The sequence below is a fragment of the Cornus florida genome, unplaced genomic scaffold (genome assembly GCF_030987335.1).
Source record: "Cornus florida cultivar Cherokee Brave unplaced genomic scaffold, ASM3098733v1 CherokeeBrave_3.0.0_Hap2_Chr11, whole genome shotgun sequence".
Taxonomy (NCBI): domain Eukaryota; kingdom Viridiplantae; phylum Streptophyta; class Magnoliopsida; order Cornales; family Cornaceae; genus Cornus; species Cornus florida.
The window spans coordinates 36,812,745-36,884,833 of NW_026775581.1; the positions used below are offsets into that span (position 1 = coordinate 36,812,745).

Genomic DNA, 72,089 nt, shown 5'->3' on the forward strand with positions numbered 1-72,089 from the left:
TGTTGTAAATGAATTGATGTGGCCCATTAAACAACACATTATGGGTAATCCAGTATATGCCAGTTACTCTTAGTTAGTTGACGCTGTTTTACGGCATTATCAAATACGGCATGGTTACAGGAAAGGTAGAGACAATAAGCGAGGTGACAGGGATCAAATGATCTAGACCTTTCAGAAGGGTAGTAGTAGTGGCACTAAGTAGAATGAAAGAGGGAGATTCTAGGGATAACAGCCTTGGAAGAAAAACAAGGGAGATAATGATGGTCAAAGAGATAGAGCTCCAGTTTATAGACAGCCGATAGGAACATTTCAGCCTGGACAAGGTCAGTATCAAGCGAACCAGCAGAGGAGACAATTTGGCCCTTTTAAAGGAAATTGTTATGTGTGTGGTGAACTGGGACACCCAGCCAAAAAGTGTCTAAAGAATACTCAGACACAACAGGGTCAGCAAGGACAGAGGCCACCAGCACCTTTATCAGCACCGCAAATTCCTCGGGTTCACCTCCGAACTTTCCAACTTTACTAGCACCACCGCCACGTCCGACACAACCCCCACAACAATTGCAATATGGCAGAGTTTATAATGTCATGCCATATGATGTACAACCTCCCCAGGCCATAAAGGGTATGTTTCCTATATATGGTAAGCCTGGTCGTATTCTTTTTGATACTGGTGCATCACATTCTTTTATGTCTAGATTATTTGTTGTTTCGTCCGGTATAGTAACTCGACCTTGTGACCAACCTCTCAACATTTCTACACCGTTGCGAGTTGGTACTATTTTACGCAAAAGTTGTGAACATGTCACTATAGATATTGGTAGACTTCGATTTCTAGCCACTCTATTAGTTTTGGATATGTTTTCATATGATGTGATACTTGAGATGGACTGGTTATCTCAGTATCATGCCCAAGTAAACTGTCATGATAAATTCATTATATTTATTATAATAGGACAAAAGATGTATCTCATTGCTATGCCTCGACTAGATGGCGGATTTAGTACTCATTTGTTCTACCTTGAGAAGGAGCCTCAAGGGGAGATTACAGTATCACTTGATAGTATTCCAGTCGTGCAAGAATTTCAGGATGTTTTTCAAGACATTCTTGGCCTGCCACCAAGTTGAGAGATAAACTTTGTCATTGATTTTAGCTCTTGGCACCACGCCTATTGCTAAAGCACTATATAGTATGGCACCAGTGGAAATGCGGCAACTAAAGGATAAGATTCAGCAACTTCTTAGTTAGGGGTTCATTTGTAGGAGTACTTCACCGTGGGGAGTACTCCATTTGTGAAGAAGAATGATGGATCTCTTCGTCTTTGTATTGATTACAGATAATTAAACAAGGTCACGATCCAGAATAAGTATTCGTTGCCAAGGATTGATGACCTGCTTGATCAGTTGAAGGGAGCCACTTACTTCTCAAAGATAGATTTGAGATCTGGATATCATCAACTTCGAGTCTGGGAGCAAGATGTCCTAAAGACAGCATTCCTCACTGGGTATGAATCGTATGAATTTTGAGTTATGCCTTTTGGGTTAACTAATGCTCCAGCAGTCTTTATGGACTTGATGAATAGAGTATTCAGATTATACCTAGATTAGTTCATCATTGTTTTCATCGATGACATCCTTATGTACTCTAAGTCAAAAAAGGACCATGCCAAACATTTACGCACAGTGTTGCAAACACTTCGAGAGCATCAGTTATATGTAAAATTTGAGAAGTGTGAATTTTGGCAGAGAGATGTCAAATTTCTAGGACATGTAGTGTCAGAAAAAGGATTAGTAGTAGATCCATCCAAAGTTTCAAATTTGGAGTGAGGACAACTTACCTCACCGATAGAGGTCCGTAGTTTTCTAGGATTAGCAGGATATTACCGTAGATTCATCCAAGGATTTATGGTTTGTATGGTTTAATGCTTCCAATTGACTATTCTATTCTATCCATATGTCTATGTATGCTAGAGTAGGATATTCATGTGCTTATCCCTAGATTTAGTGTTTTTGATGCATGTCTATGTGTATTGATGCTATAGATCTAGAGATTATCAAGATGATATGCTTAATGAATGCTATTTTGGTTTATTTGATGGTTTATGCCTATTCTTGATGGTTTGTGCCTCTCCCCTAGTCTAGATAGCTTTATTTTCATGCTAGTAGAGGTAGTGTAATGTTAGATGGGAAGACAATCTACTCTTGATGTTTGATGTTCCATGCTTGTGAGTCCAAATGGCATATTCCTCTAATATTGTGTTGTATGTGGATTGTGAGCTTAATGAAGGATTAATGACTTGTTTTGATCTATTGTGCTATCCCCATGTTGTCTAGACAATATATGCTCTATTGTTTAGATATATTGTGCTTTTCACATGATTTTTAGACAATACTTGCTTGATTTGTCATCCTTGCCAATTGAATCAACCTAATGCACACACACCCTTATCATATTGCAACACATCCATTACCCTCAATTGATCATTTGTTAGTAGTATAGAAAAGTATTGCTTGGTGGTAATCTCTACACCCTAAGACCTCTCTATCTCTTGTTTACTTCATATTATTTTATTTAGTTGAATTCAATTTAGCTTAATCAACCAACCAATCAATTGTGTGATCACTCGACCTACTAACCCTAATTACCATAGTTTCACAATTCGATACACCATCTAATCCCTTGGGACGATCCCTACTCGCCCTATCTATATTTTATATAGAGAAAGGTAGTAGTGGCTTTCTATAAATGTAAAACTTGGCCACCTCCTAAATTCACAACTCTTCAAGTTTGACTTGGTATCGCGACCCTTGTAAAGGACCGGTCAAAAACCATACACATTAATTTCTCATCATCAGCATCCACGGTCATCTGTTGTTAGGCATGGTAGATATGTTTTGTTGAATCGGTAGTACCATCGAAGGCTGTAAATATAATCATGCTGAACTGCTTCGGCTTTGGAGTTATAATGATTTCATCAACGACGATTATGTTAACTTATTGGCCACCTGCGTAGCCAAATCAGTGGGAGTTTTAAACTCCTTGATTTGCACACTAATTTTCTTTTGCATTTGGGTTCTCCAATCTGGTTGCCCCCTATTGGAATGTCCTGTAGGTGACTGCCTCGGTCTCGGTTTTAGATTGCCTTTCTGATAGACAAATGGTTGGACTCTGCGTGATCTTATCATGGTGGATTTAGGTGCCTTTGGCTTTCCGCTCGCTCAGCCCTCACCCGGAGTTCGACGTTCCCTTAGCTAAGGGCCTCAATATGTTGTTGGAGCTCTTCTCACATTTTTCTCATGATTTCTTCTTGTCGCTAGGATACTTTTGCTTCAGTCATATTCCAAGAATGGAGTTACATTTATTAAGTATTAAAAAAGTTTTTCTCCGACGGCGCCAAAATGTAAGTGCAAAAAACGTGAGAGTAAAAAATTCATGCCAACACCCTAAAATAAACAAAGGGAATTATATTATTACTTGAGCAAAAGGCCTCCGAGCTTAATAATTCTAATGTTTAATGCCCTTTTTTTTGGGTTTGAGCTTCGTCTATTTATGTAGTGATCATGTAATGTTCATAGTAAATTTCCCTCCTTGATCTACTCTTTTTCAATTTCATTCCATATTTGTTGCAGATAATCTGGCCTTCTCCTCTTCATCGTTTCCATTTTCGAATTTTAATTGTGGTTTGAACTACTGCGCCACATGTTGCTTGGTGGCATTGACATGCGTTTGGCTTCCATTGGTTGATGATTTATATAGGTGTCCAATTCTAGTTGGTTCAGATTTCTTTCCTCCACATATATAACGATGTGTAGAGGGCCAATGTATAGCCATGGGAATGGCAAATTCGTCAAGCGAATTTTGGTACCTATGATTTTTAAAATTTTAAAAGACTATTAAGGTCATTTTATATAGGGAAACAGAAAATTTGTCATAAAGTAAAAAATTTATGACTATTCCAGATATCAGGTTAATGAAAAAGGGGTCGTCGCATGAGGGGTACACGGTGTTATTAGCACTATTTCAACCGCTAAGTGTAATTAGACCAAACATTATAGCACGAGTGTAATTTACCCTATAATTTATTTAATATCTTTTTATTCATCTTTGAAGAAATTAATCTCCATTGGTCAGTGGCAACCTTAATAAAGTGTACCAGAAACACACATAATAATCACGTGGATCCATCCAGCTTGGGAACATCAATTTTGAGAGCACCGCCATATTCTATTAAAGATCCCATGGCATATTCGTTGGCATACACTGCTCCCCAAACGAACCACTTGTGGGTATATATATATATATATATATATATATATATATATATATACTCTATCGCATATATTTAGCCTCTCACCAGCAGCATCGGCCCATGACTCTACTCCAATCCAATCACAGTTGACGACAATCAACACTCTACAACTAAAACAAGTGAACCTAGAACACTTTAATTTCTAAGAGGTGGCTGGTTGCACACTGTTTCTCTCTCCATATATATGTGTGTGTATATATATATGTATGTGTGTCTCTGTGTGTTTTGCACTTTCAAAATCCCAACTCACCTCCACTGATTAGCCATGGCTGGTTCAGACAACAGAACAGTGGTGGTTAATTGTGTGGTTTTTGTTGGGTGTTTGTATTTGCTGGTGCTTTGTTTCTACAACCTCGGAGCTTCAGAGATTTGAACACCCTGCAAAAGGCGATGGCTCGCTTAGCTTTCTGGTTCTTGGGGATTGGGGACGAAGAGGTGCCTTCAACCAATCTCAAGTTGCTCTTCAGGTATCCAATTCAAGCCTATATGTACACAGTTCTAGTCTAATATATATATGTATATAGAGAGAGAGAACAATGCTGTGTTTTGAATTCAATAATGGTGTCTTCAACATCAGTAGATGAGAACCATTACATGTTTGTTGATATAGAAGTGTCTAGTGAAGAAGATCCATTATTGGTTTTTGAGATTAAAAAGGATACATTTGTTACTGAAACAATTTATAAGGAATTAAGTTCAAGATTGATACATTTTGATAATTCACTTTTTTTTTTTTTTTTTTGTCTCTCTTTGTTTTTTTTTGGCCGGAAAGAATAAATTTAATGAAGGTAGGGCTGCAACTCGAGCGAATTTGAGGTATAACTTAAGTACAACTTACCATATGAAATGTTAATCCCAAGCCCAACCCTAATCTTATTCTCAACCCTAACTACTTAACACGAGCCCAACCCATCATCCTATTTTTAAATTTGGTCTTGCAACTCGAATTTAGATTTCGTGTTAAAACTTTGGGTTAATTCTGATTACTCATGTAGCTAATCTTCACACCAAAAATTTAATATAATCTTGAATTAATTTTACATTAAATCACAAAAAAAGTTTAAAGACTTATTTGTAGATTTTTAATAAATTACAAACAAATTTTTAGAATATTAATTCTCATAAATGCTAACATACGGTAAATTAAGATTTAACAAAGGAAGCTGAAAAGAAAAATGGTAATTATAATTTAAATATTATATATAATGTATTTTAAAGTTAAAATATTTATGAAAATAATATTATAATTCGGGTTTGGATTTAGCTCAGGTTGCTAGCACTTCAATTCAAGTCCAACCCTAATTTAATTCGGATATTTTTCAATCCAAATTCAACTCTAATTGTAAAAATAATTACCCAAGCCCGCGAAAAATCAGATTGAGGTCGGATTAGGTTCGGGTTTTTCATCCCAAGTTGCACCCCTAAATGAAGGTAATGAATAGTCAGCTACTTCCTTTGATTTATTTTTTTATTTTTTTTTTTCTTAGGAGGGGGAAGGGGGTGACTGTTTTAGCTAGTGTGATAAAATTATAAAGAATTCGAAAACGTAGAGGAATTTTCAACCATCTACTTTCAATCTAGTATTTTAATTGTTAAGGAGAAAAAGTATATATTTATTATATAAAATTTAGGCATCATATTTTATTAATGAAAATTAAAGAAGTTGAACTAAATTATGAATATATTTTTCACCAAAATTAACAAACAGTATTCTGTTAATTCCTGCAGATGGGTAGGATCGGAAAGAAATTAGATATAGATTTTGTAGTTTCAACCGGTGACAATTTCTACGATAACGGCTTGACAGGCGAGTATGATACCGGATTCGAGGATTCATTCACCAAAGTCTATACAGCCAACAGCCTGCAAAAGCAGTGGTACAGCAGTGAGTTCCAACACCAGAACCATGAAGCAACAACATTTCTTCCAAGAGCCATAAAACACACACACACACACACACACACACACACACACACACATATATTTAGTCTTTTAATCCTATATAGATATGTCTCAAATGCAGTCTTGGGCAACCACGATTACAGGGGAAATGCAGAAGCACAACTGAGCCCAGTCCTTAGGAGAATCGATAGCCGATGGCTTTGCTTGAGATCTTTTCTTGTCAATGAAGGTGAATTGATATTACTACATTGTTTCATGAATTGGGTACCACATGTAAGACAATATATAGTAGATTGATTGTTCGATACAATTATAATTTTGAATTTTTTTTCAGAAATAGCTGAGTTGTTCTTTTTGGATACCACTCCTTTTGTGGAAATGTACTTTAGTGATGCTGAGAACCACACCTACGATTGGCGAGGCATTACCTCTAGGAGGACTTACACTGCACATCTATTGAAGGTAAATATATTGCTGATTCTCTTTCTTTTACCCAGAGTTGAATGATCAAATTGCGAACTTTATTGAAGTTGCACATCAATGAAGTTACTTCCCTTTCAGTTGCTGATAGAACATGCTTATTGTTCGTCACTTAAGTTTAGGGATGTCAACCAGGGCGGGTCTTGGACGGGGCAAACCTTTCTCAAACCCGTCCCACCAAGAAAAATATTTTTCCAAATCCTATCCGGGGCACCCCACATTGGAGTCAAGGCGGGTTCAGGGTGCCAGATGTACATATTTTTAAAGAAAAACAATTCAAACTTGAATAAATATTTAACAATCATAATAACAAAAACATTATTAAAATTTAAAATTATAAAGGGAAAATAAAAATTCTAGCTAATAAAAGAATATTTATTTATATATTAATTATTAATCGGGACTTTGCGGGTTTTAGGCTGTCTTTCCAAACCAGCCCCTTTCCTTATTAGGATATTTCCAAACCCATCCCATCGGGTTAAATTGACATCTCTATTTAAGTTCAATTCGACAAAGTTTCTTATTTATGCCAATCCTGTAACTAGGATATAGAATCGGCGCTGAGCCAATCAACAGCAAGATGGAAGATTGTTGTCGGTCATCATGCAATCCGAAGTGTTGGGCATCATGGTGACACTCAGGAACTTGTGAACCGGCTTCTTCCAACTCTTCAGGTAAACAAGAATTTTTCAAACACTCCGCATTAATAAGCAAAGTAATTCAAACTTTTGAACACTAGCTGAAAATTGCAGGCTTACAATGTCGACTTTTACATGAATGGGCACGACCATTGCCTAGAACAAATCAGCGACACCAAAAGGTACTTCAATAATCCTATTAGTGTTGTTAAAACCCGAAGAATTCGAACAGCTTGCACTAATTCATGTTGCTGTTGCAGCCCCATCCAGTTCATAACCAGTGGAGCAGGCTCGAAAGCGTGGAGAGGAGATGTTAAAGGATTGAACGAAGAAGGTCTGAAATTCCTCTACGATGGGCAAGGGTTTGTGTCTGTTCAGTTGACACAAACTGATTCTGTAATCGAGTTCTATGATGTTTTTGGCGAAGTATTGCACAGATGGAATGTGTCCAAGGAGCTTCACGTGGCTTCTTAGTGATTTAGTGCCGCCAATAGAGGATGATATGGTACCCCATTTGTGTTTTGGATCGATTAATTTGTCGGGAAAGAGAAAAAATGGAGAAGAGAGACATTGATTAATGCAACATTAGTGATTTGAAGAAGAAGAAGAAGAAGAAGAAGAAGAAGAAGACATTGATTGACGCAGAATTGGTATGTAAAGAAGAAGAATACATCTCATCAGTGAAGCACCAAAGTGCCAATTGCTTTTTGTTTGTCATTTCGAATGGAAGTGTGAACATATAGACATCTTTGTATTCTCTATATGTGAGCTTGTACAACCACATAGTGCCTATCTCATAGTCAAATGACAATTTTGCCCTTAAAATATGTTTCATCCAAGTCCACCAGGGTCAGGTCATCCCGAGGGATATGCATGTTTGAATCATTTCGGCCCTAAACAAATTTTAGTGACCTAAACTTGAGCTTTAAGTGCACATGATACATTTACCACCATTGTCATCAAAGGTCTACACGAGTCATTGAGTACTTGAATCTACTTTCTCAATCGAAGGTCCTAAATTGAAGTGGTCCACAAAGTGTAAAATGGTCCTGAACCATTTAATAACTTCTCTTAAGACGGTGAGAAGAGAGTGGAGTCTACCATGCATTTAGGCTAGGAAAATAATATTATAACTCGTCCCACCTAGGATCTTCTGTTGTACTGCTCGGGTCCCGTGCTTGCCAAAATGCTTGCGAGCTGAGACCAAGCTTGGCTTGACCGAGCTCACTTGAGGTCGAGCTGAGGCCGAATACTGTTTTGGTAGTGGCTAGCCCGGTTCCTCATGTCAAATCAGAATGAGATAATCTCGCAAACCTTCCAAGTGAGATCTTTTAGCAGGCGTTTGCCCCCGATCCTTCTAGAAATGATGTTATAGATGTTCTTCTCAGGATGGGCATTGTGTAGTTGGGTACTTGTGGGTGACTATCGGATCATATAACACAAGGCATAAACTGATGTTTGGAGTTAGTTGCAATCTAGTTTATTTGGATGGAAAACTGATGTTTGGAGTTAGTTGCAATCTAGTTTATTTGGATGGAAAACTGATGTTTGGAGTTAGTTGCAATCTAGTTTATTTGGATGGAAAGAAATAATCGAATTCAACAAAACTCATACAAGGACTTGCCTTCTATCCAAAGAAATATAGAACAATGCGTGAGATTTAGGCTTTTCTCTTCTTCAAAGGTTGATAAAATCTCTAATATCTCCCCTTTTCAGTGAACAATTAGTGTTTATATACATATATATATAATTACATTACTTACTAAAATAATAACAATACTATAGGAATTGATCAAAGAATAATGATAAATAATTTGAAAGTTGACATCATTCAACTATTACACGTGAGTGCATATATGACGTCATTAGATATAATGATGTCTTCATGACATCATTCTTAACTTACATAAATTTAGCTGAAAGTATATCATTTACTCTTATTCGTTTATGTTGATGAATAGAATAAAGTAAAACAGTACATAATTATAATTCAACGTGTATAATACAATTTTTTTTTTTCGCCAAACTATAACAATGCAGTCAATAGCATATACAACAAAGTAATATGTTGGCACTAATAAACAGAAACCATGACATGAAATACCGTATTTTGGAGCACCAAATCGGTTTGGTGCTCCCAAATGTAACATAATAATAGATAAACCTTGTGCCTCTCTCTCACATTGGCCAGTTCCCCCTAAAGATTATTGAGTGGACTCCGGAGGTTAGATAGGGATCCAGCCAAAGGGGAAGTGGGGATCAAATTGTGAAAGTGGGGTAAAGTCAATTCAGCCCCAACTTCCGAATCAATTAAGATTACTTAAATATTTTATCGGGGAAAAAAAAAAAAAATTACGTAATCTTAATTGATTATATATATATATATTTTCTTCGGTGTTTGGAAAAGATCTAAATTGAAATTAAAATCAAATTTATCGGGTGAGACGTGTAAAATAACTTGTTAAAAATGGGTGAATAAATTATTTTTGTTATATATATATTTTACGACAACCAATCACCAAAAAATAAAAAAAAAATTTCTGAAAAATATTTTACATCTAAACAAATAGAGTCCAAGTGTTAATCGAATTAACTATGTTTCATAATGCAATTTAAATATCACTTAAACAAAGTCTTAGGCTCCAACTATACAGATGAAACTGATTTAAACACAAACAATGCAGTAAAAACAGTAGCTAAGAACATACATGAGCAGATGCTGAGCATTACCCATGAAATGTAGCTTGCAGAAAATTGAAGAATTAAATAAAGATGAGAAAAAGACGCTTAAAATAAGTGCAGATTCAACCCTCACTCAATCAAAGAAATCATAAAACTTTAACCTCGTTTTACATCAAGGTGCCCATTTATATATGTGAGAAAACCCTACCAAAAAAAAAAAAACTTAAGCTCAGAAGCTTTCTAAGAACTTGTATGGCTTAACGTTGGGACTTAAGCTAACAATTCTAATCGTAGATTAACTAGTAGGATAGCAATCAGCCGCCCCCTCAACCTTACTCTGCTTGGGACTTCAACAATGCAAGATGGATTGGCACCTGCAATTCAATCTCTAACCACAAAAATCCCTTCACATAAGATGAACAACCGGGAAAGGTATGATAGAAAAAAGTAAGCGAATACTCTATATGATATATATGTATGAAGGTGGAAAGCTATACATATCAATATATAACAATGTCTAGCTAAGGACTTGAGCTCGTCTACCCTTGGCATAAGGTAATAATGGTGACAACGATGGCAACGGTGCAGAGAGGGATGCTTATATTTAGGAATATTTCAGGGAGAAAATAAATAGTAGAAGTATCATTGAACAAATCAAGTTTAGCTTATTGGTAATCTCACCCTAAATCTGGCTCTATAACTTTCTCAGACGAACCAACCCCTATTTATACACAAGTAAGATGCACCCACTATATTCAAATCCAGACTTGAGCACTCAACATCCAATTTGGGACGAACCAACCCCTATTTATACTACAATTAAGATGCACCCACCATATTCAAATCCGGACTTGAGCACTCAACCTCCATTTTGGGAGGTAGAGGAGACACCTCCACTCCAATTAAACCCTACTCAACCGTCCATTAAGGTTGCTGGTGGACCAAACCAAAGCAATTATCCACAAACCCGAGTTGAATTCTCATCTTAATAACAAATTTGATAAATTAAAAAGAAGAAAAGAAAAGAAAAGAAAAAAAAAAAAAAAAACTTAATCACTGCCCACATACCTGGGTCTACTACTTCCTGCAAACACAAGAAGCCCACTTCACTATCTTTCGACTCCTAAGGAATAATATTCTTAACAATACCAAAAAAATAAATAAATAAAATTACTAACCAAACAAAAAACCCCAATATTTAAACTAGACAAAATAAGTCATTTTAAGATCCATTGGCGTGTGCTATTGTTATTGACCTGTCTTCTCCTTCTGGTTGCTCTTGTATCAATAATAAGACTATTATTTATGTCATTACACTTGTTTTTATTCCGATTTAACTACAATTTGAGGTCCAATGCTTTTATCAGTTTTGATGCATTAAAACAACATTACGACCATCTTGGTAGGAATCTTATTCAATGTTTTAAGAGGTTACAGTGCCTAGTATTTCACCCAGTACTCACAGTCAGTCACAAAGGCCATGACAACACTAAGTAGCACCCTCTTGATAGTTTCTCCAGTAATATAAGCAATGAAAGAAGCATAAAATCGTCCTAATCTTGATAGTTTCTCCAGTAATATAAGTAATGAAAGCAGCATAAAATCGTCCTAAGCCAAATTATCCCTCGAACATTAGCACTTGAAGTTACTTATCCAAAAAAACATTAGCAATTGAAGATCAAATATGTGTAACAATGAGATTAAATAATTTAATTCCACTCAGCTAACCTACTATCTAATAGACAATCATATGTTAAATAAGCAAATCCAAATTTCAAACTATTTAAAATTCTTACATCAAATGAGAAATCCCATAACTATACACAGATCAATTAGTTCGCAATAACCTGGTAATTTCCTCTAAAATTACACTAGATTATAGCAATTAAGCCGGTCAGTCCATGATAAATTTTGCTTTGGCAGCGATGCAAGTGAAGAAAGCTCAATTCATGACAAAATGGTACCTTGAATCGACATAGCTCTCAACATCCCAGAGGAAAGAACCAAAAGTCACGGCCTCCAAAACAAGTCTTCTCAAACCACCAAAGCTAATCTTGATGAGTTCATCCTTTGAAGAATCAATGGTCCCTTCAGGTGTGATAACAATCTCAGGTCTACCAAACAATGCTTCTGTATGCTTCTCAATGATGCTAACAGCCTCTCTGGATCTTATGGTTGCATACCTCTGAAGTGTCTCCCCATCGAATGACATGACATAGGTTCTCAGCCGGGAGGCCTTTAACCCTTTTCCAAAACCTCCAGGGCTTACGCCGCCGGACCAGGATGATACTTCAGGATGGGGTAGAGCAGCACTGAATGAGTCCTTGCCACCATTACCACTGGGTCTCACCTCCTCCCCCAAAGCTTGCTGAACATTATTCTCTCCATCATCCAACCCCTGTGGAAGGATTTTCATTGTTTTTTCAAGCTGAAACCTCTGGTCAACTCGCTTGAGGAAGTACCCATACATCACTGATGCAGCATAAACCTGACCAACCCTAAGCTTGCTTATCTGAGCTACAGAGGTTGAATCACTCAAGCGATTGCCCAGAATGAGAGCCAAGTGATTCTGGATCATCTCATAGGCTTCAGGAGAGTGAAGCTGCTCAAGCTTGTCATCTTGGCTGGGCCAGGTGTCAACTCGGCCACGAGAGTCTGATGATGGGGGGATTATGGTGGGTATCAAAGAAACAGTAGCATCCATGAATTTCTGCACAACCAGCGCATACAATATCTCTTCTACAGCTTTTCTCCTTTCATTTTCTTTCACCTCTGCAATTCTCCTAATAATTTCAAAACCATCAAAAAAATCACTTTTCCAGTCAACAGTATAATTTCAATTCTAGTTGCAGAATTGCCGAAGGAATACAAGAAAAAATTTGAGACCTGTTTATTTACTATTAGTTCCGAATGGATGTAAAAGCTTCACATTTGTCAACGTTTAATCTACCTCAATTAAATCAGTAACCAAAATCAGGGTTAAGTAATTTATAATCAGCAAGTCCTTACATACAACACTAACCTGTACAGTACTAAGTCAGTGCCAGAAGAAGAGGGCTCTTCCTTGTGCTTCTCTGCATCACGGTCGGTTTGAAGCTGTTCAAGCTGCTGCTCCACTGCAGCTGGGACAAGATGCGGGTGGCTTATCAATATTTGAGCGAGAAACTGACCAACGGGAGACTCCATCTTTAGAGGAGCGATTGGAGCAGTTGGGCCCACTGAATCGGAAGAAGATGAGGCCCTAATTGCAGTGCATTTCCTACTCCCAACAGCTATTCTTCTATGCCCCAACTTTGAGTGTGAAATTAAAGGGTATTTCTGCCACCCACAATCGAAATGGAAAATCAAATATATACTATATTTTCAAGCACATTAACATCACATGGAAGTTGAAAGGTCACTAACCTTTAAAAACACTCATTAAGTTTCTAACACTTTAAAGTTTAAACCAGCTAATCTAATGTGTTCTTTGTTTGTATATATTTGGATTAATGTAAAAAAGACGTAGGTCCATCATTCACAGTTCAGAACAGGTACCTTCAAAGTTCTACTGACACATAAATGTAAATTAAATAGCATGCCACACCTTAAACAGACTAGACTAGTTAAGGTCAAGTCAAGTTCTACTTGAAATTAAACCAAATTCAACCCACCCAGTCCTAAATAAGATCATTTGTGGCTCAACTTGCAGTATTTAGTATAACATACCCTAATAATTTAATCACTCAACATTATAGCAAACCCTAACCAAAATTAAAGTCAAATTTGCAAATTAAATTCTAGACTAAGTTTTTTTTTCTGATAAACCAAAAATTCTGAACTGATTTACCAGTAAACATCACACATCACATATTCATATCCCCGTATTATCTGCCTGTTCACTGAGAAACTAAGGTGGAGTCAACAAACACGAAAGAAAAATTAAACCCATTATTTAAATTCACCCAAAAATGTAGACCCAACTTTTCTTTACATCAGAAAATAAAATTGCCCTTTTTCTTTTCTTGGCAACCAAACAAAGCCATAAATCTATGATTCGAACAATCAAACATTTTTTATGTAGCATACCTTGATCCAAGCGTTTGTAAACCGAGATTTGGGGCCGAAACGCACGAAATCGGATCCGTTGGACATCGAAACAGCCGATCGGACGACTGGATTCGAAGGTCCATGACAGATGCCGAAAGAGGACCGAAGAACTGTAGCTGTTTCCATCTTCAACACCACAAAAATCAGAAACCCTAAATCAACAAACCTACTCTATTTTTTAGATAAGAGCAGGTAGGTATAAAGATAAGCCCTCGTGAGACAGTTGTATATATACTATATACAATATTGTTTGTTATATGTACAATCAATATAGAGAGAGAGAAACGAAACAGTGGTCTCGCTCGATCTTGTTAAATTATTTGTGAGCGTTTGGAGATACAAAATAAATAGCCAAACATTAGAAAATATTTTTAAAATATTTGTGATAAACGTGGTTGACCTGGTATTAAAAAAAAAAAAAAAAGAAGGAAAAAAAACCCTGTTGTTGCCTTTAAATACAGAATTACCACTGAGGATTGAGAACACTGTAAATATAATATAATAAGTTAATTAAAGAGTAATATAAAATTTCATAAAATAAAAACAACAATATTCTATCTCTAAATTCCAAATTAGTTATTTCATTTGCTATACTTATCTTATTTATTTTAAATTTGCTATATTATTATGTTCACATCGTGCCATAAGATTGCAAATGAATTGAATCGAGTTTGAGTCTATTTCGACTTGGATCATTTGTTTTTTAGCTTAGTTTGGAATCGTGACGGGCTCGAAACTGGTTTACTAAATAAGTCTAAAAATTAAAGTTCAACTCAACATAATTACTTAACGAATGAGTCCGAACTATTGATAAACTTTTAAGCTCTTTTGCAACTCTTATCATATGATAATGGGTGACTTATTAAACTTGTTCAATGAAGATGGTCTCACTTATTAAAATTGTTCTCAACTAACTGATATAATGCATTTTAATTGGTCGGGCATACCGATACATCAAATACTTACTTCTATCGTACTCGTATTCGTATTCATATTTTCGTATCTATATTCGTGCGTTTGATAAAAATGAAGAAAATTAAACGAAAGAAAAATAATAAAAGATAAATGAGACATTCTTAAGAAATATGGTTGACTCATCCATCCTCTTTTCCTCCACACTAACAAATGAAAAAAATTTATTTATTTCTTCTTATTTTTTCTCCACCCATCGGCCTCTCTTCCAACCGACCGACTTAGAATAGAATAGGCATGCCCTCTTTATTTGATTGAAATTTGAAATAGCCAATGGGTTAATTTGGTAATTTGGATGATTGGGGGAGAAGATCTTTTTGTATTGAGTTTTCTCGGGATACCTCTAGAGGTGGGATCCACCAACTGAAAGCTTCCATTACATTTGTGGTGCTAAAGTGGTGGTGGCAACCGGTTTTGCTTTACTTTGTTTGGGCCTACGCGTTCCATTATGGCTGGTTTACACATTCCGTGGCATTTCGTTTTTTCGTTTTTTCTATTTTTTTTTTTTTTCCTTTTTATTGTGGCTGGTAAGCACATAGGCTGTATAATTTTGGTGCTTATTGCTCACCCTAAATAAATTTAATTTCTTGCCAATTTATTTGAACACAAATAATAGATATATTTTTATTTTTTTTGTAAATTACAATGACGTTCTGTAAAATTATACCAACACCTTATTAGAATTCATTGACCGACCTAACATGCGATAATGGTTTTGATTCAATGCCCTCCTACCCACAACTTACCTTAATTCAATTTTAATCAAAATAACAAAAAGAACACGAATCGAGAATGTCTATCTGTGCTGGAATGTGTGACATCATAAAAAATATTAAAATTAATTTTGTATAAAATGAGTTGATATTGGCCAACTTCACTTTTTCTCTCTTAAAATGAAATTAGAAAACTCCTGCACTAAATAATTTTGGCTTTTATATCTTTAAGAGTAATATTATTATGCACAGAATTCTCTCTTTATTAGACGTGAATTGAAACAGTTTTATTTTCGACATGAGCTCTCTTTTTAGTACCATAATTATCTTTATCTTAGAAAATTAAGACTTGTGCATATATATTTTTTTAACCATTTTGAATTTACTTATGTTTTATCTCACTCATGTTCCATCACTCTCTCAGGCTCAGTGGGCTTTTTTAGGAATCATTGAAATTTGACAACAAACTAAATTTGTGATTTTTATTTTGATGTTTCAGTGGCTTTTTAAAAAATAATAGAATTGTGTTGATTCCATAGCAATCCTGAAACATCAAAATAAAAATCACAAATTTAGTTTGTTGTCAAATTTCAATGATTCCTAAAAAAGCCCACTGAGCCTGAGAGAGTGATGGAACATGAGTGAGATAAAAAAAAAAAACTCAACGAACCCGGGTAGACTTTTGAATTTTTGCCAAAAATATTCCCACCAACCAAATCAACGATAGTTTTATGCCATTTGAATTTAGTTAAAAGATTTTTTTTATTTTTTATTTTTTAATAATATTATATGAATTTATATTTTCTATTACATGCATCACCATTTTCCTACTTTTAATAAAGAAAAATATTAAAATTAAATATTAAAAAGTAAATTTATAGGTTTGAGTGCAACTACATACTATTACTTTAACATATGTCTAGCATAGTTAAATCTTGTAACATCATTTTCTTTCTTTCTTTCTTTCTTTCTTTCTTTTTTTTTTTCCTTTTTTTTTTTTTTTTTTTTATCAAAAGTTCATCTCATATATTTATACACATATATATGTACATATTATATAATATAAAAAATATTATAATGTTATATATAATGCGAAGTATATAAAATGAGTAATCAAAAAAGATATGAACTTATATGTAGTTGCAAATATAACTATACATTTTACTTTTTAAAAATTTCTTTTATATTTTTTTAATTAAAAATATGATGATGCATGTAAAAAAAATATAAGTTCAAATATTATTATTTGACAAAGGAAAATATATATATATTTTAACATATTAGGGTACCCAGCATCCACAACATAATATTTACCTGTTAAAAAAATTCATTTAACAAAATAATATATTTAAATAAATAAATTTTATTTTCAGAATATCAATATGAACCATTTGGTGGTTTCAGAAAGTTTATTTATGGCCAATGAATGGCTTCATTACACATATAAGAATCATGAACTGCCAAACAAATGTGAATCGCATGGCAAATGAATAAGAAATCATGACATTTTGTGTGTAATCTCCTTTACGTCCCCGCAATGCAAGTTGTTTGTCTATTGAAATGATTTCATCAATTGCACTAATACAATCCTAAACATAAATTAATATATGTTAGTGAAAATAAGCATAATCATGAAATAACTTTTAAAATAAAAATCAATTACCCAAAAATGGGGTCGATAATTCTGATGATTGTGTATGTGACTAGAGATATTATCAAAAGAAGAAATAACAATAATGGAGAAGGAGAATTTTAAAAATGCTTTCAAGATTTTGTTAAAACGTGTTTAAATCGCTCTTGCAACATTATATTTCTTTGATTATGATCAAGTATCATAAAAAAATATATATGATAATTTGTTCCTCAACAGCAAGTTTACAATTATCTTTCAATAAATCTCTCTGTTTAAACAAAATAAAATCATTTAAACACATACTTTTCCATTCGAAATAATTCATGACAACGTGTCAAACGTTGATTTAATATGTCCATTACACATTTGTGTCTATGAGGAATTGTTTTGGTTTAGATAACTACGGAGAATCAGTCCAAAGAGCTTGAGTACTAAAAGGAAATAATATAGAGGTAAAAAGAGTTTGCACCACGGAAGATCAATTTTTTTTTTTTTCATTTTTTCTTTTCATCAACAAGTCAATGGCCTAGTGGATTTGGTAAAAAGAGTTTGTACCACGAAAGATCAAATTCATGTAACTTTAAATTTGGTTAAGTAGTCAGACGTGGAGTAAAGGGCTCGTTGAGGATCTAACCTCACTTTAAGTTACAAATTCATATCTTACAGCTTTTTTCCTTTAAAAGAGGCCCATTTGATGGATCAACATGAATTTGAGATGAGCCAATAATCGTTCAGACAAAGGGAATAAATTTGACGATAATCAAATGAATTTTAATGAAATCTTCAAAATAAAATATCAAATGATCAAGTAGAGAGAGAAAGAGAAACAAACCAACCCCAAAATAAAATATCAGAGACCAAGTAAAGAAAGAAAGACGAAATAAACCAGACCCACCTTGTCTATTAAAATAACTTATACCGTATTTTGAAAATAATGTCTAAAGTTTTTATATATATGGATTACAACTTAAAAAGGTGGTGAAAATTTAGTTATTCACTTTTTTTAATTGACGTGGGGCTTTCATAGCCACTTATTTCGCACCGGAGGGAACTGGTCACTGTGAGATAGGAGAGGATTTTGCACCCCCATTTGATCTGTATTAATAATTGATAATTTCGTGAAGAGACTGTGATTAGCACATAGATGAGAAATTATTCCTTCCAATCATTGTAACGATGACGTGGTGCAATGAATAGCTACCAATACTCCACTAAAATACATATATCAGTTTTTTGGTTTTTTTGTAAGTCCACTTTAATTTGGTAGAGTATTTGTAACCGTTCGTTACACTACGTTATCGTTGCAATAACTGCAAAGAATGATTTCTCCACATCCATTCTAGTGATGGCATCATTGTTTAGTGATTGAGATAGAAACTGTTTTGTAAATTGGACTAGTTTGAATTAGATTTAGCTATTGGGTACCACAGAGTTGATCAGAGCAAGAAAATCTTCTCTTTGGTTGGCAATTCCTTCTTCTACTCATTCTATCATTTGGAGAAATATTAAGTTGGGGGTAGGGATAGAATGGTCAGAAACAGGACTAAAAATTGGAAGTAGTCCGTCCATTAAGTTATTTGGGGATCCATGGTTTCAAGGATTTTTTTTTTTTTTTTCTCAAAGGTACCCCCACAGAATTCTGTGGTAGCTTCCTTTTGACAAAAAAACATAAATCTTTAAATGAACTCCGACCATGTTCCGCAGCATGGATTTGAAAAAAATACAACTCAAAAAAGTTAAAATTTTTTTTTTTTAATTTCATTAATTCCAATTTCAAAATTTCAATTCTATACACCGTCCTCATCGTCAATCAGAATTGTAACTAATATTTTCTTTAATTTCATTAATTCCAATTTCAAGATTTCAACTCTATACAGTTGAACACAGACCTCATTGTCAATGAATGCCAGAATTGCAATTACTTAAAGGTTGCGTTCACTTCCGGTTTTATGCCAGAATTTGAGTGTTGCTTTGCTGTTTTTTCTTTGTCCTTTATTGCTGTATCTTTTGGAATGGCATACCCACCAATTCATTAAAATAATAATAAATAAATAAAAGAGAAAAAAAACCCTTGAGGCTAGCTGATTTTATTATTGCATAACTTCGACCTAGAATTCTTAAAATTATAACTATGCAATCAAAGGATATTTTGTAAATAAAGATATATTATTCAAAGGTATCCAAAGAATATTGAATGTGTTGAGGAAAGCAATTCTCACCACCTGAAATTCAATTCACAACCAAATTTCTAATATATGTCAATTGGAGTACGACAGGTAGAATTCTGCCCACCTTTTTACATCAAACCTTGTAAGAAAATGGGACTAAAAAATGCAGGCGCTCTCTTTCTTTATGCTGAAGAAAATAGTGACAAATGTACAAGTCAAGAATTAGCCACAAACACACACATCTACCAAATAAAACTTGAGCTAATCTATTAATCACATCCATGCCAGTGTCAGATCCCACCAAAGAGTGTAGCCCAATGGTATCTACTTTAGCTCCCATAAGGGAAAAGCGGGTACGAGAGTTACTTTCCGAGGAAACAAAAAAAAAAAATCCCAGATTAAACCAAAACCAGACACTGCACTTAATTCTTCTCTCTTGATTGCATCAATATAGCATAAACCCACCCACGCCTTTCCGGCTGTAAAAGAATCCAAAGGCCTAACTGATGCCTTCAATTTCGCATTACATAAAAAACAATAGCTTCTGCGGTTTCATTCCTGCCTAATATAAGGCGAGGAACTCAATTCGGTACTGTAGAATGAATCATCCCCATTGATTCCATACATATTTTCATCCTTCTCTTCATCCCACTTGAGGACCTCCCTAACATACTTAAATGCCTCATCGACCGATGTTCGCTCCCGAGCTCTGGTCGGCCACACATACAGCTTCCTGCCACTGATGGAAGCATAGAGCTCTTTGAACTTTATAGCCACATAATAATACGCTTGGTGTGCCAGGGATTGATTACTGTTATGAGGCCTCACAGGACTGAAGTCCCTGAACCACTCGCATACTGTTAAGGGAACCTGGTTGATTTTGTCCTCAAAGGCGTCATATTTGTTGAGGAGAAGCATAAAAGGGGTGTCCCGAAAACAAGGATGTCCCACCACATTCTCAAACAAATCCCTGCTAGCCAGCATTTTATTTTGAAGAGGACCTGTGTTATGGTCAAACACCTGGTCATAGTCGCTCAAGGCAACACAGTATATTATTGCCCTCACATCTTCGAACATTTCTAGCCATTTGCAGCCATCGTGCAATCCCTTTGAATTTATGCGAATTAATTGGTACCTGAGACATCAGGAAAAAGAACATCAAGAAGAAACACTTCGCTACAGCAGCAGCAACAAGGGGGAAAATGAATTAAAAACGAAAAAAAAAAAAAAAAAGAATATACACAAGAACTGCATCTTAAAATTTTACTTGGCCAAAGGAGGTTGTTGGCATTCCAAGTTTTCATTGTATATCTCGGACATGGGACTGTGATCATCAAATGAGAATTCAATGAAGGCAAGTCCATTGCCAGGAGTGACTCCTTCAGCGTATAGAATGTCTTTCTCTGAAGGTTCATACTCATTGCTTGATATCTCAATAGCCTGCAGGAGATTATACTTGTATCGATCAAGATAACTTTCTGAGACTTGGATAAGTAGTCTTGGACAAAAAGAAAAGCTTTACATATTAAGGATGCTCAACCTTCAGAAACTTAAGGCAAGAGAAATTGCATAATACGCAGAAGCATACAATAATGCGATAATTACAAAATAAAATAAAATAAGGAAGAAGAAGAAAACATATAACATAAAAAACACTCCAGCATTCACGGAGGACAGGTGCCAACTCATTGAAGAACCTTCCTACAAATCAGATTCAAGTATGATCGTGTTTTTCAGATCCATTCCATGTACAAAACAAGATAAACAACTTGCTGCTTTTGTTCCATGGTTCATTCTAAGCTAAATACACAAGCTCCAAAAGGAAAGGAGCGTAATCAAGCATACATATGCAGAAACACTATATTATATATGAAACTATACTATTTTACAAATATAAAATATGAGCGAGCATCTGTTTGTAAGAACTAAATCCCGATACTGCTAAATCTGTTCAATCACTTGGATCAAAGATTTTTAGCTGATCCAGCATTCTGAGTAAATAAACCGCATCAATTCATGATCCATTGACATCCCTTTCTAAAACCACTAATGTAATGCAAATAATGTGGGCAACTGACTTCACCATAAAATTGTGGAAGGTCATGGAAGATGCCTCTCCGCATTGTAATGGGATGGCATTGTATATAAAGTTGCGTACAACTGACCCTCCCCAGACCCCGCAATGGAGCCTTGTGCACTTGGTTTGCCCTTTACAATGTCTATAAAGCTGAAAAAGGACAGTTTCCTTAAACTAACAGCATAAGTCAAACAGAGAACAAACTCTATTCTGTCTAATGCAACTAGCAAATCTTATGCATTACCATGTGTCGCCTTCCTTAAATCCAAAGTAAAAAAGGCAACCATATGTTAAGGGCCCGCTTGGCATGCGATATGTTTTAGGTATTATGTTTTTGGTCAATAACAAAACAACCGTTTTGTTATAGGAGTGTTTTGGGTAGAAATCGGAACCATGTTTGGTAACGAAAATTTGTTTTGGGAAATTCGGAAATTTGCTTAGTTCCTCCACACAAAATCACCAATTTGGCGATATGGGTTTGGACCAAAAAATCTGGTATGTTATGAACTGTTCCAAACCAATATGAGCCGTTCCAAACATGATATGGGCCCTAAGGATTTCAAAGCCCATCATCCTCACATGCCAAAAAATCATTGATGTGGACGAAGTGGAATTAGTATGGTAAGGATTCAGGATTGTCATGGTTAGCATTTTTTTTTTTTTTTGACTTCTTTTCTTCTAACACCAGTTGTGGTATCTCCTGCTGCTCCCTTGGAAAAGGTGAATAATTCAAGTCCTTGTTGAGAGACATGAGAGTTTCCATGGATAAGGAGACAGTAACCCTCCATTGTGTAACCTACGGTATTGGACAATCATTTTTTAAATTTTAAAAAAAGAAATGAAAAAGATAGAAAGAAAAAGAAAATAGTATTTCATTACTTTTACCAAGAGAAATAGAAAAAAGAAATATGAGAACTAATAACAAAAAAACAACATGCAAACGACACTCAACAAGTCCATTTAACAGGATAAATAACATAATAGAATACAATAGCCAACCTAATAATCCTGCAAACTAAGATATCATTAAATTTAAATTGACAAAAGACCCACTGAAAAACTGATTCAAGAAACCATGAACCTAAAGGCTTTTTCGTGAAAATATAGAGAAAATGGAGAAATGAAATTAGGCATGGTTTTCAGATCATGTGAGAATGGGCAGCCGTACATGGTCAACACAACTGCTATTACCTGCTGTTTTGATTGGTTCATAAATTGAAGCATGCATCTAAAAGTGTGGTGAATAGGCCTACTAGATCATTTGATTGATTTAGACTTGAACAATTACCAAGTTCAGATAAAGTTGTGCTTATCAACCAACCATGCAATGGAAAATAAAAATAAAGAGCAAATCCCAAATAATTTTTATAGAAAATCCCAAAAGGGCAAAAAGAGCACCTATTGCAGGGCAAAAAAATTCACTATCTGAAGAACAAGTTGAAACAGCACTCCGACTCGGCCTTACACCCAGAATATTATTTTAAAGAAAATCCTAAGGGGAAAAAAGGGACCTAATGCAGGGCAAAAAAATCCACTATCTGAAGAACAAGTTACAACTCACTCTAACTTGGTCTTACACCCAGAATGCTTGCCAAGGCTCAGTTATTGACTGCCTCAAACTTGCACCCTTTTTACCACTCGGTGCCCTTCAAGCCTAGTTCCAAGTGCCACGACATATGTTATTCTGTCAACAATATCGTAACACTTACAAGGAAGTTCCATGATTCAAGTGAAGATAAAGATGGAAGTTCACAAAAGATCAAGATGAAATTCTTCATGTTTTAGATTACACTTGGTTAAGGTAAGTGAAACCTTAGAGCACTTGGGTTTTAGGGGGCACATTCCAGATATGGATATTCCTAGAATTTTAGGTATTTTTTAACTCAAAATGATTGACAAAAAAGTTTTGACTTGTTAGAAATTAAAAAGAATTCGAAGTCGAAATTAGGAAAAGTTAGTAAATTACTAAAGGTACTGGACGAGTTCTACGACTACAACTTCCTCGAGAAACATTTCCAACGATACTAGTGGCAGCAAGTTTTCCACCGGTACATTACTCAAAGTTCCACTGGTACAACCTGGACAGAAATGTACAGATACAACTTGTTCTGGAAGGCGGACTGCAAATTTTCCTAATTTGGGTCAAACTTCACAAGTATAGCAGAACTTGGAGACAAACGCGACACAGTATAAAATATTTATGAATATATGGTTTATAGAGAAGAGAGAAATCTTTCAAAAAATCTAGTCTTTATGTCCTTGAGTGAGAGAACAGAATCAAAGACGCTTATTCAATTTTATCATATATTACTACTGTTTTAAATTATCGTATATTTAGGAATTTAGATTTTCCACCATAATCCTACCGTCTCACGTGTTAACTTCGTCTAAAGCATGAAACTGTGTCCGAAGCATCATTGAAGATTGCTATATCAATTGCCAATCCTTTTTCATAAATCGAATATTCTACTTGTTTGCTTTGATTGTTAATTCAGCAAGTGTGTTTTCAGTAGATCACTAGTGAAGAAACGTGAACTGCCGAGGAGGTAATTGTATTAACTTGGATAGCAGCAGCCAGCAGGCTGATTGTGACGTCCCGCATTGGCTTGGAGAGAGGTTGTTGGCACTTATATGTGTGGATGGCACTTATATGCATGGATACCCCTTAACTGTGTAGATGCATTTTGAAAACCGTGAACACGGAGACTGTGCAAAGCAGACAGTATCTACACCAGGCTGGGCGGGTTGTGATGAATGGTATCTACACCAGGCTGGGCGGGTTGTGATGAATGGTATCAGTTGAATGTAAAAGGCTCTTGTAAGCCACAAATTCTCATTAGCCATGCTCCTAATTTATATTACAAACTGAATATGCCTCTAATAGGCACGTGATGAAAATAATATCATATAAAATCAAATTAAGATCAGATCAAATCCAATCCCTAAAGATACTCTCAATACAGATCAAATCCCTATATTTTCTCCCAATACTACCTCTCAAGTTGGAGCGAAAATATCAACTAAGCCCCAGCTTGCCAATACCAGAGCGAAGAGCAGATTGTCCTACTGACTTTGTGAACATATCGGCAGGCTGATTAGTAGAAGAATTGAAGGAAGTATGGATAACTCCATATCGCACTTCCTCCCTGAGAAAGTGAATATCAACCTCAATATGCTTTGTCCTTTTATGAAGAACTGAGTCAAATGTGAAGAAAAATAGCAGACCAGTTATCACAGAAGAGAGTTGATGAACTAAATACAGGGAATCCTAGCTCAGTCAATAGGGAACAAAGCCAGAGGATCTCACATGTGCCCTAAGCCATGGCACGGTACTCTGCCTTTGCAGAAGAACGAGATGCAACGCTTTATTTCTTACTTTTCTAAGAAATTAAATTGCCCCCGTGAAAAGTACAAAAACCTGAAGTAGAGTGACGGTCAGAGATCTAGTATAATCAACATCGGTGCAGCACGAGATAAGAGGTTGTGGTATCGATTTGTAGAATAGACCAACTCCTGGGCAGGACTTAAGGTATCGAAGAATTCAGTATACTGCATCTAAGTGTGAGGTCCGAGGAGAATGTATGAACTGGCTCACAACACTAACCGCACATGTGAGATCAAGTCTAGTGTTTGTTAGATAAATTAAGCGGCTAACAAGGTGCTGATAAGCAGACGGATCTGGAAGAAGGTCTCCAGACTCGGTATAAAGCCGATGCGTCGAATAAATAGGAGAGGAAGCACGACGACACTCGAGCATACTAAGAGATCTAATGCACACATCCGCTGAGAGAGCGAAATGCCATGCCTAGAGCATGCAACCTCAATACCAAGAACAAAATGAAGAGGACCTAAGTCTTTAACCTCAAAAGCATACCCAAGGTCTATTTTTACCTTGTTAATGAAAAATGCATCATTTCCTGTGATGATTATGTCGTCAACATATACTAAGATAATGGCACAATGATTTTCTGGACTATGACGAAAGAAGCATGCGTGATCAGAGAGACAACAAGTGAAACCCATAGAAATAACTACAACACTAAATCGGTGAAACCATGCCCGAGGTGACTGCTTCAGTCCATATAAGGATTTTAAAAGGCGACGTACTTTCCCAAAATACTCTCCCTGAAGCCGAAAACCAGGATCCATATAAATTTCTTATGTCAAGTCCCCATGAAGAAAGGCATTCTTCACATCTAATTGGTGAAGAGGCCAAGAGTAGCAAGCCACTAAGGAAATAAGAAAGGGTTTGGCGACTGGAGCAAAAGTAGCATTAAAGTCCTTCCCCAGAGTTTGGGTAAAGGCCTTCGCGACCAGCCTAGCTTTATAGCGATCAACAATACCATCTGATTTATATTTGACTGTAAATACCCATTTATAGCCAACAGTCCTCTCTCCTTGTGGTAAAGTAACAAGCTCTACTGTCTTATTTTTCTACAAGGCATCCAACTCAACAGCTATGGTTGCTGTCCAATGTTGGTGTTGCAAAGCCTCATATACAGTTCGAGGGATGGAAATAGCCAAGGTGGCAGCAAGGTAGACCCCGTAATTATGTGAAAGTCCCTGATAAGAAACAAATTGGGTAATAGGATGATTAGTCACACAAGTGTTTTTACCTTTGCGGAGAGCAATAGGTAAATCAGAATCAAAAGTAGGTGATGCAGGATCTACAGTAAAAGTAAGCAAGGTAGGATCTGAAGTAAAATTGGGAATAGCAGGGTTAGGATTACCTGTACCACAAAAGGACAGTGGTAGGGTAGCTAAGGGGGATCTCGTGGGCGACGAGTGTATACGCGAAGCTTGGGCTGAGCCACAGGAGGAGATGTTGAGGATAGAACTGGTGCATGCTGAGCCAGGGGTGAGAAAGTCACTGATGGAAGAAGAAGACGGAACTTGCAAAAAAGATGTGCCAAAGAAGGGAACATCTTCGAAAAAAGTGACATCAAGAGAATGATATATCCGACTAGTACTAGGGTCATAACAACGGTACCCTTTTGACATAGTTGAATAACCCAGAAAAACGCAACGAATAGCTTTATCATCAAGCTTTGTACATGTAGGACGTCGGTTTGAACAAAACATGTACATCCAAAAACACGAGGAGTAATAGAGAAAAGGGTGTTGTCTGGTTGCAAAATATGTAATGAAACCTTACCCCTTAAAGTTCGACTAGGGGTTCGATTAATAAAAAAAGCTATAGTGAGAACTGCCTTATTCCAATAAGATTGAGGAACCTGCATACCCCGTAAAAGACACCTAACAACACTCATGAGATGACAGTTTTTATGTTCAGCCACTCCATTCTGTTCCAGTGTATCAGGGCATGTCAACTGATGAATAATCCCTAATTGATTAAGATGAGACCGAAAATCATTAGAGAGTCATTCCCTACCATTATCTGACCGGATGGTTTTAACAATAGTATTAAACTGGGTTTTAATCAATAAACCCAAGTACAATGAGAGTAATCATCAATAAACGTCACATAATGTTTATGACCAGAGTAAGAAGTAACAGGGGAAGGTCCCCATACATCAAAATGAATAAGATCAAATAAACAAGACTACGACGCATGCGCAAAATATAAGGGGTGCGTGTGTGTTTAGAAAGCTCACACACAAAGCACCGAAACTGATGGGTTCTACAAGTTGTTCATAACACAGGAAACAAAGATAACAAATGCTGAAAATTAGCATGTCCTAGACAAGCATGCCATAAATCAAGAGTTTGGTTCATAAAAGAATGTCTTCCATAGTCCGGTAATACGGAAGCATATACAAGAATTGGAGATGTCCCAAAGACGTACAACCCGCCCTCTCATACCCCCTGTCAAAAATCCTCTTCGTAGCTTGGTCCTGAAAAACACAGTGATCTAGAAAGAAAGTCACTGAGCAGGCCAAGGAACGAGTTAAGCGGCAAACAGATAATAAGTTGAGGGATAGGTTAGGCGTATGAAGAACAGACTGTAAAGATAAATCAGGAGATAAAGGGACAGTTCCTTACTAAAGATCGGTGTAAAAGAATCATCAGCAAGGCGAACCTGCCCAGAGGATGCTTCCATATCCGAAAAATATTGAGACTCGCCAGTTATGTGATCAGAAGCACCAGATACTATGGCCAAGTTGGAGGAACAATACTAGACTGAGAGGCATGGAATGCAGATGAGGTACCCAAGTGAGCTGCAATTGATGTAGCTGAAGCGATGGTACCTAAGTGAGCTGCAGCAGATGTAGCTGAAGGGAGAGATGCCTGTGATAAATGATCTCAGAGAATAGATCCAATTTGTGTATGCAACTAATGCATATCAATACATCCAGGCGAAGGAGCAGGTGGCTCATGGGCACCAAAGGACTCGACAATAGCAGCAGTAAAAGAAGTTGTAGTGCTACCAGATCTGAGGTGTGAGTAGAGCTAGAAGCACCTATCGTTAGCATGACTAGTTTTTCCACAGTGTGCACATATGGTATAACTCCCCCGCCCACGGTTACTGCCACGGCCACAGCTGCGAGTACCAGATGGTCTAGAAGAAGCGACTAATGCCACAGTATAGCAGGAGCCATCGAAGGTGTAACCTGACATCGACGATCATGCCCATCAATAATAGCAAAAGCCTTGAAAATAGAGGGTAGAGGTGTAGTATTCAGAATTTGAGCACGAAGGGCCGCAAATTCTAGACGGAGTCCCATAAGAACTGATAAATCTGATGGCACTCGTGTCTAACCTTAATAATCCCTGCAGCCTTTGCTGAGATATCACCAAGGGACTCATAGTGAGCAAGTTTCTCCCAATGTAACTGAAGGAAGGCAAAGTAATCTGCAAATGACAGCTTCAAATCGTCTTTAGTAGCTCGTGAGATATCTCGATGCAACTCATAGATCCGGGCTTCATTACGAGCATAAGCATAAGTCTTAGTGAGAGCAGTCCATAAGGTGTGTACAGTTTCATGATACATAAACATATTAAAAATACACTGCTCCATAGAATTGAATAACCGCCCAAGAATGGTACAATTATCAATGTCCCATTGTGTAAATGTGGGTTCAGGTGATGGTTTTTTAATAGAGCCCAATAAATATCCAGTTTTACCCCAACTCCCTAAATAAAGTCTCACTGATCTCGAGGGTTCTGGAGGATGGTGTCTTTGTGTCTTTGGTGGTTTTTGTGAAGGGACCGGAATAGAAGATCCTTTGAAGGAGAGGAATCTTCCATCACTGTTCTGAAATCTTCTGTTATTAGCTCTCTTTGTTTTTGGGGTTCGAGTAGACTCTGCTCTTCTGCTGAGGAGACTGTTGAGTTTTTGGCCTCCTTGGGGCCTTAGGGTACCCAGGTTTTTGTGGTTTTGTTAGGGACGCGTTCCCCTTTTGAACGCTTTTTTAATGAATTATTTATTTATAAAAAAAAAAGATTAAAGCAATACTTCATAATCTAAATCTTAATAGATATCATCGTGCCAGATTCGTATCTTTATGAAGAATCCTCCAAACACTCCGTATGTACTTTTTCTTCTTGATGTGTCTTCAAATTGAAATGGCAAGCGACAATTTATAAAGGACAACTTGTTCAAGCTGTAACAAACACTTATTTTGTTACCGGGATATGTCAACTCTATTAACATCTTGATTTTACATTAATGCCCCTCGTTAAAAAAAAGTGCTTATATTTACTCATGACGATCCTATATTCGATTCTGCCAAGTAAAAGATATGCACTTGCGGATGTCCAGATACACCATCGTCCAACATTTACTGTCACACTAAAATTATTGTCTGAAAGCTCACCACTACCATTGTCTCACACAGTAGAATGTAGCTACCAGCCTACCACCACCCCTCATGAGAGTTGGCTGATCACATGAGATGGTAGAGAGAGGCTTAAGCAAAATACTCACTGTTATAACAATTCACAAGTAAAGGATGCTTGCTTACGCTATCTTTTAGTTACTTTTCAGGTAGCAAGGGACACTTTGGTAACTCGTGCGCATTGACCATGTATGGATTCGTAGTCTAAAAAATATGTATAAAAAGGAAAAAAATTTAAATGCCCTTCAGCCAGCAAGGGGCAGTTCGGTAACCCGTGCACATTGGCCATATATGAGTGCTTATTTTCACAAATATGTTAAAAGCATTCTTATTAACCTCATTTGACAAAAAATTATGCCTATTTTTGGAAAAAAGAAGCCCTGAACATAACAAATGTTAGTGACTGGAGAACATTAGGTAATCGTGAGAAATCAAGTGCATATATGAACCATCCTACTAAGTTTTCTCCATATTGTGATACTCGGATTAGCAAAGGCTGAGAAATGTGCACAAAATATGCGTATATATATATATGTGTGTGTGTTAGGAATTGTGTCTCAAATTCTATTGTAATTAGGTTTCTAGTTTAGAATTATTTTATTATGGTAATTTCTTGTAGAGACATGTCTTGGGCTCTAAGAAATTGTAATCCTTGTCCACCAAGGAATTAGGTATGAGACTCTATAAATAGAGATACCTAAGTTATTGTTGAGAGGTATGAGTTGAGAGAGATGTAGCCTCGTGAAGGTTGGAATTGATGGACAGAGATGTAGTTACACGTTGGGTAGAGTGAACACTGATGGCGGAAGAGAGTCTTATGGATTACACGAAGAACTCGGTCAAGAGTTTGTGTGCATCGTCCGATGTTAGAAATTCTTCACTAGTGTAATATCTCTACATATATAGTGAATCTCTTCTCATCCGTAGACGTAGCCTTGATTTTGGGTGAACCACGTATATCTTGTGTTTGATGTGTGATTGCTTTATTTCTTCTTTTGCTTCCGTTGTGCCCCAACAAGTGGTATCAAAGCCTATGATTCGACTTTGGGATGTTCAACCTTTATTCAAAGAAGATATAGAAAACACAAGAAGTCTCAACAGATTTTGCAACGGGTTTCAGTTGTAGGTGAAGTCAATCAATAGGCTTGTTTGATCATGATGATTAAACAAAAATCATGATGGGTTACATGGCATGGAGCTCGAGTAGTCAAGGTGGAACCTTTAGGTTTGATTGATTGAGCACGTATAGTGGGGACAATCCGAGTTCTGCAGTAAGATCGAGAAGATTGAAGCTGCACAGAATTGCCCAAATCAATGTCGTGGGAATCGATGTTTGGCAGGATGGAATTTGAGCCAAGCTGAAGATTATTAGGAATTGTGTCTCAAATTCTATTATAATTAGGTTTCTATTTTAGAATTATTTCATTATGGTAATTTCTTGTAGAGACATGTCTTGGGCTCTAAGAAATTGTAATCCTTGTCCACCAAGAAATTGGGTATGAGACTCTATAAATAGATACCTAAGTTATTGTTGAGAGGTATGAGTTGAGAGAGATGTAGCCTCATGACGGTTGCAATTGATGGACAGAGAAGTAGTAAACACTGATGGCGGGAGGAAGTCTCGTGGAGTACACGGAGAACTCGGTCAAGAGTTTGTGTGTATTGTCCGGTGTTATAAATTCTCTACTGTTATAATATCTCTACATATATAGTGAATCTCTTCTCATCCGTGGACGTAGCCCTGATTTTGGGTGAACCACATATATCTTGTGTTTGTTGTGTGATTGCTTTATTTCTTCTTTTGCTTCCGTTGTGCCCCAACAATATATACAAAAGCCTATAACAGTAGCATAATTTATTGGAGTGTGCAAGTATCAGAAAAGGCCAAGACATAAGCAAAATTTAGTTAAGTGGTAAATCTGTTACTTAAAATGAAGCAAGAGAAAATGCACATACATATTGCATACCCGATCTAAGAAATATTTGGCAACATCTGGAAGAAAATGCAGTTCTTCCTTCCTCTTGTAAGTTTCCTGGATTGCAGGAATTTTCCAAACCTCGTCCACGATAGGAGCATACTCACGTGTTGCAGCAGGAAAGAAAGCATCCAAGTCCCCCATAGCCATGATATCCAGTAACCAGTCAGAGAAATGCTTAAACCTTTGATTGATTGAATAAATGCACTGTTGAGTTCCGTCAGATGCCGTTTCACCTGAATTAATAATTTAAGAGAGGACAACTATATGAGCTTGTATATGTGTACAAGATAAACCACCGTCCAGAGACACAACCATGAAAACGACAAAGTCATCTGTATGACTAAAATCTTCTACCTAGAGACTGAAAATATCGAGGCAACATCATATTTTGAAGGAAAATATTTTGGTGATAAGAAATCAGTAACCAACAGCAACATTGAGAATAATGAGCCCGAGGTAGGAGTCCATATCACATCAGTGACATAAAATACAAAATGTGGTCATCTGATTGCTTCTTCAGCTATGATATTTTGTCTTTTAAGTTATAAGATTCAATAAAATGGATATGCCATAGACTAAAAAATATAGATATATTTGGTAGAAAATATCAATTTCAATAAACAACACATCTCAACGTCAGTAAGTGTTTTGATATAATTAAAAAAATCATGGCATGAAGTTCAAATATTCCACTACCAAGGCTTATGGCCTAGTGGTCCTCCTCTCCTTTCAAAGCAAAAGGTGGAGGAGCTTCCCAAGAATATTTTGGTTGTTAAAAAAATAAGTTCAAATATCCCAGATAAATTGCATTTCTATTCAGGATAGTGAAAGTGTTTAAAGGGTAAAACGTGTGCACCATAGAATATGTAACGGTGCTGAAATAGAGCTAGCAAGAAATAGGAAATAGAAAACAACTAAATAATTGCTCAATTGCTCATAACTACTCAAAAGGCCCCTCGGAATCCTTGATACATCTATCTACACATCCACGAGAGAGAGAGAGAGAGAGAGACCTTGTTCCCACCTGTTTCTTTTTTATTTTTGGAATATATTCGCTAACTGTTCGTAGCCAGTAACTTCTATAAATCTATCGTAACAAACATTTATCCATACTTGTTTCTATAATGATTTCCTAAGTGAATGTTGTATTCCAGTAAAATTTTCAACCAATCAAACCAATAATAATAACCACCATATGTATGTATTTCATATATTATTAAGGGGTGGCTCTTTCCAGCTCTGTGCATGAAGCCTTAGCAGAAACATCAGAGAACCTGTCAAGCCGTTTTTCTCTTTTTGGTGGGAAAGAAATGGCTAAGCACCATAAGCAGGCGCCATCCATGAATCGCAACTATACATGGCAAAACCAATATACCAGGTAAGAGAGAGGGAGGGTGGGGGAATCAGAAGTTTCAACAACACCTCCTTGTTAATGAAACAAAAAGAAAATTGTGCTTCAATATGTGTACCAGCTTCTAAACTTCATAAGATTGGTGAAATGATCTGAAATCTGATCTTTCTTTTTCTCCAGCTAAATCTACTCTCTCTCCATTTATTAAGTAACACATCAAATAATTGAGGAAACACCAATGTTTCTACAATTAGATCTAGCTATAAGGTACATTGATAAAGTATTTCCTGCAACAAGGGCACCATTTACTCACAACACTTGCGATGTATCAATTATCACGACGTTTAGTCAATGTAGAGCGATATTAACAATAGTGCTAATATGACTTGACCTTTTTTTTTTTTTTTTTTTTAATTTTTTTTTTTAAGTAATAATATGACTTGACTTATAATTACAATAATATTTGTATCAAGTTTTAGCACAATGTGATATATTGTTCAATATATCGCGACATATTGCGGCCTTTTATGCATGCCCGTCACTCCCTTGTATCAAATCATATGTTGGGAACCAGAAAGAAACATCAGTTTCTTGCCAAATTATATCACTACTGATGTACTTCTAGAATCATCATGTAATATATTGCAGTCATCCATATATTTCAAGAGCCTAATCAACGTTTGCCTCAATGTTACTGTTAGATCCATAAATAACTTATGCATACACCTTATTGTCATATTAGAATGACTAGATTTTAATTCTAATTTTATAAATTTGAATTATGGCTTCATTACTATTGCTTTTTTCTTTAAATGCAATGTTTTCTCTTCCTACAGTTTATATTTTTTTTCAACACCGTATAGATAATTTAAAGTACTTTATTTATTTATCTTTTGTAAAGTGGTATTTATTTTTGGGTTAACGGGCGGAATTGTAAATCTTTGGGGGGATCTTTTGGATTTTGTGGATAGTTTAAAGCTTTAGTTGTTGCCTTTGGCGATTTTGTGTATTCCTTTGGGAGCGCTCCCCTCTTGAGCGCCTTTCAATGAAATTTTTACTTATCAAAAAAAAAAAGTAAAGCGCACTACATTCCACATGGCTTTAGATATGCAAAACCATATATAGTGAAAATGAGAAGCGAAAAAAGGTAGTAATTCTTATTTTGATTCAAAGAGAAGAATAAAAAGGAGGAAGATTACATTTTATAGTATGGGAGAGAATCAGCATCTTCAACCATGTGAATGAACTTAAAAGTTAAAACCACAAGGCTCCCTTCTATACAAAGTAAAACTAAAGGAGATTCATAGACTATTGACCGCCATGTAACAGAAATCCCCTTTACCACTTATATTGCACATCTATAAGCCACATAAAACACATATAACAGGTAAAAAAAAACTCCCCTAAATGGACCTACCTAAGATAGTAACCTAGAAAGAGTAAAGACTAAAATTTGATCTCAAAAATCATAAGAACTAATAATACAATAACGCAATAAACTTCTACAAAAAGATAAATGCATATAAGAACATATGCATCCATTGTTTATCAGGTACCCTTGTACTACATAGGCCTTTGCTAGGACTTGGTGTCTCTATGAGGGCAAATTTAGTAACAAAAGCCAAATTATGTAATCTAGATTTCACTTTTGAGTTAGTAATATGTTAGTTTAATACCGATCCAGTGAAGACTGACTATCAAAAATCAAGAAGTTCAAATATTAAAGACTTGCAGCTATAATTCACGATTTTTTTTTTTAAAAAGTGCAGCTATAATTCAAAATTGAAAAGGTAAATTCAACAAAAAATTATGATCACTCACAATTATATTTGAATTTTGTTCGTGAATGCATTACACCGTGTGTTGAACATTTACAATGCCTTTTGGATGCAATTAATTTTAGGACTTGGGTTGGCAAATATGTGATCAAATCTTGGAGTTTGTATTTTTTTTTTTTTCCCTTTGTTTTAGCGCCTAGTTAGCTATGGTACCTTATCCAAAGGCAGATCAGGAATTTCACAGTTGCAAAGGCGAAAAGGTAATTTTTAACTTCAATAAGGACACTCACCGATTGAGGTTTTGCATATAATAACTAGAATTACATGTTTTGCATATTTATTTTTTCAGAATCCTGCTTTGAGATGCATTAACATTAGGACAGCAAATTTTGATTGGTCAGGGTATCAATCAAAGCCTACCAGCCTTGTGTCAACCGATCAACATTTGACTCGATTGATCAAGAAGTTTGAACACTAAGTTTCTTTTTAAAATTAAACTACTCAGAAACCCTATTGTTTCCAGACTCTAATCTTTCTACAGGTCTGAAAAACTCCGCTTGTATTTATTTACACAGCCGCTTCCAAGCCCAGATAAAGGAGGGTTGCTTTACGTAGCTTGACAGCCAACACAACCCTTTGTCATGAATATGAACATGAATCCTATGAATACACGAGTAAATGCTAGGGTGTTCCCCTAAGCGACGTGGTGTATCAACTTCCGGGGCTTCAAAAATTGGGCAAGGTGAGCAGATGAAGTAAAAAATGGGCAAGGGTTCCCGCGTTATTCTGAACGAGCACGGGTAAAGAAGTTAACCCAGGATAGTAGGCTTAGGGTAGGGACTTGGAACATAGGAACCTTGATGGGTAATGGAATGGAGTTGGTAGACACTTATAGTTTTTGTACAATTGAGAAGAATAGAGAAACTGTCGTATGTATTATTACTAATGATAAAATACTAAACTACCCAATATAAAAGGTAAACTAATAATTGTGTTTGAAGCTTAGGCCCCATTCCATTCTGAGGTTATGCCCTCTGTGCACCTGTACTTAATTTTGCCATTTTTCAATACAACACCAATTATGGAGAAAGAAAAAAAAAAAAAGGGTAAAAGAGTAAAGTACCCATAAGAACTAAAAAGAAACAAAAATATTCTCTAACAGACACTATGATTGAAGAAAAAAATTAATATTTTATGTCTACTCGAAACTAAGTGGGTAGGAATAATCACTAATAAGAATTTAAAAGATGTGATAACCACTACTAGAAAAGAAGATAGGATAATATTAGTGAAATTCATATTAGGAGGAAACATGGGCTAATGCACCCCAACTAGGACTAGAGGAGGATATTAAAACAGAATTTTGGGAACGTATGAATGAATTGATGCAAGGATACCCGAAGGACAAAAGTGTATATAGGAGAAGACATTGATGGTCATGTAGGAAAAGAGTGAAGGATATGAGATGATACATGGTGGACATGGATTTGGAGATAGATTTGATGCCAGGAGGCTATCTTAGATTTTGCGGTAGTATATAATCTTAAGAGAGATAAACACTTGATAACCTTTAAAAGTGGATAAAATATGAGTCAAATTAATTACTTTTTTTTTTTTTTTTTTGATAAGTGAGTCAAATTAATTACTTTTTAACTAGAAAGGTAGACCAATCATCGATCAACAAGCAAAGAATGTAAGGTTATTCCCAGAGAGATTTAACATCACAGCATAGGCTTCTTATTTTAGATTTATATGTAAAAAGACAACCTAAAAGGAGAAAGAATCATATACCCAAGGATTAGGTGGTGGAATTTCAGAACCCTCTTCCTTAAGATGCATTAAAATTGTTTCTGGGAACAAAATCAAAATCCAAAACCAGATAGGACAGCAGACTTTGCTTGATTGAGGTATCAATTGAAGCCTGCTGGCCTTGTGTCAATCAATCAACACCTTGCTCGATCAATAAAGCAGTTTGAATTCTGATTTCTGTTTTAACATTAAATTACTCAGAAACCCTATTGTTTTGATACTCTAATCTCAATATAAGGACATGTATAGGTCATAAACTTAAGAGACACACGCACACAATACTAGAGCTTTCATATTCTCATTACGTGATATTATGTGCGCCTTAGTAGTCTTGTGATTACTAGTATTTAGCTTTTTGCATCCATCATAAAAAATCTACAATGGATGAGTGAATCATTTGGTCAGTTACTGCGCTTAGAGATTATCAACAACAAAGACTATACAAGCGGACGTTACTAGCAAGGAGATAGAAGATATATGGAAAAGAAAATCATGTGGGGAGTGAATTTGTTGACGGATCAGTGGCTAGAGGACTCGGGTTGGTCTTGCATACGTCTGACACCGAAGAGACTAGGTGATTCTAGGGTTGGAGTCGGGTAACTAGGCTGTAATCATTTTCTAATATGGTGAATTTTTGTTTGCCTGACTGGGTCATGTGGTTTTTCCCCTTTGGATTTTTCACCTAAAATCTAATGTTGTGTGCGTGTAATTGCTTAATTTTATTTACTGTTTTAATATTACACTTCTTGAGTTGATTTTAGAGAAATAATTTAAACCCCGACTGAAAACAAACCATAGAAATAGTAGATCTCCTATTTTCATTTTACATTTATTGTCTTTGAAGTGTAAAAGATTAGTTAATCTACTTATTTTAGAATAAGTAATGAATTAATGAAGCACTTGTCAAAAAAAAAGTAATGAATTAATGAAGTATATCTAATTTTACAATATGCACATGAATAGTTGTTAAAGGCGTGCCTAGGCTCCAAAAAAGCTTCAGGCTCATCAAGGCTCAGCTAGAGCGCCTCAACCTACTCCGGGCCAGGCCCCTTCAATGAGGCTCACATAAAGACCTCAGGCTCACACTTTTTAGTAGGCTCCAAGCTAAAAAAACGGCGCGCCTTGTATTTTTTAATCATTTATTTATATCATTTTCTTTTTTACTTGATGACTAGTAAATTAAAAGGTTCTATATCATATATCTTATTGTTTAACCTTCTGAAAATTTTGACAAAGTACATAAATTTATGATTCACTACTTACATTAACTGCAAATACTGCTTGATTATGAATATATATAATAATAGACGTTTAAATATGCATTATTATATACACGCGCCTTACTTCAATCAGGCTCGTGCCTTATACTGCGCCTTGCGCTTAGGCTCCAGAAGGCATTTGGCACCTTAGTGTGCCTTGAGCCTTTAACAACTATGGCACATCAGCTATAAATTTTATCATTTTTTAAAAGTACAACAACAACCACCAAGCCTTTTTCCCAACTACTTGAGGTCAGCTACATGAATTCTATGTTTCCATTCCACTCTAGTTAAAAGTACACAATAAAAAAAATGGATTTTCCATTCCACTCTAGTTAAAAGTACACACTACAAAAAATGGATTTAATGATCAAGAAAACCATGGAAAAGGATCATAAAAAGATATTTATCATTAATGAAAATGTCTTAGAAAAAATGGCATATTAATTTAGTGTGAAACCCACCTTTGCCAGATTAATAATAAAGAAGTTAGGGGTGTGATGAAATAATAATCTACTTGAATTTATTTCAAAAATTTTGGGTGAGTTCACGAGTAAAATTGTTATGATTGAAACATTAGACCAATTTTTAAAACAATAGTTTTTAAATGCTTCACTGTAAATCTAGATGAACTATTCAATGAGAACTTAAGTTAATGAATTCGATCAATCAAATCTTGTGTCGCAAAACTATGTTACATGGACTCTTCAGAAGTAGGTGAAGTGCCCGTAACCGACACATGATACTTGGACATGGGTATGGGATATGTGTCCGACACTTTTGGTTGGATATACACTTAAAAACATAACCAATAGTTCAAGTTTATTAAAATTATTGCTTCAAAACAAGTGAAATGCTTGTATTAAACATAATGTTCTATAAACACGTTATTTTATTCTCGAAAGTAAAATAAAAATATTAAATAATATAAATACTCCCTCCGTCCCAATTTAAGTGTCGCTTTTGTGAAGTAGTAATTTTTAAGGGAACATGTGGGACATGCATTGTCTCCCTGAAAAGTTACTAAATTGCCCTTTTAAGTTTTGAATATTCAAGTTTGAAATTTAAAACTCAAAGGACATATATGGAAAGATGTAAAATATATTATTTGAAAAAGGAAAGTGGACAATTATTTTGGGATAGATAAAAAAGGAAAGCATGACACTTATTTTGGGACAGAGGAAGTATATGGCAGTGTCCATGTGTCCTTTTATTTGGGGATTTGACATATCTGACGTGCGGAAACATATCCGCACCTAACACATGTACCCGAGTCAATGTAATATAGGTCAAAAACAATGACTTGGAAAGTTCAAAGATTGTTAAGAAATTTTAGTTGGTTGTTAGTATGATCGTCCTCGGTCAATATTTCTATAATTGATAATAAATAAATAAAAATTAAAGAAAAAATAAGTTCGTGAAGGGATAGGATCGGAACCTTAAGCTATCATATAGAGTTACGCAAGGCCATAAGCTAGACTTAGAGATGGGATGAATACATCTTAAAATCTATTCAACTAATTTTAACTAAATAAAAAACTACTCAAAAATTAAACTCTAACAAACTACTTAGCAATCTACTCAATCCATCATGCATCCAAACAAATAAACAATCAATACATAAAGTAAATGAAGTAAAAGTAAATGGACATGGAGATTATTTACATGAGAATTCCAAGGGGACAAAAACATGGATCTAATCTAGTTATATGATAAAGCGATTTTTATTTTTATTTGTTTTGGAGAAAAGTAATGAATTAGAAAGCATTCAAGAGGGGAAAACATCCCGCAAAAGCTACAAAAGGATGAAATAAAGCCCCTAACATCTCAAAATATCTACACAAAAAAATCAACTATCTCCCCCATAGACTTGCAATCTCTCCCGTGAACCAAACAAAGAAGAGAACTCTCTCTCCTGATAGAATACTCCTCACCATCAAAGGATCTCCTATTCCGTTCCCTCCACAAGCACCACTAAACACACAAGGGCGCCACCCTTCAAAAGTCACAGGCTTGGAAACCCACTATACAACCTCTCTAAGCCCTAGCATGCCCTCGGGGACCAAGGCATTACCCACAAGATCCCAAGCAGACTCAAAAGCATACCTAATCTGTCCCAGGCCACAAGTGATAAGCGCCGAATATTGCATATTCAAGCGCCCTTAATTGCATTATTTAAGTCCATTGTTTGTTTAATTATGTAGATTACCTTCATATGCACGTTTTTGCATATTTTCAGGTTCATTGGCCAAAAAGAAGCAAGAAGGATGCTTTGTGGAGTTTTGAACATCAAAGGTCACAATGCTGAATTTCTGGCAGCAGTGGAACCTGGACTTTGCTCGCCATTTTGACCTTGAAAACTCGAGAACTGGACTTCCCTCATAACATGACATATTTAGAGCTCTGAATCAGCTTTCCAAATCTTCAAGCGGTTCGTCATTCGGAGTTTGGAGCAGAGAGTTATGATCTTCTTATCAGAGGTGCTCAGAACTGCCTGGCAGTAATGAATTTCTGTCTTTCTCTTCAATTTCGACCAACCAGACTTGAGAATTGGATCTCCACCAAAACATAAAGTTTTTAGAGCTCTGAATTAGCTTTCCAAATCTTCAAACGGTTCATCATTCGGAGTTCGGAGCACAAAGTTATGGCTGTTTTACCAAAGTAGGTCCGGGCGAAGCAAGGCAAGCATGGAGCAATCTGCTCCATTTTCGAGTGCTCGAGGCCCTATTTCGAGCACTCGAAATTTGGGCAGAATGCCCTTCGGAATTCAGCCACTTGCACCTTATTTTCCTCATTTTTTTATCTCCCTCTTTATGGAGTGGTTGGGGATGTTTTTGGAGGAGAGAGAGAGCCTTGTTTGGAGGTAGATAAGGGGAGGAAAGCCACACAATCTCATATCTCACTTTTGGATAAGATTTTTGGAGAGAGAAGAGAGCAAAGAGGAGGAGTTCTTGAAGTTTCAAGGAGGAAGCTCGAAAATGGAGGGGAAAGCCTTGCTTCTTCCTTCATCTAGGGCCACTATGGGTAACTAAACCTCCTTTAGGGAGGTGATGAAGCTCCATTTTGTAAGCTTTGCTTTGTTTTGATTTATATTTGGGGGTTAATATATGTATGTAATCCTTCCATGAACTAGAGCTCTTCATTTGATGTAATGAATTTTAATATCTATACATAATCATCTTGAGTTAAATATCTTGTCTTAGATGGTTTTTCTCCTATGATTATATTGCTACATTTTCATAGTGACAATGGAATGGAGTTTATGGAAGTGTTGTTAATGGCATGATATTTAGGAGATTTGATAATCTATTGCTTAGGATCTTCCTTTGATAGATTATTCTTGGATTCTATGTCATGTGCTTCTACTATGTGATTAAGGGCTTGATAACTCTATGCTTAGTGAGTATGTCTAAGGTTACAACCTAGTTTAGGTAACCAAAACATGCAATGCTTTGATAGGTTATTCTTACCTATTGATTTCATAAATTTCTTGAAGGGAATGTAATAATTTGTGTTGTTGCATCCCATGGTTATACATATATGTTATTCCCCTAAGTAAATCATATCCTAGCATGCTTATTGATGGTTGTGGAGTCTTCCCTATTCTCTTCTCTATTGTTCTATCTCATCTAATTCTTGTAAGTCACTATTGTTTGATGCACATTTGAATTCCTAGTTTAGTGACCATCAAACAAACCCTTATTACCCTTTATCATTCTAAGAACAATTCTAGACACTTAGGTTGCCATAGACTAGCGCAGTCCCAGTGGTTCGACTTACCCGACCAATAGCCCTATTTTACAATGATTCGTGCTATTGCGAAGGTTGATGTTAATTGACCAACCGATCAATTTTTGGCGCCGTTGCCGGGGACTGCAAACGGTTTAGCGACCAAAGTTCTAGGGTTAATTTTAGTTTGATTGTGAATATTGTGTCTTTTGAATATTTCTTGTGTGTTTTGACCATCTCAATGTTTTAAGTGTTGTAAGATTCTAGGGACTCGAAGCTCGCCGGGGGAATGCTAGCAAATTGTAAGTCTAGAGGACCCCAGGTAAGTCTCGTGACTTCTAGTTTCGAGTTGTGAATATTGTGCATGTATTAAATTTAGTTTTAGTTTAGTTTTGAAGCCCTTGTTGAGGCTCTTATCCTGTTTAAATTTCGTGTTCAAGCATCGGTCCTTGTCGTGGCCAATTTAATTTTTGTCTTGATAATTGAGGAGAGAGGGAATATCATATGTGGAGGTTATGGTGATGAAGTGTTGTGTTGATTGCTTTGTGTGTTGTTGAATTACTCCTAGATGGAGAATAATTATCTCCCAACTCAATTCTACACACCACATGCGTTTTGTGCTTTTTGCTCTAGTAATACACATCATACAAGAGATTGTCTTCCAACGAGACAATTCTCGGATTTCTATCTAGAGCAACCAAATGCAAATTTCTCTGAACCGGGTAGTGATCCATACTTCAATCGTTATAACTCGGGTTCAAGAGATCATCAAAACTTCTTGTGGCTTGACATAGGAAATTCCGCCCCACAATCTCTTGGGCAACATTTTCACTCCAATTTTCAACCCAATGATCATTATTTCCAGCCCTCTTCTTCTCCTTTTCTACCGTCTCCATTGGATGAGTTAATAGTTGCCAACGAACAAATGATAGAGTCTATGCATACGCAAATGATGGAGTCCAACAAGCAAATGTTGGATGACATTGTTAGCATGCAATCCACCGCCTATTCTCATTCCCAATCTAGAGTTGATTTAGATGACCAAATAGCCCAAATTCAACAAATGGTTGATGTTCTAAATCAGGAAAAGGAAGAAGAATTTCCAATTGAACTTGTGGTCAATCCAAAAGAGAATTCTATGAATGATGAGTTTACTTCTAGTAATTTTCATCACGAGAATGTTCAAGTGGTTACCGCATGTGAAAATGAAGAAATAGTGGGTGAAGATCAAATTGTAGCCACACAAAAAATTGAAGAATTTGTGGTTCAAAATGAGGAAATTAATGATGATGAGATTGTATTCTATAAAAATCCAGCACAGCCCCTACATAATCCCTTGCTTGATGCACCTCCTTTAATGGAGGATCCTCTAAAAGCTTGCTTAGCTCATTTCAATTATGAGGATTTTGATGTTGACAATTCTATTCTGGAGGTAAATTCTTTGTTTGAAATTCCTCCACCTATTCATTCTCTTCCTTGGGCAACATCAAATGCACCCCTCTTGGGAGCTTGTATCTCATCCCATTCCCTCACTTGAGTTATCTCAGGCTGTTGAGCCCGAACCGCCGGATAAGTGTGAGGAGGATGTTGAAAGTCTGAAGGATAACTTGTCGAGCATTCCCGTGCTCAATATGACACTTCATCAGTCTTTGCTTGGTGCACCCTCACCTAATCCATCTTCCCATAATCCAAATAAGCCTCATAATCCAAAGTTCTTCATTGAGGATGAAGAGTAGGTTGAGGTCTTTCCGTTACCTCTTTTCCACTTTTGTCTTCAAGCTCTTCCTCCTCCGCTTTTAAAAGAATTATCCTATTTGGGGCAACATGACTCTCTAGAGAGACATGGTATAGGGTGATAAGGACTAACCTGATCTCGGTGCGTCTAGCTATCGACGTTAACTTTAGCACTCATGGGAAGCAATTCTTTCAATTTCCAATCTCCCCTCCTTTCAATTGCCTGAGCCTTGAAATTTTCTGGGAAATGGTTTCGAAAAGCCAAAAATTTGATTTTCCTGGAATGCTCTTCAGTTGTGTTCCACAATTTTAGACCGGCTTCTTAGACCTTCTCAACTCTTGTTTTCATTCCCGGAAGTTTCCGGCTCTATCAGGCAATTTTCTCGGACTTTCGACATGGCACTCACATGCATAACCTCTCATCTTCAATGCATTGTTGAAATGTTCTTAATCTCATCCATGCATTGAAGAGGTGTTCCAAAGTTTGAAAAATTTCTCAAAATCATCCATGCATTGTGTGAGATTGCAAAAGTTGGGAAATCTTCTTGAAATCATCCATGCACTCATTGAAAAGAAAATTTGCACAATTTGAAAATTTTCTAAATTTTCCATGCATTGCAATGAAGTGTAGAGTTTGACAATTTTCCTTCCTTGCATTAGAATGGATTGAAGTTCAAAAGTTTGAAAATTGTCCATGCATTAGAACGAAGTTGAAAAGTTTTCAAAATTTTTCATCCATACTTTGGAATGGAATGAATTTGCAAGGTTAAAAAATTTTCCTACATTCATCCATGCATTTGAAGAGACCAAATTCCACCCATGCATTGGAATGGACTGAATTTGAAAATTTAAAAAAAATTTCCATGCTGTAAAAAAAATTTGCACAGTTTGAAGCATTTTCCAAATTTTCCATGCATTGCATGAAGTTGCCAAGTTCTTGATTTCCATCCATGCATTGGTTTGGAATAATGCATGCAAGGTCTGAAAATCCATCTATGTATTCCTTGGCATCAGGTGCAGCAGTTGCAAAAAAATTTTCCATCTAGTTTGCATAATGTTGCTCACATTGCAAATTCCATCTCCATGTTGCCTAATGAGCTCACTGCCTCATTTCCGAGCACTCTATCTCTCATTTCAAGTGCTCGCTGCTACCATCCAATTTCAGCCCCAACATGAGCCTACTGCCTTCATTTAGAGCACTCTAGCTCCCATTTGGAGTGCTCTAAATGTGAACCATCAATCCCAAGCTCACTGCCTTCATTTAGAGCACTCTAGCTTCCCATTTAGATTGCTCCAAATTTTCAGCCCAACATCTCGCAGCTACTGCCATGATTTCGAGCACTCGAAGACTGGATTTCGAGTGCTCGAAGCTGAAACCCAAAGCTGCTGAGTGCTCGCAACTACCATTCCTCTCGGCATCATCCTCAACCCATCTCTTCCTCATCCCTCACGGCAACCCACACACCAACCTCCAACCCAGCAACCATCTTCCCTTCCCACTCTCGGTCACATTCAAAACCAACCAACCTCACCCCTCAACCTTACAACCTCAATCTCACAAACCCAACTCACTCAATCCCGAGCCCACGCAGCCACCCCATGCATGCCTCCATGCATACCCACCCTCAAGAACACGACCACCATGCAGCTTCCCTCCCTCACTCACTGCATGTCCTTCGAGCACTCGAAGAACCCATTTCGAGTGCTCGAAATTCTTACCACCATCAATCCGAGGCCTCCAACTCCATGCCCCAACCCTCTCTCTCTCGGCATCTTCCCTCTCCACCATGCAGCACCATGAAACCAACTTCCTCCCATGCATTCCACAACCACCGTGTAACCACCTCTACACCTCTCGGCAACACACCCACATCACCAACACCACCCCCACCCTCTCGGCTTCCATCACTACATGCCCACCACCCTCTCAACCAAACCACCTCAACCATCACTCTCAACCTCCTTCAACATCACCCTCACCTCACCACCAACCCTCCTCCTCCCCACCATGCCGAGCTCTCCTCAACCCACAACCAACCCCACCAAGCCACCCACAAATCCTCACCAACCCAGCCCACACTCAACCAACCCACCCTTCACTCTCTCGGCCATCAACCACAAACCAACCAACCTCTCCATGCAACCCAACCTCCATCAACCATGCAAACCATGCATGTTATATTGCAGCATGCCACCCACAAACAAACCCCTCGGCACACACATACATGCTGTCTTAAAAATAAAAATAAAAAATTATATAGCTTTCTATCTTTCATTAAAATCCACGTTAGTACTATTTTTTTTCTGTTCTCGTTTTTTTTTTTTTTTTTTTTTTTCCGAGACCTATGCATTTATCTGCGTATTTTAGTTGTGTTTTGACAGGTCTTCCTGTCCAAGTTTGGGGGACGCCGTTGCGCACTCACATGGCTGCACATCTACGTCGTCGTCACTCCACTTGGTATTATTGTTCTTTTCCCCCCTTTGCTTTTTTTTTTTTTTGGTATGCTTGTCTTCACACATTGAGGACACTGTGTTATTCAAGTTTGGGGGTGCATTTATGCATTTTTGGTTTTGCATTTTTGCTAAGCAATGATAGTATAACTTGACACTTGTCGGAGACGAAGCATATGTTTAATACTTGGTGTATAGAAGCAATTGACATTTTTGAAAATAAAGAAAAATTTGAGTTGAAATGATTATGTGGATTCAAATTAGTCTGTATAAATGTCTCAATTAGATTCTCGCTGGATTTGACACTCTTTTAAGCTTCACAATGCACAGATGCACAGTAGAAACTTAACTGTGAGGCATGCAACTTGATTGACCTTGACCTTGGCCTAGTTAATTTGATTTGATGAACCTGATAGATGGAACCTTTGGCATGTATTTTGAAAAAAAAAAAAAAAAAAAAACTGAGAAAGAAAGAAAATAATGACCGGTTGACGTTCGTAGCCTTTCCAACTTGAGCTATTAAGCCCTTTGGAGTGTCTCTACACTTAGCACCCTAAAGCCATCTGGTTTGGGAGTTGTTGGCCTAACGCTCGCTACAAGGGTTGGTTAGAAAGCTTAAAGGACTTAAACATTGCACGGTCATTCAAAAAAATTTGTAATAAACATGGTTCGTTGGAGTTCGTAGCCTTTCCAACTTGAGCTATTAAGCCCTTTGGAGTGTCTCTACACTTAACACCCTAAAGCCATCTGGTTTGGGAGTTGTTGGCCTAACGCTTGCTACATAGGTTGGTTAGAAAGCTTAAGGGACTTCAGCATTGCACAACCATCTTATGTTTCACTTCTGAGTTACAATAAATTGTCAACAAGCAACAAAAGTTGTCTTGTAAATAAAATCATGCCTTAGGGACCTCATTTAAAGGGGAATTCAATGATTTGAAAACTTGTGCTTTAGAATTGGAAAAGAAAGTAAAAGCCGCATGTTGAGAATCCAATTCACTTTCACTGAAGTTAGAGTTGATTTCCATTCAAGAGATGATAATTGAGTTATTTATATAGTCTATGATGTTGATACATACATGTTGAAATGTGTTTAGTATCAATGTTTCATATATGCAAGGTAGTCTTCCCAATGACCCCATCTCCAGTTCTTTGTTGTTTCAAATTGTATTTGAGCTATGTTTGCACTTCGTTTCACCATGGATGATATTTTTGTAGTAGCATGCCCATGGTTGTATTTTCATTGAAGTATTCATTTTGGTTTTGCTAAGGGACTAGCAAAATGTAAGTTTGGGGGTGTGATAAACGCCGAATATTGCATATTCAAGCGCCCTTAATTGCATTATTTAAGTCCATTGTTTGTTTAATTATGTAGATTACCTTCATATGCACGTTTTTGCATATTTTCAGGTTCATTGGCCAAAAAGAAGCAAGAAGGATGCTTTGTGGAGTTTTGAACATCAAAGGTCACAATGCTGAATTTCTGGCAACAGTGGAACCTGGACTTTGCTCGCCATTTTGACCTTGAAAACTCGAGAACTGGACTTCCCTCATAACATGACATATTTAGAGCTCTGAATCAGCTTTCCAAATCTTCAAGCGGTTCGTCATTCGGAGTTTGGAGCAGAGAGTTATGATCTTCTTATCAGAGGTGCTCAGAACTGCCTGGCAGCAATGAATTTCTGTCTTTCTCTTCAATTTCGACCAACCAGACTTGAGAATTGGATCTCCACCAAAACATAAAGTTTTTAGAGCTCTGAATTAGCTTTCCAAATCTTCAAACGGTTCATCATTCGGAGTTCGGAGCGCAAAATTATGGCTGTTTTACCAAAGTAGGTCCGGGCGAAGCAAGGCAAGCATGGAGCAATCTGCTCCATTTTTGAGTGCTCGAGGCCCTATTTCGAGCACTCGAAATTTAGGCAGAATGCCCTTCGGAATTCAGCCACTTGCACCTTATTTTCCTCATTTTTTTATCTCCCTCTTTATGGAGTGGTTGGGGATATTTTTGGAGGAGAGAGAGAGCCTTTTTTGGAGGTAGATAAGGGGAGGAAAGCCACACAATCTCATATCTCACTTTTGGATCAGATTTTTGGAGAGAGAAGAGAGCAAAGAGGAGGAGTTCTTGAAGCTTCAAGGAGGAAGCTCGAAAATGGAGGGGAAAGCCTTGCTTCTTCCTTCATCTAGGGCCACCATGGGTAACTAAACCTCCTTTAGGGAGGTGATGAAGCTCCATTTTGTAAGCTTTGCTTTGTTTTGATTTATATTTGGGGGTTAATATATGTATGTAATCCTTCCATGCACTAGAGCTCTTCATTTGATGTAATGAATTTCAATATCTATACATAATCATCTTGAGTTAAATATCTTGTCTTAGATGGTTTTTCTCCTATGATTATATTGCTACATTTTCATAGTGACAATGGAATGGAGTTTATGGAAGTGTTGTTAATGGCATGATATTTAGGAGATTTGATAATCTATTGCTTAGGATCTTCCTTTGATAGATTATTCTTGGATTCTATGTCATGTGCTTCTACTATGTGATTAAGAGCTTGATAACTCTATGCTTAGTGAGTATGTCTAAGGTTACAACCTAGTTTAGGTAACCAAAACATGCAATGCTTTGATAGGTTATTCTTACCTATTGATTTCATAAATTTCTTGAAGGGAATGTAATAATTTGTGTTGTTGCATCCCATGGTTATACATATATGTTATTCCCCTAAGTAAATCATATCCTAGCATGCTTATTGATGGTTGTGGAGTCTCTTCCCTATTCTCTTCTCTATTGTTCTATCTCATCTAATTCTTGCAAGTCACTATTGTTTGATGCACATTTGAATTCCTAGTTTAGTGACCATCAAACAAACCCTTATTACCCCTTATCATTCTAAGAACAATTCTAGACACTTAAGTTGCCATAGACTAGCACAGTCCCAGTGGTTCGACTTACCCGACCAATAGCCCTATTTTACAATGATTCGTGCTATTGCGAAAGTTGATGTTAATTGACCAACCGATCAACAAGGCAGTGCAAAAGAAGATAATCTACTGTCTCTTCATCTCTCTTTGCACATACAACACCGATTGACAATAACCTGTCTCCTCCTCCTCAGATTATCCAGCATTAGGATCCTCCCCAAAGCTATTGTCCAAACAAAAAACGCCAACTTAAGGGGGGCCTTGGTGCGCCAAACAGCCTTCCATGGGATGCAGGCCCCAGAACATACGAAAGCCCCCTATAGAACGAGCGAACATCGAACCACCTTCGAGACCCAGATCCAGGAATCAGGCCCTTTGCTATCCACCTCCTGATCGTAAAGCAACTCCAAAAGCCCATTGACATCCTCCAACTCCCAGTCCTGGAAATGTCCTCACAAAACGCACAACCCAGTCCTGAATGGTGAATGAGAACCACACCAAAAACCCTAGCAATCAGTAAGCTCTGTACATTCTAGAGAAACTATATGATGCACGCACTAGATTTTCTATACACTAGAGGTCTTTATATAGAGCATAGACTGATGAAAACTTTAGGGTCTTAAAAACTTAATCTGAAAAGGAAACTAAAATTTTGCATTGCTAGATCGATAGATGCTAGTCCGATGGCCTTTGGCAGATCCTTTGATTGATAGAAATGCCACACACTGCTATACTTAGGTTTTCCAAATTAAGCAGTTTCCAAAAACATAATATGCATATCAAAAAGGATTTTAAATCATGAAATTATAAACCATAATTGAAGAATGCATGAACCCTAATTGGTGAGTGCATATATGTGTCAAGTTTTCCTTTTTACCCTTGCACTTGAAGGTTACCTTTTTGCCTTCGATAATCGATGCTTTAATTCAATTTTGCACTTTGACAAAAGGTCACTAACATTCAAAATTCTAACTAAAATAAAAACCAATATTACAGACACTATGTCTTTGACGACAAAAATTTTCAACCTAAAACCTACTGACCTTACAGTTCCCATTGTTACCTCAATGCGATGGTTGTCACTGAGCACTAGATAGTTCGAGGATCAAAAGCGAAAGTAACCATCCTTCATTGATTTTCCACAATGAAAAGGTTGATTGGTACCATCCGTTTACCAATTTTTGGCGCCATAGTCAAAAAGGAATGCTAGAGATTTAAACTTTATATTGTTTTCATATGTTAAACAAACCTAAAACTTCCTTCTAGAAAGACTAAAGCATTAAATCCTTGTGGTAAAAAAGAGTTGATCCATGTATATCTAGAGCCTATTAAATCTCTTTCGCTCTCACAAATTGTCCTCCCTACTCTAAATTGCATATCAACCATTGCATATTTAGCAGCATAGCACCTATACCATCAAAAGACAACCTCTTCTAATCCTCTCCGTCTTGGCCAAGAGTAACTAGGGAAAACAAACTACAAACACCAATGCTGTAACTCAAAGATAACACCAGCAAATTAACAATGGTAAAACAGAAGACATAAAGTCACACTAAAGATGTATACAAGAATTTAGGACTCCATTGAAAGAAAGCAGCATTGTCAGCTTAAAAATTAAGACCTGACTCAGATTCTTCAGCAATTGAAACAGTATTCTTTCTTTCCACCAAAGCCTCTTCTTCAAAACGCTCTCGCCCCTCAAGCAAGATACTGAGATATTTGTACAGGTTACTTTGAATCATAAGCTTAATGTTCTGCAGCTCTTCAGGAGTGAACTTGTTTCCATATAAGAACTTGGCCTGTTTCAAGAAAAGAAGCAAAAAGACAATTTATTCAATGAAGAAAAAGGTAATACATATTAAAGATACTGAGATATTTTAAACATATTAAAGATACACAGATATTTTAGACACGACTCAATTGTTCATGAACATGCTCACAAACAAAGCTCGATAAGAGGTTTACGAACAAGTTTGAAGAGTAAAGGTTTTGTATTTTTGAAGAAATTTCTCATGCTTACTGATTTAAAGATATTTCTCCTTTTATCTCTCCATATTTTCTATATTATCTCTTCATCTTTCATATCTTTCTGTAGAAATTTAGAATTTTTTGCTTTTGCAAAGTTAGGGTTTTGACTTTTGAAGAAATTTCTCATGCTTACTGATTTGAAGAAATTTCTCCTTTCATCTCTCCATCTCTCTGTAGAAATTTAGAATTTTTTACTTTTGAAAAGTTGGGATTTTCTAGTTTTGAAGAAATTTATCATACTCAAGGATTTAAGTTTTTTCTTTTCCATTTTAGGGATCGGTAGACTATTTCCACTTCTTCTACTTGACATCTCCGGGAGATTTGCTTTGATGCTCCATCGATCAAGAGGACAAAGGGTATATGTTGCTCTTTATCTCTATAGTAAATTAGTCATTAATTCCCTTTTCTCTCTTTATTTTTCTCTATCTTCCAGACTATAACAAAAGCCCATTTTTTTCCCTGAAATATTTGAAACTTGATTTTAAAATACATATTAGCTTAGACTCATTAAAGTACTAATTCCTCCTTGTCATACATGCATATGTTCTTCCGTAGCTTTCTTTTATGTTTGTATATATACACTAATATACATAGGAAATACAAACTTGTTTAAACAATATATGAAAATCCAAGTTGAGCTGTTATAAGATAATCAGATTATCACCATGGTTTATGTTTTGTGGATAGAATTTGCATCTCTAGGAATCGAGCAACATAAATAGGTCACTTATATGTTTGGTAAAGGGAATGACATTGTTGACTAATTTTCCTTGTGTACTTGCTTTCAGTTTGCTGATCAATATATTGATATGGGGTTTTCTTTGTGCTTTATTTTTTTGGGTTTTTCTTCTTACAACAGGCTATGATTATGTTTTGTTTTGAGTTTGTATAAGTTCGAGAATGTTTAGAACTTATTAAGTATGAGTATATAAAGTTATCTCGGGACGCGTTCCCCCTTTTGAACGCTTTCTAATACATTTTACTTATCAAAAAAAAAAAAAAGTATTGAGTATATAAAGATGAAGAATCAGAAATCATAAACAAAGCAAAGGAAAATAATAATAAACAGAATGCTTTCTTTGAAGTTTAATTAGTTTTAGTGTCATTCTATGTTTTGGAAATGGGAAATATGTTTTTTTTATTTTTATTATACTATATAAGATTTAATGGAGGAATCAGTGGAGGAAAATCTTTCAGTAATTGATGTTGTTTCCTATTATTGAAGATTTGGTGTTAATAAAGGAATTAGTGGAGAAAAATCTATTTTCTAATTCTTTCCATTCTCATAATTTCTTCTCCTATATAAAGGAGCCTCCACCATTGTTTTGTATATGAATTGAGAGAGTATTATAACAGTGATGTAGCCCTTTGGGCTCTTTGTGCTGTGGATGTAGACCCTAGTGGCTGAACCACGTAATATCTATGTGTTCTACTTGTTTTATTTATCTCTTCGCTTCCATTTTATGCTTTTCAACATGGTATTAGAGCCAAGTTTCTCTTCCTAGGTTCGGACCCCTATTTTGGGGTATTAGCTTAGCATCTGAAATGTTGCTAAGGGTTTATCGGTGCTATTCGTGACTTGTTTTGGCCCGGTTTGTTTGGCAGTAATGTTCTTCGCCTTTGCCGTGTCTCCGGCAGTTTTTATCAACTTGTTTGGGCCACCAGTGTGCTAAAGATTGGCTTGTTTAATTAAACAAGCTCCCAAGCCGAGCTCAAACAGTCGGTTAGAAGCAAGCTCTAGCAATATTGTTTCACAATCAAGCCAAAACAAATGCCTACTCAGCTTGGCTCAGCTCGTTTGCAGCCCTACCATCTTCCAAAGTTGAACTTGGTGAATTTCATCCAAAATAAAAATATATATATATTTAAATTCAGATTTTCAAATTCCACCAAAATTTGGAGATTTGAATATCAGATTTGGATTGGACACCCAAATTCACTAGAAATTCGCACATGGACCACCTTATATAATACAAAGACGACAACAACAAGACACCAATACCTATCAGCAGCACCAAAAGCAATGCACATTTGAAATATTTTTGTAAGAAATGTATATTATGAATCAGACCCAATAACAGTAGCAAAATATGAATCATACCTGTTTGAAGATAGTGCTTGTCCCAGAACCCTCCAGCCCGAACAACAGAAGTTTCTTAACTCTTCCAGGATCTAAATAATCAGGCACTGATCTACATGAAAAAGTGGTTGAATCTTCTTTTGGGCCATGAGGATTTGCATGTGGTACGGGTAATGAAAATAATGAATACATGAAACGAGTGGACGCCTGCCTACCAAAACCAAAACAGCAACTGTTTAAAAAATTACTTTGTAGCATTTGGTGAGATGTCAAACTTGAGCCAAAAAGCATAATTTGTTATTCACGGTACGAGAGAACCTTTCCCCATATGTTGCCTTTTATGTTATTTTGACCTTCTTCTTCATATGTTCCATCATCGTACACCCAAAAATGAGTATCTCGTGGGCACTGTACCTTGGCCAGCTGAAATGAAAGTCGATGAGAGAAAAAATCAAGTTACGAAGAGCACCAATGCATATAGAAAACTGAATCATAACTGATAAATGATTAGCCACCTAAAGTATGAAATCCAATTAGAAACATAACATATACAAACTTTGAACAGAGGAAAAAACAATCACACAATTCAGTACAAAACGTAATTTAGCTTTTAAGAACCAGCCAAATTGCATAATAGCTTTCAGACATGATATTTGCCGATATAAATGAATAATAAAACACCAAACTAACAAAATAAGTGAGCATACTATACACATACATATATAGGACAACTAGAAAAAATAATGGAATGATAAAAGCTGAAAAAACAAATCTGTGATGAAATTTTTAATTGAATGGAAATCTTGTTTCAGAATGCAAGCCTTGTTTCTGAAAACAAGAGATGGGAGCAAGACCTTTAGGTCTCAATTAATACGAGGAAAATCTCAATTAATACGAGGAACAAAAAATGTATATGATGTAACTATCAGAAATAGAAGCATGGATACTGGCATGGGAATGACATGATATTTCCTACGAAATATGACATGAACAAGGCAAGGATATGACAAAAAAGAGATATATTTGAAATACACACTAATTTTCTTTGCTCCTAACAAGAATTTTGTAATCTAACAAATCATGATGATAATAATAATTCCTATACAAAATACCTAAGGAAAAAGACATATATATACATGAATGTTTGTACATACATAGATCTGGATTGTATATGTAGATAGATAATTATAGTGACTCACGTGCTCCTGAATTGGCCAACCCGGTTTATTTGGGACAAAGGCAAGGATGATGATGATGATGACCACGTGATCCAGACATTCTTGCTTCTTTAATATACCTTTCTATATAATATATACATGTTTGTGTGAGTGCATGTAAAAACGTCAAACATCCAAGGGGTTGGCTCAAGTGGGTAAGTCACTTGGCCCTGGTGCCTCAGGAAGCACCAGGTCTAAGGTTCGACTCCTCTTGGATGCAAACAATTCCTTGTAGGGGGGTGTGTGAGTACCAACTAGGAAAAAAATATATTTATTTATTTTTGATAAGTAAGATGTAATAGAAAGTGATCAAATGGGGATAACATCATATGCATATCTCTGACACCTCCATAATCGTCATAATCACCATGAAATGGACCCAAATCACCCTCATCATAATCTCTTTGCCTAGGTGTTGGACTCTAGTTATCCTTATGACTTATGAGCCTGAGCAGCTGATACGATGAAGCTGGTTGTTGAGTAGTAGCTGTACTACTCTCTGCAACGTCATCCTCAAACCAATCAGATTTGTCCTCACTTTCAAGCAATGGTTCTTCTCTCTCCTCTAACCTATGGAGCAAGGGGATCATCCTCTTAAAAAATTAGTCCAGGTTGATAATGTTTAAGATGTAATTCATCTCCTGCTGACATCTATGATGTAGAGGCTTCAACTTCATCTTCATGTTGTAATAAATGAAGAACAAGTATAATGGAACTTGGCAGTTATTTTTGTAATACTTTTAATACTACATTTTAAGCAACAATCAAAATTATTGTTACTAACGAAGCAATAATGTTTCTTTAAGACATTTGAGCTTATTTAACATTGATGATTTTCACAATGAATTATAGATTGACCTACTAACCATTGAAAACAGTATTTGTCTTCTTGAAATCCGAGTCTTGTAATCCAATTCTATCATCGATTGACACCTACAGATAAGTCACCTGATAGATTTATGGATTTAAAGTTTATAAAAATTGCTGGTGGAATTGTTTGTGAACCTACTAGTAGTTCATAAAAAGTTGAATAAACACATGGCGTCAAATATAAGTTGGAAGCTTAGAATCAATTAATATTAAGCCTTTTGACAATCATGCATTTAGTATTTTCCCCCAATTCTTTTAATACCGTTATGTTTGTTTTGGTATTTATGCTTATATATCGCCTTTTTTTAGAAAAAAAATAACGGTATTAAAAGAATTGGGGGAAAATACTAAATGCATGATTGTCAAAAGGCTTAATATTAATTGATTCTAAGCTTTCAACTTATATGTAACGCCATGTGTTTATTCAACTTTTTATGAACTACTAGTAGGTTCACAAACAATTCCACCAGCAATTTTTATAAACTTTAAATCCATAAGTATGATTTAGAAAGCAGAGTCATTTCTAGGAAGTTGTATTTGTATTAACACTAATTATTTTGGACAATACATGATCAAAACATCTTAATCGGATACTTATACAAATAAAAATGCAGGAGACATAAAACAGATGCAGGGTCGTTTGTCTGCTTGGCTAGTCAAGCACGGGCTAATTCATAGATCTTTGGGCTTTGATTACCAAGGAATAGAGACTTTACAAATAAAGCCCGAGGATTGGCATTCCATTGCTGTCATTTTATATGCATATGGTTACAATTATCTACACTTCCAATGTGCCTATGAGGTAGCACCAGGTGGGCTGTTAGCTAGTGTGTATCTTACGAGAATAGAGTATGGTGTGGATCAACCAAAAGAGGTATGCATAAAAGCATTTGCCCAAATATTGTTAGTTGCTCTTTTTCGATTGAAATAATCACCTCAAAATCATGAGAGTATCAGGTAAACCAAAGATGTAGGTTTTTTACGCCTCTAGGAATTTAATACAAGACCCTGGGTCATGCCCAAACTTATGCCAACTCGGTTTTGTGTGTGGTATGTGTTGGGGGGTGAGTATTTTATTGTTTCGGCCATATTGATATTTTCTATTTTTTTTTAATATGATAAAAACAAATGAAACATAAATTGGTAAATACACAAGACGTTATGGGTTGTTTAACCTGCTATGACGTGTTGCTAAATTGGTAAATACACAAGACGTTATGGGTTGTTTAACCTGCTATGACGTGTTGCCTTATGGATAAAAGTAAATAAAAAATAAATAAATTGGTAAGTATGCATAAGACTTTATGGGTCTATGTTTTGTTGCATTATGGATATCATTAAACAAATTTATTCTTACTCCTACAATGGAATTGGGATGTGGAGTCAACTAAAACATTATTCAATCTGATTGTTCCCATAGGAAAATTTTGGATATACATTCTTAATGATAAAACTGCAGTATAAACAATCATTTTATGGATTATAGAGCACTGCTGTTAACAATCATGTGATATTGTACCATCTACAAATATATAGCAAGTGCAACCATAGGTTTCTTAAGAAGAGATATAATTAATGCAATAGAATTTTCATGAAGAGACAGCTTACTTTCAATAATCTGAGCTCAATTTTTGTGATTTCACGGCCATTAATGTAAACTTTTGTATTCCCATTACTCGCATCTGGCCGGAGCTTACCCCCAACATTCAGTTTTGAACTAATAATTTTATCAGGCTTCTCTCCCTCCTGATAAAAAAAAATTAAAAAAAAAAAAAAAAAAAAAAAAAAAAAAAAAAAAAAAAACAAAACCAGTAAAGCTAACCAAACATAAAACTAGAAACATCTCCAATGAAACAAAACTGGGAAAAAGAACAGAAGAAGAAGAAGAAAGGAACACTAATTTCACCTTCCCCCAAAGTCCTGAATCCTTGTCGTACCAGTATCTCCCAGGCTTCAACTTCTGAGGTGGGATTGAGCAACCCAAAATCTCCTCCAGTTCTTCTTGCTGCAACTGCCTCCCATTCACAACAAGCTGTTCAGGCCGAAGCTGATTCGCCAAGCATTCCTTCTCAGCTTTCATAATCTGCTTAATCTCCAAAGGACTGCACACCCTGGACAACATTCTCGATGATTTTCCCAATCTGGACCGCTTCGACTCGTCTATGGGCTGCCCAATGCAGCCCACACACTTTCGACCTTCTGGCATAGACCCCATAGCTTTGAGCAAACAATTGCTACAATACCTTTCATCACATACAATACAAGCCTCCCTCTCCTTCAACCTATTCCCTTTCCCACACCTACTGCAAATTCCTCTCTTCCGCAGCCCCTTCTCTTCACTCGGACCCTCAACAGGCGAAGAAGCTGCTACATCAGCTACACTCAATTGGGGCGAAAAGGACTCGTCCTCATCGTTGTCCGTGTCTGTTATGAAAGTTACCACAGTCGCTCGTCTTCCTTCCCCAACTGGTTTGCAATCGGAACTGTCGAAACTCGAAGCAGAAACAAGATTCGACTCTTGCGCCAAGGACGCAGCGGAAGTAGACAGTTCCTCCTCAACTCTTTCGTTCCCGCCACAATCAGAATCCTCTCGCTCCAATTGAGTCCTCGACACCGACGATGACGACCTCCGGCTGCCCTCCAACGGACTCCTCAATTCTCTACTCAGACCTCCGTTCCGGACTCTGTTGAACCTCGAAATCTTCCCGATGGGGAAAACCGGCGCGACGACCGGAACGGCAGAGCCGTAATCGGAAACCGATACGATCGAAGAACTCCGAATGGAAATGGAATCGACGTCGAGAGGATCGACCTTGGGGACATCGTAGGGCACCGGAGGACCTTCGTACTCGATGGCAATCGAGAAGTCGAGCTGGTCTTCGTCCGGCAAGGGGGCTCCGGCGGGGACCATCTTCCTCAGAGCCTCCTCCCAAGTCTTAGCTTTATCCACTTCTGACGCAGCCATTTTTCGATTCTGATCGTGCAGCTTGTTTTATACAAATTCAACACGGATTGGAATTAGGGTTTCTGAGATAGAAAATGAATCAGATGCTAGAGATTAGAGTGTCAGTAAAGCCATGATCGAATCAAATGGGTATTGTATTGTGAGAGCCAGAGTGGAATCGATGGAAAGGTTTCTGGAATCTGAAAAGGGTCCGTGAGTTTGTTGGATTGTGCTTACGCTTTGCTTTCTGGTGAAATAGTCAGAGAGCTGCAAAAAGTAAACGCGGGTGCTAGCGGAAGACGTCAGTCAGACGTAAGCTATTCGGAGACGACGGCAAATCTTGACGTCACCATTGGGGTTTGGGTGGAATAATTGGTGAGACAGATGTTGAAAAATTAGCACAAATAGAGTAGTTCAATTAGCCACGTGGGAACCCAAGTCTCAACCGCCCTTCCCTCCCATTTTGTACATACAATTAGAACATTCCAAATTTATGACACAAACTTCCTTCAAGGTTGGCCTCCTTGTGCTCGGCAAGTTAATGAAATTTTATAAAAGGTCTAAGATGTCCTTCCCTCGTGTTGGCGCTAGGAAATTTTTTTTTTTTTTAAGGGTTTCTTTGGCATCAAAGTTTTCTCATTGTGTCGTGGGTTTCGGAGTGTCGTGTCCCTCTATTTGGTCACCTTGAGTGGTGTTTCTTCACTTTTTCGTTCTGGTTTTCCTTGTTCCCATTATTTTGAGGGTGGTCTGCTTGGATCTGGCTGGTGGGCTGTGTTTTGCTTGGATCTGGGTGGATTCCTTGGTTTATGGGGTTTCCTTTTGTTTCTCGGTCTGGGTGTTTAGTGTTTGGTTTGTGCTGGGTGGGTGTTTGTCAGTTTGGGTTTAGATTACTCCAGTTTCAGTTGTTTGGTATGGCTTCGTTTCGTAATTTCTCTTGATTCCTTTTCATTCTTCATCGTCTAGTTCTTTTTTGGGTGCTTTGGTGGTGTACCAATCCGACTTCGCTTCTGTCTCCGTTGTTTTGGCGAGCTATCATGAATCCGATGCGTGGAGTGATGATTGGTGGTGTTGGTTAGAAGGGATGAGGGGGGCAGTTAGGACCTATTTTAAATTGGGGGGCTCTGGTTAGAGAGGGTCCGCTAGGGTTGGGATGGGGGTTGCTAAGAAAATGGTTGTTTTTTAGCCTGTGATGGTTTATTGGCTGTCTGTGTGGGCGTTGAGGGGTTACTGGTTCCATGGTCGAGGAGGGAAGGGGTTTGCCGGCGATGGTAAGGGTGCTTACTGGTGTACCTTTTGTTGTCGGCACTTGCTGTCGGTGTTATGGATGTCAGTCACTGTTAAGATGACGTCATTGCTGACGTCAAGGAAAGTTCTCGATTTTGGTTATCTGGTGGGACCTATGTCTCTGCCCAACTATGTAATCCTGTTGACTAAGGCGTACCCACCTTTATTGGGCAAGTTGTTTCTTCACTTCTCAGAGGCTACAGTGATTGGGCTTATGGATGGGCTTATAAGCCGTCTTTACTATGCTTTACGATATGATACTTCTGAGGGTTTATTACCTCGAGCAGTGCACGACAGTCACTTCACCCGTCGTCAGTGCTACTGCCATGGCGGTGGAAAAGTGGTTGAGTTTCTCAGTGCTTGGCCTTTGGGCTATGTTTGGGCTATTTATTTGTTGTTCTTCCACTATTTCATATATGTGTGGCTTTTATCTCTTTTCTTTATTTCTCTATTGCCAAAGTGGGCGATATTCGTATCCCCCTTGTTTCTTAACTGTAGTTTCTTTTTTGAGGGGATTATGGAGCAAGACATTCTGACACAGCTCGGGGGATTGACTTTAATGCCAGCTGAGAAAGAGTCGATTCACCTGTCAGCCGAGGTTATGGCCCAAGGAGTTCAGGTTTGTATTGAGAGTTTTTTTGCCAAAGTTTGGACTTCTAAATCTATCACTCTTGCAGGTGTGAAGTTTATGTTTGGAAAGCTTTTTGCTAAGTTGTGGCCAAAGAATCACCATAAGCAACCTTTGTACTAGCGGATTCAGGTTTTTAAGGTTGCACATAACTTATTCCAGTTGATTATTCCAGACACAGGTATTCGTCATGGGGTGATTCAGGGTTGTCCTTGGTTATTTGATGACCACCTTGTGGTTATTAAGGTGTGGGAGAAGGGTCTTTTAAATTCTGAAGGTCTGTTCCAAGTCTCTCTATTCTTGATACAACTTTCCGATGTTCAGGCGGATTTCTTGTCTCAAAAGGTGGGCCAACGAATTGCTAACTCCTTTGGTAGATGCTTAAAAGTTGAATTACGGGACAAGAGTAGTGTGGATGGTAAAGAGAAAGGTCTTGCGGATAGTCAGATTCTCCGCATTAAAGTGGAGCTGAATGTTTTACAACATCTTAGACGTCATGTGGTCTTACATAACCCGACTGGGGTGGCTCAAATTCGGTATGAAAAATTACCTTCTTTTTGTTTCTTATGTAGTATCATTGGGCATCACTGGAAAGTTTGTACTGTGGAAAAGGGTCCCGGGATGCTGGATTTTAAGGAGTATGGGGGTTGGCTTGAGGTTAAAGGCTTTATAAAAGGGATTTATGGTAGCCAGAGAAGGATGGAAGTGCTAGTAGGGGTGAAAATAAAAAATAATGGCTTTATATAGAGGATAATGACTCTGATGGGGTGGACGATTCGGATCACTCCCCTTCCTCCTCCCTGGCTCGTCCTTTTCTTGAATAGTCTGGTGACTCTCATGGGATCTTTGGGAGCCATTTGGGTAGAAACTCTTTTCCTTAAATGCTTCCTTTGCAACCACCAGTGGTTGCTCATCATGTGTGGGTGATCCGAATTGAATGCCAGGTGGAGAGGGTCATGATGAGGGGTCTACAGGTGCTGTTGATTTACCAATTCTGCCAGCTGTGGAAAATTATGGTAAGGGGGTTGTGGTGGATTTTAATCCCGGGACAGATCAATTGCCAGTGCCTGAAGGGGGTGTTATGGTAGGGTCATCCTCCCAAAGTCATGTGGCTTCTATGCAGGTGGACGATGTAGTGAACTTTGATCCAGTTACCTTTCTTATTAAAGGCCGGATTTTGCCGCTGGAGCGTTGGGCCAAAATAGTTAAAGGAAGGCAAAAGGGCAAGGCGAAGTCCACAACTGGAAAGGGTTCTCCCTCGGATTTGTCCGCCACTTCAAATAGTCAGGGCTCTTTGCAGGCTCAAAAAAGTCACAAACGTCATCAAACACTATCCGGTGGGTCTTCAGCAGCTCAGCAAAAAGGGGATAAGCGGCAAAAGGGAATGAGAGGGGGTGATTTGAGCCAGATGGTTTCATTGAGTCCTCCTAGTAGTATGGCTAGTGTTCACTCAGGTTCTTCCGACGGTTTGGGAGCGCAGTTGACGGATTCCTTCAATTCCGAGTCCTCTCAGTCATTTGCAACTAAGATTGCTATGTTAGTGGGGGTTAGATGGTCTCCTACCCCAGAAACTACTTAAGCTTTGGTTTTCATTACAATGGTCATGTCTTAGCTTTATGCTTTATTTGCTTTTTGCTATTCCTATAATGGCCTGTTGGCTCTTTCTTGACAAGACAAATATGTTTGTTCTATTGGTTTTGCTCTTTCAATGTCAAAAGAACAAGTTATTCAATGTTCTATCTTCTTAGGGCTGTTTGGTAACCACAAGGACTCAAGGGGCAATTCTGTCATTCTACATACGTGTAAGGTTAGCCTATACTTGTCTGAGATGGTGCATTGTGTATTAGAGCTGAAATATAGAAATCTAAGGACTTAACAGGGGCTGCAACTCAGTACATGACATGTGGTGGTCTAAAGGGCAGTATTGGAAATTCAGCACTATGAACAGCTTAATGCCACATGGAACAGTGGTCCTGCAGAGAGAAAGTACTACACTGTAATTTCATTGGAGAATGGTGGAAGGATCTTATCTACATTAGGGTTTTATGTGAGGACTATAAAGAGGCTGTTATAGCCTTCTTGTGGATTCTGCCTCCTCAATGTAATATCCAAAAAGGGCCTGAAAAGTGAGCTGAAAAAGGAACTCTTGTGTGACAAGATGAAAATAATTTACAGTGAGTTTTAAGTCATTTTGTGAGCTGAATTGAACCTGAGATTTACACTGATCAGTGTAAACATGTTGAAGATGGAAGGAAGGGCTGGCAGCTGCTGTTTTCTGGTGTAAAAGCAAGTTTGAGGTGCTGCCTTTGGCTTAAGCTGGTATTGCTACTTAAACAAGGTCAAGGCAAGTTTATTTTATTGATTTACATCTGTAGACTACATGTGGTTCACTATATTCTTGCTGCAGTTACATTTGGCATCTTAAAACCCCTTTAAGCTTGATTTTCTGGTTTAAGCACTTTAAAACTGAGATTATCTTGTTACACTCGAGCTACTTATTGATTATCTATCCTCTGAGCATACTTAATTTGGTAATATAAAGCTAATTAAGAGCTGACATAGTCAAGAATCTGACCTGTTAAGTTTATGGCTCAGCAGACCTCATTTGTGAGGCTTATTGATGTTTAAAAGTTTGTAGTGGACACTGTGTGAACAAGATTATGAAGTTATAGCTGGGATTTTCACTTGAGCATATATACATTGATTATAGTGTTGATGCATGAACTGGGCTGTATCACTGAAGAATTACTATTATGTCCCTAAGAATAGTGTTGCTGCAGAATACTAATGAGTAATCGATCTAGAACTGTAATTTGATGTTTACATGCCATTCTTAGTGAAGTATTGACCTGTGCAAGTGTATAAAGATTAATCAAAGTTGTAAAAACCAGCAACAAGAAGAATCAGACACGAAATTACAGTGTTACCCTTCAAAACCAGAAAGTTTCAGTGCAGCAAATACACCTGCTGCAGACCTTTATTTTGCTGCCTTATGAACTACATTGTTATGCCCCTGCATATACATCTTATCCCCACAGTAAACCAGGTATATTTCATCTATTTGAAGCTGTGAGAACCCTTTATTGAAGAGAATTTGAACTGTTTCAAGGTTGTGTCTGGTAAAACTTTTCAGTGTTTTAACACTAAAGAAGCTGCTGTAACCTTGCATTTGAATATACCTTGCTTGTTAATTGGTTTTTAATACCTAAGCAAGTGCATCTAGCCTATTGAAGACTGGGGGAGTGGACTTTGAGGTGTTCCTAAGCTTAAATTACAAAGTTTCCCTTGAAAGCTACAAAGCTAAGATTTGTTGAGGTAAAGGGTATTTAAGTGATTGCATTGAGCTACCTTGCTTGTTTATCTGTTTTCATCAATTGAGCAAGTGCACTTTAGTGATATACAGCTGTGGGAGCCATTCACAGGCCTAAACAGAAGCTACATTGTGAAGAGACCATTCTACACTTAAAATTGTGGTTTAAGTCTTTTGTGAAGTGACATTGTTATATCTTGCTCCAATCATTGTGAATCTTGTTGAGCAGGGTTGTATGAAGATATCAAGGCTGTGGGTGACAAGTGCAGGTCAGTTCTGAAGCTACAAAGTGAAGTTACTTCTTTACCCTTGGTTTTAAGGTTTATCTCATTGTGCACTAAATGTGATCTACCTTGCTAAGTTTATTGAAGAAGACATTTGTGCAAGTGTTATTTGGCTATACAGAGCTGTGGAAGTCCATTGCAGGCCATTCTTGGAGCTGCATTGTGAAGTTACTTCATTACCTTTGATTTTAGGGTTTTTGCCTTGTGGGAGCTGTTTTGTTCTACCTTGCTTATCTACTTGTGTATTCCATACAAGTAAGTGTATTTGACTTATTCAAGGCTGTGGGAACCTAGTTTGATCATCAAGTGAAGCTGCATTGTGAGTTGACAGATGTACCCCTCTATTGTAGAAAAGTGAAGCTAGGGTTTCTTGTGTTGCTTAGGCTATGTATTCATTCTTATCTTGTGTTGTTGCTTAAGTATTCTGTATTTGGTGTGTTAACACCTTACTTCATTGTTGATTAGCTCATAAGAGCTTTTGTGTCCAAGCATAGGGGCTGTGGACTGGGGGAGTGACTGTGTGCACATAGTTGATCTTGTGTGTGTATAAAGGGAGTGAAAGTCAGTGTCCTAGTGAGTACAAGGTGGTTGGAAAGTGGGGCAGCTGAGTGAGTAACTATTTGTATGCAGCAAGTGAAGATGGTGAGCTAGTGAGTGTGGATTGGTTGTGAAAGCTAGTATCTATTCTTGTACAAGGGTGTGTGCAGTGAGTGAGATATCTGAGTGTGTAACAAGGTTCATACTACTAGTGGAGGCATTTATTGGCTGAGGCCAAGAACCAAAGTTTTTCCCTTTTGAAAGGGTTTCCTTGTATATCTTGTGTTATGTGCTTATTGTGTGTTTGATTGGTATTGTTGATTAAAAAGTAAAAGGTTTAGAAAGACCAATTCACCCCCCCTCTTGGTCTAACAAAAAAAAAAAAAAAAAAAAAAACAAATGTGGACTACCTCAGGAAAAAATTAAGAAAGTTACAAGTTAAATTATACCAAACCAATCAAGAAAGGGAATGGGTTTTAATGCAACCGAAGGTTGCGGCCAAAATGTACATTGTATGGAATCGCCACCTAACACTAAATTAGTATTGTATTACGTCACCTAAGCAATGTCTATTGACCGACATATGAGGTTAGACGCCTTGTGCTCGGCAACACTTACGGAGTTTTTTATTTTTCGAAGTTGTTAATGAAAATTTATAAAATGTCTAAGATGTCCTTCCCTCATGTTGCGCTTGGAATTATTTTTAAAGAGACTTTTTGACCTCTAACGCTCGTGGACTACCTCAGGAAAAATGAAGAAAGCTGTGAGTTAATTATACAAAACCAACCAAGGGAGGGAATGGGTTTTAATGCAACGGAAGGTTGCGGCCAAATGTACATTGTATGGAATCGCCACCTAACACTGAATTAGTATTGTGTTACATCACCTAAGGAATGTCTATTGACTGACATGTGATAATATGGGACTGTAATGACCCAGTCATCTGCCTCCCTTTCCTTTTTCTCAAATTTTACGGATAAATTTTTTCCGTTTAATTTTCTTTTCTGAGTTCTGTTTCTCGTCACTGGGTGTCATCTCGAGTGCTTGGAAATGGTTTCCGAGACTCTTTCATTTGGATTGACAACTTCCTTTAAGGACCGAGTCATTTCTACATTTTTATTTTTTCGACACTATTCACTTTTCGTCCTTTTTCCTATTTCGTCTTTTCCCCGTTTGTCACTTTTTTGCACAACCTCACTTTTTGTGATACCCCCGGATTTCCGGATGCGGGTAAGCCAAGCCCATGTCTGATTATCCGAGGATATCAAACCAATCAGTAATAAACGAACACAGAGTACAAAAGAATAAATAGGAATAAATAATTTGCTGAAAAAAAACTAAAATAGTAAACCAAAACTAAAACTCAGAATAAATTTCCATTAATAAATACTTCTGATACAAGTAATCCTCCAAATACATAACTCGGGAATCCATACTATGTGGACCCCTGGAAAACCAAAACTAAAATAATCAACTGTTTACAATAATATACTAAATCATAAAGGAAACTCCTATGAAGACAATACAGAAGAATGAATTAGATGATTGCTGCTCAGTACGAACAATCCCTACCTCTGACGAACACCTGAAAAATAATGGTGGGTCAGGCTCACAAACAAGTTCTACTCTACTACAATCCAAGCAGAGATTTGATACGCAGATACATCCTAGACAACTCAACAATAACTATTTAGTCCATAAATATATATATATATATATATATATATATATATATATATATCCACACTAAGGACATTCACTGGACTACAAAGGGGACTCAACCTGAATAGAAGGCATTATACAAAAACGCACCCGAAGATGGGCATGAGTACCTAGACCTAACAGGGTACACCTCAACCTATCATAGCCAGCTACGCCTCCACTGTATATACGTACCCTAACCAACGACTATGAGACTTAAGCTCACACCGTGGTACTATAATCATATACCTAAAGTCCGTCCAAAACCAGAGTATGTCATTCAATTGTTCATTGATCTGACATACGATTGATAATCCAGTTAGTCACTCAACTTATTCAGTTGATATGACTTAACTACAAACAACCAATCCAGGAAGTCATTTAACTTAGTCAATTGATCTGACTTATATAATTAGGATTCAATATTTTACAATCCATTCCTTTGTTCCGATAGGTTAGGTCTTAGCGTTTTGAGCTAAACCATCCCTAGTATACCACCATCCCATACCGGTGCATACAATCCACAACATCCATATTAACTACAGAACCTAATTAACAGTTCAGCAATCAAAGTCCAAAACCATAATCCGAGAAATTGCAAAATAGTGTTTAATATATCAGCAATTAAAACCCAAGCCTTAATCCAAGTAATTACAGAAAAGAGTTTACTATTTCAACAATTAAAATCCCGAATATGCATAGATCAAGTTTGATAAATAAATGACCCTACTGTGCATCTACAACGAGATTTAATATCATGCTATACTTCGTTAAATCGCTAAATAAAAATTAGGCAATTAAATCCTTTCCATCCATAAACAGCATGCAAAGTTGTTTAAACTTTTATACAGTTAAATCCATTAACATAAATGTATAAATTAACATAAGGCTAATTACTTACTTATTTCAATTCAGTTGATTGATTTAAAACATTTTAAAACAATATCCATAAATTAATCATTATGTTAATTTTATTCCAAACGTAGTATATTATCGTATATTATGCATTCCAGTTAATTGTCGAGTCCCAAAAATTCATTAAAACCATTTAAACAGACCCAATCATCCCTAGATACAAATACATGTGCCAAAATCCTACATTGGACAACACATATGACGATTACAGGAACTAGTCGATGTGTTTTCTCTAGGTGTCAACCGGTTTACACAAATCGGTTGAGGTAACGTTAGTAAGTGTCAACTGGTTTACCTAAACCGATTGATGTAATAGTAAGTGTCAACCGGTTTACCTAAACCGGTTGATGTAAAGTTTGCAAATGTCAACCGGTTTATACAAACCGGTTGATGTAAAGTTCTAGATGTCAACTGGTTTACAAAAGTCCATTGAATCTAAAAGATGTCAACTGATTCATCATAGATGTCGACTGGTTTAATAACCAGTTGACGTTTTTCCCCAAGGTGTCAACCGGTTTCAACCAAACGGTTGACCGAATCACCAAGGTGTCGACCGGTTCATGTAAACCGGTCGACGTGTGCACTAAACCGGTCAACCGAACTATGACAGTTCATCTTCCACGGCTCCGGTGACTACGTCTTCCTCCATTAAGGTCCTTAGGCTCCTGTTTTAAGTCCAGAATAACCCTAAACATTACTTTAAACCTCTTATGCATAATTTAAACAAATTATAATCAAGACTCATGCAAGAAATTCAAAGTTAAACGAACATATATACATATACATAATCTACTGTAATTCATCTTTTAAGCATGCATACATGATTAATTTTAGTACCTTAAAGTTCCTGGAGTTTCCCTAGGCATGCACAGAACACAGATCAAAGGGAAGGAGATAGAATTAGAACTTGCCTCTGTGGTTTTGGTTTGAAACCTTTAACCGTCCTCTGTCTAGAGTTTCCGGCGACCTCTTGATTGTCGTCCACTCCTTTGTTGCCCTAGGTTCAACTCATGAGCAACACCCTTTCTCCCTCTCCTTGGTTCAGCCTTGGTTCTTGGCCGGAACCCTAGTTCTCCCTCCTCTGTTTTCTCTCAAAACTCAATGTTCGTGAAACGAGTTTTGTTGCTTTTAAACTCTAAGCAGACGTAATATTATACTTATATAAGATTAGTGCAAAACCTAATTCTAATTCTAAGAGGAAACAGAAAACAAAAGAAAATAAAATAAACTATAAAATATATAATATATAAGTCGGCTACGGATTTCATATTTATATAAAACCCTAAAATCATATTAATTAGATTTACCCCATATACATATATACCCTAAAATATATGTATAATCATTCATGGGTATTAACTGTACCCATTACCCTCCTATCCGAGTAGTCCATGAGACCCAAACGGTTGGTCCACCACCACTGTCCAAGCCTATCCTTTTAAACTAAAACTAAAATAAAGTAAAATACACATTTAATCTATCTAAAAATTACAATTAAATAATTAAATAAAATTAAACATATAATTAAGTTAAAACCCACAAAATCAATACACACAATTAATTTAATAACAATCAGTCAATTAATGCAACTAAATAGGCAAACAAAATAATCAATTAAACAACCAATCCATGTAAATAAAACAATTAATCAATTCAACATAACCACATAATCCACATAAACACATAAAATATAATAACTAAATTCCAATTAAGTCCTTTTTAAAACTAAGGGTATTATACTTTTCATGCTTGGAGTTAGTTTTTGACTTCACGTATCTTCATTCTAAGTGGTTTTCACGAAATACGTATCTTTACTTTTGTAGAAAAGTACTCTAGTTGCTCCCGGTGTCCATAGGGGCATGGATGCACAGTTCTTCATAATCTTTTTCTTTTCTTGGGGTATTTTTCGTAAATATCTTTTGAAGATATTTTATTTCAGGAGTTTTTAAGAAAATATTTTTGGAAGATATTTTTATTCTGGGTCATTAGTGCAGTTAACCCTTTTTGGAGGGGCCATTGTGCAACTAACGAAAGTTATTGCAAAATACCTCGTTTTGAGCCTGGATCCTTGTATGGGATTCATTTTCACATTTCATCGAGTCGTGTACTCTTAGAATTTCCTTCTGGTCGTTTTTCTCCAGTTTCAGGATTTCTGGCCCTAGTTATCGCTGAACTTGTTTGGGGCATATCTCTCTGCTCGGAACTCAGTTTTCGACGCTGTTTCTTTTGTTATTTATATCTTCTCATTTTGATTCTTTTTCGCTCATGGAGTTTTGCCATTTGAGAGCATCTGCTCAAATTTCACTTTTCCGGACCTAGTGGGGCCCGTTCGGGGCACTTTTAGGGTTTTCCTATAAAAGGGGGGTGAGACATTTCAATTTTTATCTTCTCCCCTCTTCATGCATGACCAGCAACTCCCATGGCAGCCCAAGGGGGGCTGCCACCCTTCTTTTCTCAATTAAACCTTCTTCCCTTTGTTAGAAAGTCATAGTGCCTTTGCGTTTTGTGTTTGTCTTGACTACACGCATCTTTCCCCCTTATTAGAACCAGTTTTTGGCCAATTTTTGAGTTCAAATTTGAGGTCAAGTTAGGATTTTGGTAGGTCCTCTTTGGAGTTTAATGTTCACGGCGTTGTCCCCGATAAAACCCCGAAGTATTATCGAATTCGGAGCCGTTTCATTTTGGTGGCTTTTGAGATTTCCATCTCAAATTGAGGTAGGGGATGTTTTAGGATTTTGTATGTGTTGTATTGAGTATTTTCTATAATTATACAACTTGTTTGAATGCTTGCATCAAATCTAGAAAATTAGTAATATTTAATTCTTTATTTAAGATTAAATTTATAAGGATGTATATAGCTTATAATTGAATTGTGGCATGATGATAAAATTAAGCCTTAATATGTTTGTTAACATATATTAAATTTGGGTCATTTGAATAAGAATTGCAACTTTTATTTAATATTTTTCTTTTGTAAAAGATTAATTCCCATGGTCGTACCTTGCATGAAATTAACTTATGATATGTTTTTAAATTAAGTCTTGGCATGTTCTTTAACATACTTTAATTTGAGAGCATTTGTATGAGTTTGAAAATCTAGAGATTTTAATTAAAAGGATTAATTAAAATCAATTTAAAGGTTCCATTAGCTTAATCAAGTTTTTAATTTGATAATTGTGATGACTATGACTTGTATATTAGCGTATGTTAATTTGGAACCATTTGATATTGTTTTAGAAATTAAGGATTTGATTATCATAATTTAATTAAATTCCATTTTGTTGTTTCAATGGCCTAATTAAGTTTTTGTATTGATATATGTAATGATCAAATTATGTTGTATAACATGCGTTAATTAAGGACCATTTGGTTGAGAATTGAAACTTAGATAAATTAATTAGTTTACTTGATTAATTTTCGTTTCTATCGCATTATTGATTTAATCATGAGTTGACATTGGTGATATGTTTAAAGTATGATTTTAGACTTGTGTTAGATTCTTCAGTTTATACTTTCAATATTGAATTATATTGTTATAGCGTGTAACGAATCGCATACTGAAGATTTGATATGTGATGTTATTATAGCGCATAACGAATTACGCTCTGAAGATTCGACATTTGTCATCCTATGGTAGTTGTGGATTTAGAGTATGAGTTGTGTGGTTACAACCTACTTGTGCATGAAATGTAGTTTCGTACTTTATATATATTTCGTATATAAGTTGTTAACTTATTTATTTTGGAGTCACTTGGGACATTGTTATAGAGACATAGCTAGAGTTTGGCTCTAGTGCGGGAGGTATGAGTTCTCCCCATTTATAGTGCGCACTTAGGGTGGTATTCCCAGCGGGTTAATGCCTGGAATAACTGTTTAGGTCTTGGCTTTATCCAAGATTTGATATCCAAGTCTACCACTACTTGATTTCGCATTCAATTCCCAGTTGGCAACCAATATGTAATTGTGACTTGTGGTTTTGGTTATTGGCGATTTAATGTTGTTAAGTACATTCAGGCATTATGATTTCTAATGAATCATTGCAGATTTGATGTTGTTAAGTACATCTAGGTATTATGATTTCTAATGAATCATTGCAGGTTTTTGATATTATTAAGTACATCTATGCTATATTGTTCAAATGCAACTTAGGAATGATCCTATAGATTCATTTGGAACATAGACATTAGGTGGCATGACCCACTTTAGTTGTTTTCGCATTTTAAATTTTAAGTCAATGGCTTTGAAGATCTATATTTTGTTACTTTGTATAGCATGCTTCTATATTGCTTGGATTGCATGAATGATATGATTTATGCTAGAAATGTTTTAAGGTAGCTTAGGATGTTCCCCGAGTCTCACATTTGACATAGACGTTAGGTGGCATGACCCTTTTGAATTGTTTTAAGTTAATGTAATAACTTTGTAAAACGTTAGGTCGATGCATGCTCATTTCCTACGAGTAGTTTTATGTTACTCATCTACGTAGTGGGGACATTTTTTGGGTACAGGAATCAAGGTTGAGATTCTCGTTATGCTTGAATGATTTGTGGACTTGAATGTTCCATTCTTGTAAAGGTTAGCTTGAAAAGCCATTTGTAGTCTTATTTGTCAAATGTGTATATTTGGTTCTAAACTTGTAATGTGTACCTAGCACACTTTTTGATTCTCATTTTATGTATATGATATAAGGTCAAGGGCCAAACCATATTTGAAATTCATGTATATTCATAAATGTTAAAATCTTGCCTTTAATGAGAATATATGAGGAATTTGGGTTTTAGCATGACATTTTTGCACCAGAGTGCGCATCGGGTATGAAATTTATTATTTAACTTTCATTTAATATGTATGAGGTGTGGCCAAGGGCCAATCACCATTTTGTTTTCATTTTTGCATTTTAGTTTCATACTTTGCATTTTGGGCTAAAATAGTAAAATCCAAACCTTTAAGGGTTCATTTCAAAATCGGGTAATGCAAAGTGTGCACGAGCACATTCATTAGGACCTACTTAATATGTATTAAGTGTGGCCAAGGGCCAAACGGTAATTTGAAACTATTTCATAATTTTGGTTTTCAAATTTTCCTTTTTATGTTTATTTTTGCCTTTTTGGCCGTTGAGGGGTCAGATTCTGCATCGGCGGTATTTTTAAGTCGTTGACCATTGTAGCATGTTCTATTAGGTAAGTTACGTTTGCGTGTATGATTGTTTTCAAGTTTAGAGTCATTTCTCACAAAATGAGTTCTTTATGTTTTTACTTTTGACATTTTTTACATAATTTGATTTTAGGGCATTTTGAAGTTTTCCTTCGCGAAATGAATTCCGGTCTTTATATAGTCACTTAGAAAACATGATTTTAGGGGGAGTTTCTTCTTCTTATTTTTCCAGAAAATGTCGTCTTGGTACCGAAAATCTCTCGTGAAATTCAGCTTTCAGTTTTGCATTTTAGCAGCTTTTTAGCCCTCTTGATCAGATTTCTTGGAGAGGCATTTTGGCCATTTCATAGTGTGTTTTTTTCATTTTCTCCCGCACTGCTGGGTAGAAAATTGGATTTCGGCTGGGGTTTTTTCGTGTTTTTCCAGAAAAATTCGTTTGATAGCCCGTGTTTGCTCTCAGATTAGGACAGTTACTGTAGCAACTTTTGCCCTCTTGTCCAGTTCTGATTTAGGGGCATATTGGGGATTTTTTAGTGTGTTTTTTTCATTTCCTTTGATGCAGTCAGGTAAAAAACTCGATTTTAGGGGAGGTTTATTCTTCATGTTTTTCTAGAACATGTCATCTCGGACCCGAAAACCCCGTATCAAATCTGATTTCCTGTGCG

At 36.7% G+C, this 72,089-nt stretch overlaps 3 protein-coding genes across 4 annotated transcripts; 1 reads left to right on the plus strand and 2 right to left on the minus strand.

Annotated features, from left to right (window-relative positions):
- Window positions 1-4,341: 4,341 nt before the first annotated feature.
- LOC132285905 (purple acid phosphatase 17-like) lies at window positions 4,342-8,155 on the plus strand. Of its 2 annotated transcripts, XM_059788136.1 has the most exons (7): window positions 4,342-4,777; window positions 6,039-6,195; window positions 6,334-6,441; window positions 6,547-6,674; window positions 7,238-7,366; window positions 7,445-7,512; window positions 7,591-8,155. In XM_059788136.1, exons 2-7 carry the CDS (start codon window positions 6,039-6,041, stop codon window positions 7,802-7,804), a joined length of 804 nt encoding a protein of 267 aa, XP_059644119.1. In that variant the 5' UTR covers window positions 4,342-4,777; the 3' UTR covers window positions 7,805-8,155. The 2 variants fall into 2 exon arrangements, with proteins under 2 accessions (XP_059644119.1, XP_059644120.1); XM_059788137.1 differs by lacking the exon at window positions 4,342-4,777 and having other exon boundaries at window positions 5,664-6,195.
- A 3,608-nt stretch (window positions 8,156-11,763) lies between these two features.
- LOC132287055 (UV-B-induced protein At3g17800, chloroplastic-like) lies at window positions 11,764-14,426 on the minus strand. The gene is made up of 3 exons (XM_059789530.1): window positions 14,081-14,426; window positions 13,035-13,330; window positions 11,764-12,795 (listed from the first exon to the last, which is right to left on the minus strand). The coding sequence occupies exons 1-3, from the start codon at window positions 14,225-14,227 to the stop codon at window positions 11,955-11,957; spliced, it is 1,284 nt and encodes a 427-aa protein (XP_059645513.1). The 5' UTR covers window positions 14,228-14,426; the 3' UTR covers window positions 11,764-11,954.
- A 5,221-nt stretch (window positions 14,427-19,647) lies between these two features.
- On the minus strand, window positions 19,648-57,873 carry LOC132285395 (extra-large guanine nucleotide-binding protein 3-like). The gene is made up of 8 exons (XM_059787572.1): window positions 56,574-57,873; window positions 56,276-56,413; window positions 52,899-53,003; window positions 52,602-52,787; window positions 50,094-50,271; window positions 31,431-31,675; window positions 20,855-21,027; window positions 19,648-20,722 (listed from the first exon to the last, which is right to left on the minus strand). The coding sequence occupies exons 1-8, from the start codon at window positions 57,630-57,632 to the stop codon at window positions 20,140-20,142; spliced, it is 2,667 nt and encodes an 888-aa protein (XP_059643555.1). The 5' UTR covers window positions 57,633-57,873; the 3' UTR covers window positions 19,648-20,139.
- Window positions 57,874-72,089: the final 14,216 nt, after the last annotated feature.

What these genes read in the sequence shown, in the direction of transcription:
- LOC132285395 (XM_059787572.1), bottom strand. Translation starts at nt 57,632, where the DNA reads ATGGCTGCGTCAGAAGTGGATAAAGCTAAGACTTGGGAGGAGGCTCTG. An exon ending in CAAGCACTATCTTCAAACAG is followed by an intron (nt 50,272 to 52,601) that starts GTATGATTCATA and finishes TTCTTGAAACAG; the next exon opens with GCCAAGTTCTTATATGGAAA. An exon ending in TGCTGAAGAATCTGAGTCAG is followed by an intron (nt 31,676 to 50,093) that starts GTCTTAATTTTT and finishes TTATTAATTCAG; the next exon opens with GTGAAACGGCATCTGACGGA.
- LOC132287055 (XM_059789530.1), bottom strand. Translation starts at nt 14,227, where the DNA reads ATGGAAACAGCTACAGTTCTTCGGTCCTCTTTCGGCATCTGTCATGGA. An exon ending in TTACAAACGCTTGGATCAAG is followed by an intron (nt 13,331 to 14,080) that starts GTATGCTACATA and finishes TGTGGGTGGCAG; the next exon opens with AAATACCCTTTAATTTCACA. An exon ending in ACTGACTTAGTACTGTACAG is followed by an intron (nt 12,796 to 13,034) that starts GTTAGTGTTGTA and finishes TGAAATTATTAG; the next exon opens with GAGAATTGCAGAGGTGAAAG.
- LOC132285905 (XM_059788136.1), top strand. Translation starts at nt 6,039, where the DNA reads ATGGGTAGGATCGGAAAGAAATTAGATATAGATTTTGTAGTTTCAACC. An exon ending in ACACTGCACATCTATTGAAG is followed by an intron (nt 6,675 to 7,237) that starts GTAAATATATTG and finishes TCCTGTAACTAG; the next exon opens with GATATAGAATCGGCGCTGAG. An exon ending in CAAATCAGCGACACCAAAAG is followed by an intron (nt 7,513 to 7,590) that starts GTACTTCAATAA and finishes TTGCTGTTGCAG; the next exon opens with CCCCATCCAGTTCATAACCA.